This window comes from Myxocyprinus asiaticus, chromosome 7 (assembly GCF_019703515.2).
Source record: "Myxocyprinus asiaticus isolate MX2 ecotype Aquarium Trade chromosome 7, UBuf_Myxa_2, whole genome shotgun sequence".
In the NCBI taxonomy this organism is placed as follows: Eukaryota; Metazoa; Chordata; class Actinopteri; order Cypriniformes; family Catostomidae; genus Myxocyprinus; species Myxocyprinus asiaticus.
The window spans coordinates 13926417-13992760 of record NC_059350.1 but is presented as its reverse complement, the minus strand read 5'-3'; the positions used below and the strand labels follow the sequence as shown (position 1 = coordinate 13992760).

General features: G+C 39.9%; 3 protein-coding genes across 6 annotated transcripts; 2 read left to right on the top strand and 1 right to left on the bottom strand.

Annotated features, from left to right (window-relative positions):
- Positions 1-12011: 12011 nt before the first annotated feature.
- Positions 12012-34294, top strand: LOC127443417 (von Willebrand factor A domain-containing protein 7-like). 2 transcript variants are annotated; one of them, XM_051702012.1, is made up of 18 exons: positions 12100-12142; positions 12408-12453; positions 18266-18448; positions 19106-19384; positions 19536-19629; positions 20724-20852; positions 20962-21148; positions 21723-21892; positions 22001-22113; positions 22622-22738; positions 22817-22987; positions 23458-23590; positions 23757-23906; positions 29448-29540; positions 30162-30430; positions 30717-30850; positions 30948-31107; positions 32604-34294. In XM_051702012.1, the coding sequence occupies exons 3-18, from the start codon at positions 18266-18268 to the stop codon at positions 32997-32999; spliced, it is 2778 nt and encodes a 925-aa protein (XP_051557972.1). In that variant the 5' UTR covers positions 12100-12142; positions 12408-12453; the 3' UTR covers positions 33000-34294. The 2 variants fall into 2 exon arrangements, with proteins under 2 accessions (XP_051557973.1, XP_051557972.1); XM_051702013.1 differs by lacking the exon at positions 12408-12453 and having other exon boundaries at positions 12012-12142.
- Positions 34295-49192: 14898 nt separating this feature from the next.
- Positions 49193-58494, bottom strand: LOC127444026 (uncharacterized). Its single transcript, XM_051703156.1, has 4 exons — positions 58154-58494; positions 57695-57846; positions 56500-56611; positions 49193-55926 (listed from the first exon to the last, which is right to left on the bottom strand). The coding sequence occupies exons 1-4, from the start codon at positions 58425-58427 to the stop codon at positions 53978-53980; spliced, it is 2487 nt and encodes an 828-aa protein (XP_051559116.1). The 5' UTR covers positions 58428-58494; the 3' UTR covers positions 49193-53977.
- A 2730-nt stretch (positions 58495-61224) lies between these two features.
- Positions 61225-65919, top strand: si:ch73-109d9.2 (uncharacterized protein LOC565042 homolog). Of its 3 annotated transcripts, XM_051703158.1 has the most exons (5): positions 61225-61505; positions 61621-61873; positions 62126-62361; positions 62555-62663; positions 64295-65919. In XM_051703158.1, the coding sequence occupies exons 2-5, from the start codon at positions 61639-61641 to the stop codon at positions 65353-65355; spliced, it is 1641 nt and encodes a 546-aa protein (XP_051559118.1). In that variant the 5' UTR covers positions 61225-61505; positions 61621-61638; the 3' UTR covers positions 65356-65919. The 3 variants fall into 3 exon arrangements, with proteins under 3 accessions (XP_051559118.1, XP_051559117.1, XP_051559119.1); XM_051703157.1 differs by having other exon boundaries at positions 61225-61873; XM_051703159.1 differs by having other exon boundaries at positions 61227-61873; positions 62126-62256; positions 64295-65916.
- The last annotated feature ends 425 nt before the right edge of the window (positions 65920-66344 follow it).

Genomic DNA, 66344 nt, shown 5'->3' with positions numbered 1-66344 from the left:
TTAAGACTGTTCTTCTAATTACTCTGAAAGTGTATTGCTATATTTTTTTCCCTTAGTAACGGAGGTAGTTTACAAAGAATAAGGTTATCAGGGCCCACTCTAATCTTATGATTATATACAGTGTTTATTTATTTCAATTTATGTTTAATATGGGGAATAAGTGTAAAAAAGTATATGCCCAAATGCTGACCTATGACATCTTCTAGCCCACCCTAGCATAGCTGACAAGAGGTCAGAAAAAATTAAAAGACACAAACACACATACTGGCATACACAGGGCCGGTTTGTGGGGCCCTAGGCAAAATCATGAAATGGGCCCCACTGGTGTGATTATTGTCATAACTTCAAAACAACCATAGAACCACTGCAAAAATGTTGAGTGGATTTTTTTTTTATACATATATATAAGAGAAAGCACTAAAAAATAAGCACTTTGTAGCTTGGTAGATGACAAATAATGTGTCCAACATGAAGATGTTAGGTTAAAATGTATATGAATGTATAAGGGAAAGTGTGAATTTTAGGTGGCAAGTCAGCATTTCTTTACTATTTTACGTTTTTCAACATTTTAAACACCTTTCAACTTTTTTCTAGAAGTACAAATTAACTAGTGTCTCAATTTATATGAGGTCATGGAAACTGCATAATAATTACAGGGTAAACACTTTACAATAAGGTTCTATTTGTTAGTAAATACATTAGGTATCATGAACTAACAATGAACAAAATACAGTGAATGTACAGCATTTATTAAACTTGGTTAATGTTAATTTATAAAAACTAAAATTGTTCATTGTTCATATTGCATTAATGTTAACATATGCAACTTTTTCTTTTAAAAATGCATTAGTATAATTAGAAATAAACATTAGCCAAAATTATTAAATATTGTCCATTGCTAGTTCTTATTTAATTCAACTGAAATTTCATATCAGCTACCCACATAACTATGTGTAAATGTTTATTTAGTGCAACAAAATCAATGAAAACAAAAAGTTTACCCGAATATGTGCAAAAGTGAATAAAAGTTAAAACACCTGTAAAAATCAGGTACAGTAGCTAGAGATATGTAGGAAAAAATCATTAATAAAAGTATATATTGTTAATCGGGCCTATAAACACATCAAAATATCGATTAAAAAATAAACAAATATAAATATATGTAAAGTATAAACACATACTGTACCTCTTGGAGAGCAGATCTTTGTAGAGAGGATAGTTTGTTTATTTTGCAGATTAATTGCTCTTATTATCACTCTGTGTGAGTTTGGGCAACATTGATCATTTCGCTGTCTGTCAGGGCAGGGCTCAAGACAAATCTAACTTATTTTCTGCATTTCTGCCAAACTTGAACATTATTCAGCAAGGTGTGCAATCTGTCTAAAATTACTGTTACTTAAGTTCCCAGTAATGAAAATATTATGCAGATTGCTGTGTACTCTTTATGGCTTTACTCTTTGCCCATTTTATAAACAGTACACTGCTGTTATTGTATATGTAGTAACTTTCAGTTATTTGTCATTTGCTGATTATTCAGAGCTCATTTCATTCTTAACATGTTGTTTTTGCTTGTCACCTTCATTTTTATGTTAAATGATGAGGTTCACATGTGTTGCACACTGTAAGGGGGTTTAGTGGAAAGGAGGAGGTGAGAACCGGCTTGACAACTTAAATAATAATTTAATAAACAACCAAAACCACACAGTACAGCTGCCTGCAATTCTCTCTCTTCTGAGTGCTGCGTGGCCCTCTTTATGCCGCTCTCCCCGTGCTCACTGAAATTAGAGATAGGTGTTAGACATAATTTAGCTCAGGTGTAAGCGCCCTTACCGCTTTCCCTCTCTCCGGAGAGATGCTTGACCACGCCCCCGCTGCCACATATCCCCACCGCCCGACTCAGGCCGGGGCGGCATCCGGTCTGCCTACCACTCCCCCCCCATTCCTGGAAAGGAAGTCGGCGACAGCCATCTGGGCCCCCCGGCCTATGGACCACCTTGAACTTAAACGGCTGAAGAGCCAGATACCAACAGGTGATCCGGGCGTTAGTATCTTTCATGCGGTGGAGCCACTGGAGTGGGGCGTGATCCGAGCAGAGGGTGAAGGCCCGCCCCAGCAGGTAGTATCGGAGAGTGAGGACCGCCCACTTGATGGCGAGACACTCCTTTTCCACGGTGCTGTACTTAGTTTCCCTTAACGAGAGCTTACGGCTAATGTACAGCACCGGGCGCTCCTCCCCCTCCACCACCTGCGAGATTACGGCCCCCAGCCCCCTGTCTGAAGCATCTGTCTGTAAAATAAAAGGGAGAGAGAAGTCAGGTGAATGTAAAAGCGGCCCCCCTTTAACCTGCGTGAACGCCCGTTGACACTGCTCCGTCCACTGGACCGGATCTGGAGCTCCCTTTTTAGTGAGATCAGTCAGCGGGCTGGTGACGTCCGAATAATTAGGTACAAACCTTCTATAATAGCCAGCCAGCCCCAGGAACTGTCTCACCCCCTTTTTGGTCTTGGGTCTCGGGCAGGTCGCAATCTCCGCTGTCTTGTCAATTTGGGGACGCACCTGCCCGTGGCCCAAGTGGAACCCCAGATACCGTACCTCCACCCGCCCAATCGCACACTTCTTCGGATTCGCTGTGAGCCCCGCTCGGCGCAGCGATCTCAGAACCGCCCTCAGATGTTGCATATGCCGCTGCCAGTCATTGCTATAAATGATGATGTCATCTAAATAGGCAGCGCCGTAAGCTGCATGCGGTCTGAGGATTCGGTCCATGAGACGCTGAAACGTAGCCGGGGCCCCAAACAAACCAAACCGAAGTGTCATAAATTTGTGTAATCCAAACGGTGTGGAGAAGGCGGTTTTCTCACGGGAAATTGGTGTCAAGGGGATCTGCCAATAACCCTTCGTCAAATCCAATGTCGAATAAAAACGAGCAGTGCCCAACCGATCGAGCAACTCATCAACGCGAGGCATTGGATATGCATCAAATTTAGACACTGCATTGACTTTTCTATAATCCACACAGAATCGCACAGACCCGTCGCTCTTAGGCACTAGAACAACTGGGCTGGACCAATCACTGTGGGATTCTTCTATTACCCCCATATCAAGCATCGCATCCAATTCTTCCCGAACAATTTTCTTTTTGTGTTTGGGTAGACGATAGGGGCGGCTACGTACTACGACCCACGGCTCGGTCTCGATGCGGTGATGGATGAGGTTTGTACGTCCCGGTAGAGGGGAGAACACATCTGCAGAATCCTGTTGCAACCTAGCAACCTCCGCAAGTTGGCTCGGTGAGAGGTGGTCTCCGCAAATGAGTGGGGTGAATTGTTTATGTTTTGAACTCACCTCCGGTCCGAGCTCCGTGTTACCAGCGTCCCGTGGGGACACTCCTCCGCCCCTGTCAGCGGCCCCACCACTCCAGGTGGTCGGAGAGTCGCTTCCCTCCTCCCCCCGCGGACGGCGGTCTTCTCTCGACCCCTCCGCGTTCCCGGGGGACGGTAGGGCACTCCACCGCCCCCGGCAGCAGCTCCCTCGCTCCAGGCGGTCGGGGAGTCCCGTCCCCACTCGCCTCGCGGACGGCGGCTGTTCCCCGCGCCCGGGTGGTCGGGCTACTCCGTCCCCTGTCGGACGGCAGCGGTGCTCCCCTGGGTGGACGGCGGTGTCGAGGACTCTGCGACGGGAATCCCTCCTCCTTCCTGGGTTTCGGCACCAGTGTAAGGGGGTTTAGTGGAAAGGAGGAGGCGAGAACCGGCTTGACAACTTAAATAATAATTTAATAAACAACCAAAACCACACAGTACAGCTGCGTGCAATTCTCTCTCTTCTGAGTGCTGCGTGGCCCTCTTTATGCCGCTCTCCCCGTGCTCACTGAAATTAGAGACAGGTGTTAGACATAATTTAGCTCAGGTGTAAGCGCCCTTACCGCTTTCCCTCTCTCCGGAGAGATGCTTGACCACGCCCCCGCTGCCACACACACATTGAACATGTGAGCTATGAATTACCTACAGCCACAAGGAGTTTTAAAATAAGAGTAGCTGATAAATCTCAACATTATTAAAATCTGTTCATTGACTTTGTTCTTATTCGCGGGGCCCCAAGGAAAATTAGGGCTCTAGACAACCGCCTATATCACCGGCGGTATAGGACATGCCGGCCCTGGGTGAAAACTTAGGCAAGGGTCAGCTTTAAAGTAAATTTTAGTTGAACAAGTTGAACTAAACTCAGCAAAAAAACAAAAAAAAAGAAGAAACAACGTCCTCTCACTTTCAACTGCTTTTAGTTTGAGCAAACTTAACACGTGTAAATATTTGTGTGAACATAAAAAGAAAAGATTCAACAACTAAGACATAAACTGAACAAGTTTCATAGACATGTGACTAACAGAAATGGAATAATGTGTCCCTGAAAAAAGGTGGGGGGGGGGGGGGGGGGCGGTCAAAATCAAAAGTAACAGTCAGTATCTGGTGTGGCCACCAGCTGCATTAAGTACTGCAGTGCATCTCCTCCTCATGGACTGCACCAGATTTGTCAGTTCTTGCTGTGAGATGTTACCCCACCCTTCCACCAAGGCACTTGCAAGTTCCCGGACATTTCTGGGGGGAATGGCCCTAGCCCTCACCCACCGATCCAACAGGTCCCAGAGGTGCTCAATGGGATTGAGATCCGGGCCCTTCGTTGGCCATGGCAGAACACTGACATTCCTCTCTTGCAGGAAATCACGCACAGAACGAGCAGTATGGCTGGTGGCATTGTCATGCTGGAGGGTCATGTCAGGATGTGCCTGCAGGAAGGGTACCACATGAGTGAGGAGGTTGTCTTGCCTGCAAATGACAAGCTCACTCCGATGATGCTGTGACACACAGCCCCAGACCATGATGGACCCTCCACCTCCAAACCGATCCCTCTCATTCCTTCGATGATAAATGCGAGTCCGACCATCACCCCTGGTGAGACAAAACCGCGACTCTTCAGTGAAGAACACTTTTTGCCAGTCCTCGTCTGGTCCAGCAAAGGTGGGTTTCAGGTGACGTTGTTGCCGGTGATGTCTGGTAAGGACCTGCTGGAAATAGCTTCATAGATTAAACCCTTTCACACATGAACACTACTCTCCTGAAGTGACAGTAGACTAAGTTGTAAATCTGTATAAATATAAAAAATTTATATAATTTCTCAACAATTTTGAAGTGAGAAATTACAATTTCAGTTCTGGTTTATAATGTGATTTGCAATCAAAATATTTGTGTCCATCTTTATTTGCTATGTTTTTCCCTTTATGTTTACCATTTGTAATTAAAATATTTAAAATGAAATGGTGGTGGGATAGGGGATGGCATAACAATTTTAATGTTGCATAAACATAAAAATAATAACACTCACTTAAGGCCGAAACATACTCTATGCAGGAATGTGAACGCAGATGTGAGAGCTAGGCCACCACAATGCCAACGCACGGTCTGGTTGAACATGCTAATCATGGGTTCTAGCATTAACGTGGTGGGAACAAACCTCACTACTCAAGGAGAGTTACCTTCAAACATCAGTACCATTAAGCTGGATGTGTTCTCATTCAGGTAAATTGCTATAAAGCAAAATATATTCATTTTAACTTACTTGCTCAGCAATATTCTTTTCAAACTGTTGCTCTGCCATGACGGTAGTTGACTTGAAAGAAAAAAACACCATAGAAGCGGACAGTTCACACTAATCTCACTATAGTGCCCCTTGTGGCAATGTTGAAAATGCAACACGTAGTTGCGTTAAGTTATGAAACAATCTGACACATTTTAGAATGCAACAACTCATGAAAGTGAGCTTACGTTGCAAGATGCGTCAGCGTTCGGCCCTTACATTCAGTAAATACAGCTACTCTCTGTACTGTATTGCCCCTTACATATATTTGCATCCACCCAGCCATATTTTTATCGCCACACAACTGCTACTTACAGTACAATGCCAGGCATATTCAATGTTGCCATGTTAAGTTTCTAGGGGTTTGAACCTACAACCTTTTGGTTACCAGACCAGATCTTTAACCACTTGGCAACTCTTCAGAAATATAATAATACATACAATGCACAGGATCTAGCAGAGACCATTACTTTCTTAAATGGATGAACACACACAAGCATTATCCAACCTTTGCTCAAAGAACAGTTGAGCAATGTGTTTTGTTCAGTAAATACAATCATCCAAGCAGACTAAACACAGGGCAGACACCTGCAACAAACAGCATTACAGCTGTGGCGGAACGACCTGCCCCTCCCTCTTGTCATCGTCGCCACATCTCTTAGGGCCGTCCTTCAGCCAGGTTTACAACAAGAGTTGGCTAGAGACGAGGAGAGGCGCAACTTTGTGAGCCTCGCTTGGGCAGCAGATGAGGCACACCTGATGTAAGTGGAGCCTCATCAACACTGCCATAAAATCGCAGAGCACACCTCTCCTCAGGGAGCTGGCTTCTATCTCCTTGTGTGCAGTAGCGGATCCTGGCATAGGTGATATAGGCAGGCGCTTAAGGCGGCAAGACAGGGTTCCCCTTACACTCGCCCAGCCCTTGGGAAGACAGGCCGCCACCCCTCACGCCACGGACCACCGAGGGGAGTGCGTCGTGACCGGCGGACCCCGCCCATGTCCTGGACCATTCCCTTGGACACTCCCCATCCTACCCCTTTCACCGCAAGTTTGCCAGATTCCTTTTTATTTTGAGCACTATTCCCCATGGACACTATTTTTCCCAGTGTGAACATTTTACTGTTTATCATTATTATTTTTAATAAACGTCTCTCTGTGGCATGATGCCACACCCACTGTGTCTGACTCCCCCCCCCACCCACACACACACAGCACATTCCATCAATTACAGAGCAAGACTAAACAAAACCACAAAACAGCCTGTAACCTGTTGATACACGTGAACACACCTTTCCAAGCAGCCACTAACAGACCAAGCCATTACTTTGAAAACAAAGTTTAACAGTGAATGATTACTTGTTACTACAAAAATGCTTCCAACAGCAACTAGTTTTCAGCTGCCGAAGCCATTGTAGAAATTCACTATTCAAAGTCAGCCATTATTAATTAAATCCATGAGTGAAAGTGTCCAATAACAGGGCGGTTACTGAGAGTAGTATTCGGCTGGTCAATTCTACACTGAAGCCCCCAGCTTTTATAAGGTTACTGATAAGACTGGAGTCCTTATCTCATTTGAGTGCTCATCATTTTATACATATGTTTCAAAATTACAATAATTTCTTTAATGAGGAACTTTTTTTTAAATGCACCTTTAATATGCAGAGACAACTATAAGCTCTCAAAATATTGCTCCGTTTGTTTGAGCATCTCTTTCAGCATGATACTGCAACAATTGCTCAAAATATGGCACAAATGATTATATTAGCAATTCCGTTTGGTGACACTAGGGGCACTGCAGATTGCATATTTCACCTTAAGATTACTATCGAATGTCTGTGAATAATTATATATTCATTTCAACATGATTGACATGTTTCTACCAAATGTTTCGGTACCCTGACATCAACCCCATTCTGCCGAGTTACTGACAAGTGCTATCTTTCATCAGACATTTTTGCATCAATTCAAATGTGTTTACCTTTTTGTAAGTGGGTGAGAAACATGACAAACATGACACAACCAGCAACATGACAAATATATACAATATATGTAATTACTAAAAAACTAATAGTGCTCTACTTAATATATCACATATGGCATTTTAAATTTAAGTTTAAATCACTAAGAGTTTAGCTTTTCTGACACAAGACTTCATTGCATCTGTTGTAAAAAATAAAATAAGTTAATTTTACTCTCAAGTGTATTTTAAAGTCTACCTAGGGAAATAGTAACACTATAGAGAACTGTAACTGTACAGTACAGAAATATTTCAAGATATACAGACTGACAATTAAAATTTTCAGAGCTTTGTATTTTAGACCTTTTAATTAACAGCAACAGATCCAGTGAAAATATGTGCAGCACTGAAATGCTTGAAACTTACTGAAGGTTGAGTGATTGTCTTTACATTTTTACATGCCATTAAAAAAAAAAGCATAATTCCAACAATAAGAGTGAAAAAAAATACGAATCTGTACTGTAACTTTTATTTTATTTTGAATGTAAATGTTATGGACACAGGCAATATGGTTACTGTCTCTTTAAGAAGATCAGGCTTGAGCGCATGTGATACAATATTGAAGGCACTCTGTGTAGTTTTGTTTCATTGAGTTAAATCTTTTGAGAGCTGTAAAGTAACATTATTTTCGTAACGTATTGTGCTGTTGCATCTGTATCGATTTAAGTATTCTTTTATTTTGTGACATTAAAAAGTATTGTTAATATTCTACACTGCAAGGATTGAGGATTTCAGAGATTAACTGATTGAGATTGTGAGAGAACAGTCAGTATTGAATTTGTGATGATCTGCTACCTGAAACACGTTCATCCATTCAGCTGTTAGTATCTGTTCCCGCTGGATCTTCCGTGGTCCTTCCCACGCTGTAAATTGAAGCGTCCATGTGATGGCACAAGGGATTATGTTTTGTCTCTCACAGTTCTCTCTCTCTCGTTTTAGGGTGTAAAATGATAAAATACGGTAGAGAAATGCGCCTGCTGTAATTCGGAATGCAATTCTGATCCAGGAACGATACGGACAGTTGGCAACTGTTATGCAATAGATAGGGTTGGGAGGGTTACTTTTGAAATGTATTCCACTACAGATGACAAAATACATGCTGTAAAATGTAATTTGTAATGTATTCTGTTAGATTACTCAAGGTCAGTAACGTATTCTAAATACTTTGGATTACTTCTTCAGCACTGGTGGATTTTTTCACTTGTTTTGACTATAAAAACTCTATTTATAAGACAAAATACACGTTAAAAATACATTCTCTGAAAAACCTAAATATCTTATGCAGTGTTGCTTCTAAAACAAGTTAAATCAAATTGGTATTGTTTTAAGGATTTTTAGATATTTTTACAGGAAAACAAAAAAAACTATTATCAAGAATATGATTTTTGCCCTAATATCAAAGGTCTTACTAGAAAAAAAGAAATTATGATCCAACGTGAATTTTCTTGATAAAAAAATATGATCGTGCCTGGTAATGTGCATGTAAAACGGCTAGAAATAGCATTTTAGCTTAGCATAAAGCTGACGATTTACACAAGGTTTATTTCTATTTCTTCTGCTCCAAACTTACTTCAAACTTACTTCTCTGTCTGCTCGTATGAATGTAACACATCATAAGAAAGTGTTTCACCGCTGTTCAAATGCACTTTGGATCGCATCATTTGTATGTATAAATGTTTTCCATCTGAAAGGACTAAATATTAAATGAAACAAATGACAATAAAATGCAAAGTAATCTCTTCAGTAATCAAAATACTTTTTGAATGTAACTGTATTCTAATTACCAATGATTTAAATTGTAACTGTAGTGGAATACAGTTACTTATATTTTGTATTTTAAATACGTAATCCCGTTACATGTATTCCGTTACTCCCCAACCCTGGCAATAGACATTACTAAAAGTTTATTAATCAATATGCGGACCTGCCGGCTCCATTTTTGAATGGCCCACTAGGAATTCTCCTGGTCCTCCTGATTAGCCACTCTGGCCCTAGTCAAGTGTAGTATCATGACTCTGTGAATGAGAAGATTGAATTCTGAATTGGGCTTCATGCCAAAAACTTCGACTTAGTGGAGGAGTTTGAAAAGTGAGGTAAATAGATATAATGGAAAGCTATACTAATATTGCATGACCACACATTAAACAGCACATAATAACCCCCCACTACAATCAAAATGCCTCTGGACCTTTAAAAAAAAAAAAAAAAAATTCACATAGGTAGGCTACTCTGTATGAAGTCACAGGTGGCAAGAGCGCTAAATGGGTAATGAAAAAACAACAAATTTGCTTCTTTTCTAATTTGTAGATTTGTTCTTGCAATGCCACAACAAATTACAGGGATGCAAACTCAACTTACAATTGTGCAGAATTAGCAGCAAAATAAAGAATATTTTGGTGAGGCTTGCTTCTGTTTCACAAATTTGTTCAATTTTATTAACTGATTAGTTCAGTGACCCCTTCTGGAAATGTCACTAGGTGTCGACAAATGATATTCTTATGTGCTATGAGTGAGTCAGTGAATCACCGAAATCTACCAAGAGACTTTATAGTGTTTAAGCATTAAAAGAACAAAGCAGATCTATAGTCTTGCTTCAGTCTGAGCATTATTTTTCATCCAAAAAGACAACAATAATAGTCTAATAATAGTGAGTTTCAATAACGTCCTTACCTTCTCCTTTATTAAAACTTGCATGGCTACAAATCTACTGACTTCAGTATAAGAATTATAAACACAAAGCAGATCTATGGTATCATTTAAACTGCTGAGCATGACTTTTTTCAGAAAAGACCACAATAATAGACAAATAATAATAATTTTGAGTTTCAGTAATGTTCTTTCGTCATTGTAAAGCGACTTTTTATACTTTTTTTCTTTTCAGTATTTATTTATTTATTCAATTTTGTATTTAAAAAAAAAAAAAGTTTTGTTGCTATTTTTGTATTGTTGTACACTGGAAGCTCCTGTCACCAAGACAAATTCCTTGTATGTGTAAGCATACTTGGCAATAAAGCTCATACTGATTCTGAGAGGGGCGATTTTCAGAATTTGCCACGTAAAAAAGCGGGAGGTGTGCACAATAAACATTGAAAACATGTATTTGGAAGAGAGAAAAAAAGCTTGCAGTTGCTTTGATAGCAGAAAGTAATAAAAGGACTCGTTTATGTTTAGGTCTAAGCATTTTCTTGGTGAATTTAAATTAGTTCATTAACTGGGGTCTTTGATATTCCTAAACGATAAGGTAATATTTAATTAAAAGAAATTATGAGACATTCAATGTCTCTTCACAAATTTGGACAGTTTTTAAATATTTCTTGTTGCTTAGTTCTCTCAAAGACATTATTGGTGAAGCAAAAACATGTGTGTGATAAACACTTTGGTGTAAAGTGGCGTCACTTCATACATAGACTTCAATGTATTCTGCAGCGCTGACGCGAGTCATGTGAAAGACCCTTAATGTGTATAAATATCACTCACTTTTGCACATTAATCATTGCTCTTCACCATCACAAAAGTGACCGATTATGGTGTCAAAATGCAAATTTCTCCAAAAGGTGAGGAGTTTGGATCCCTGAAATTATTATTATTTATATTTTTTTCCCATGCATTTATTTATTTTGTGGAATTTGATAATTTTCCACGGCACACCTGACAATCTTTCACAGCACACTAGTGTGCTGTGGCACAGTGGTTGGGAAACACTGCCTTAGGGAACTCTAAATGTGGGAAAAGGTGTGTTCATATTGTGGAATGTGACTTGTTTTCAAAGGTCATAATACACTTAAGAGCTTTTTGTCTGAGATTCACAACCACATAGTGATAAATTGTGTTAAAGTGATTTTTTTCATGAAAGCTGCATTAATCTAGATATTTATTTACCTTTGGCGAAAAGGTTAAAAATAATTTAATGTTAGAAACTATATGCACAGTTTGGAAATAGTTTTGAAATAATAAAAAAAGCTTATTATGGCAAAATGTGGTTCTGACCCAATCACAACTAATTTCACACACTCAAGACAGCAGAAACCAATGTTCACTGCACCACCCTTATTTCTAGAAAGTCTTGCATATTGTAACACTAGTTCTTTCTGTCATCTCATCCAGAGTAAGCCTTGGTCAGTTAAGCTGGATATGTTCTACTTAGCTCAAAACTATTCTGGTGTATACAAAATACTTTTCATTTCCCAGTCTTGCATTGAGCATCCCTTCTGTGTTCTGTATTCAATCTCAGTGATTCAAAATCAGTTAAAATTGCATAACATACTGTATGTATGGCAGGGACAAGCACATTTCACATTGCATTACCTTAAAGGCACTCCTTTCTCAAAAATTTAACTCCCCCCATCATTTGCTGGGTTCTTAGTGCATGACAGCTTCCGAAAACTGAGGTCAGACATTGTGTATATATAATCAGAGCCCAACAAGGATTCAGCTTTGGAAGAAGTTCAGGAGCAACTGGTACAGATTGAAAAGAAAGTACAGTCAGAAATAAGAGGGTAAGAAAAATCTTGAATTCATCTATTTTCTTGTTTTTATCCATCCACATATAATGTGATATTATGTTGTATTATAAATAATTTTCTGTGTTAAGTTTTGAATTTCCTAAAACAATATTGTTTAATAAAATACTAGTTTGTTTCTTCCTCTGCCATTACATGTCTAATTCTTGTTTCAGTTTAGTTCTTGCAGATGAATAAAAAAATAAACTTGTATGAATTTGTACAGAAAGTCATAATTTGACAGTTTTTTCTGACAACATAGCATCTACATCAGGGGTCTTCAACCATTTTCAGGCCAAGGATGCTTGGTGGGTATTGTATAAAATTAAGTGTTGCCTTTTATGCTTATAATAACGTGTATGGTGACATATTAATGTATGTAGCCTACATACTTTATGATAATAATATACTGTAATAATATTATTAAAATAATATTTTTATATTATTTAATAGCATAATAAAATAACCATTAAATGATGTACAGCAGAGATATGCCATCTTTTTGACATGAAGTGCCCTTTAAAAAAATTCTTATCACTGCGCCACACCCCTTCCAAAAAGACAGATAGATCTCAAGTGAAAAATATAGATAGTTAGACAGACAGACAGACCCTCTCCATGCAGAATAAAACAGGCTAGCCTACTGAGTCGCTAATGTTAGTGATATTTTTTTCTACATGTGTTTAAAATTTCTTTAGGAGTTCTTTAGGAGGCCATTTCTTTAGGACTAAATCAAAAAAATGAGAAAATTAATTAGAAAAATATATATACTGAGTGCACCTTTAAATATGTTGATTTGAGAGTCACCGTACTGTGTGTGTGGAGTGTCAACACAGCCGCTTTATTATTATAAAAAAAATTTTAATGGCAGGGTTTTAACAAAAAAATCATACATTAAAAAGTGCAAGTTTACAGACTTAGATTGAATAATGTACATTAGAAAAGAAAAGAAAAAATAAAGAAAGGCACCAGGTATAAAATATGTACGTTCAGAATGTATGCAGCTGCTTTCGCGAGGGTTCACACACACAAAGTGACCTCATCGCAGCTGTTGCCTAGCCTTCGCGGGGTCGTGCACATACTGATTTTTGTAAAAAAACAAAACATGCCAATGTTTGTAACTTTTTACGCGGTGCGTGCACAGTGCTCCAATTCCCATTGAACAAATTCTAGTAAAGCGGCAGACCAGATGTGCCTGTGCAAGACTACTGTAAATAATGTTGAAAGGAAAATGTTTTCACAGTGAAATTACCTACTGCAGCTCCTCAGTTCTTGTTTACTGACAGTGCTCGCTGAGCTTGATTACGTTTTTGGTGGGCGCATAAAACACTAAATGCTTTTCTCTCAGCTCGCAATCGTTCTTAAAGCCGAAGCCGCAACCCTGTCCTCCAGCCATACACCTGCAGCTCCTGAGGGATTGCACAGAGTAGTTGAGGATGATTTGTCACCTCCTCGGGCCTTGCATTTCTCCTCTACTCCATCCAAAGTGGCTTCTCCTGCCAAGTATGGCAGTGATGATCTGCACGCAGTGCTCAGGATATGATCACATTCTGCGGAGTTTATGATTAGAGGGGTGTGTGACAAATCACAACTTTCTCTTCAAGGTAGGAAGCGGAAGCCATGTAACAATCAAACGCAAGTTTTATTTTTACATACACTTTTCAGTGTCACACATAAAGGTGTGTTTTTTAGCACCACATAAATACACTCAAAGATTTGCTTTTCAGCAGTCCCTTCAGCATAGACTGAAGGTGTCCATCCTTAATTCTCGGCCACCCCCTACTCACCACATACCCCCATCGCCAAACTCCGGCCTGTCACTTTCTCCTGGGGTCACAACTCCCCGTTTCCGGGGGAACAGGAACAGGATGAGCGGAAGGAGAGGGGGAGGGAAGAGAGAGAGTGAGAGAGAGAAGAGGGCACGCCGGCCCCCGAATACGCCATCAAACGGTCCTCACCCAGCTAGACTGCCTCCGTCAGTTGACGCCAGGCGATGGCACTGGACCCGCTCAGCTGTCCCTTTCGGTAGCCTGCTGACGAACTGCTCCAGTACCACCTGATCGGGTATCTCCTTGGTGTCGCAATCTTCAGCCAGCAGGACTCTGTGACAGCAAATTTCTTCTCCAAATCCCGGGTTTCGGCACCATTTTGACAGATCTCTGGCTCGGTTGGGAAGGAGGAAGCGGGAGCTGGGTAAACAATCACGTAAGACTTTTATTCTTCACATATACTTTTTAGTGTCACATATAACGGTGTGCTTTTCAGCACCACATAAATACACTCAAAGTTTTGCTTTTCAGCAGTCCCTTCAACATAGACACATACAGCTCTGCGCGTCTCTCTCCGCGTCTCTCTCCAACTGCGGCTCTGGCTGCGGCTTTATTTCTCTCCCGGCTGATTGAGATAATTCACCCCAGGTGTCCATCCTTACCACTCGGCCACGCCCTGCTCGCACAGGGTGCTATGTCACAAACATTATCCCTGCCGAATTGATCGTGTTCATTGTGAGCATGTGATACTCAAATGCATTGCTCTCAGCTTGTTTCTGAGGAAGCTGACGCTGTTCCCCTCTCCTCATTTTATCTAACGAGGACGGGATATAGAGCGCAGAGAATATGAGGGTGATTTTTCTGGCTTGAGCCAAAATAGCCTCTGAGATGGCAAGACTTGACATTTTTTCACTTAGGCCTTACAAAAAAAAGTGCACCTCAGATTTTCACGGCTGGTGCCGTTCTTTTCAGAGCTGCAAAAACAGCTTATTATGACTTGACGTTCTCCTTATTCAGTGAGAGTTCAGGTCTCTGATGGTGTCACCTTGTGGTGCTTATTAAACATGCTTCTCGTTTCCCCCGCCATTGTGAGCCGTGAACAGAATGTACCATTTCCTCTGTAATGCAGGACGGTCTGCCAAGAGACTGTCAATGTCGCAACACAGAGATTTTAGGTGCCTCCATATCACTTAGTAGCCATCTCGCTTTCCCCGCTGCTGTCGCAAGCCAGGAATGAGGTTCTGCTACATGATCGAGCACGACTACGCTCTGCAGTTCACGAGGTGGCCCCTTCGTTTCGACTGCTTTACTTACACCAACATAACGGAGCGGGACGCACCGGTTCTCCACTCAGAGATATGAAGTTTCCTCATGAAGGATGTGATAGAGACGATATACATGCACAATGCTCACAGTGGTTTCTACAGCCACCATTTCCTAGTTGCCAAAAAGGGCAGCGGATTACATCCCATTTTGGATTTGAGACACTTGAACCAGACACTTTAGAAGCTTCTGTTTACGATGGTGAGAAGCACAATTTGGCATTTAGAGATTTCATGTCTGGCCCCTGAACTGTGCCCGTCTGACCCAGAAGTGTTGTCGCAGCCTGTGCACAACACCATATAAGAGGCTAGAGCCCCTTCAACAAGGCGATTATACACCTTAAAATGGTGAGTTTTTGCTGACTGGTGTTCCTGTCGAGGTGAGGACCCTGTAAAGTGCACTGTGCAACCTATACTTTCTGCAGGAGCGCTTGGACGCTGGTCTCACCCCATCTACGCTTAAAGTGTTTGTTGTTGCCATAGTGACTGGACACGTCCCCTTGGGCTGTTTGTCAGTAGGCAGACATCCTTTGATTGTGAAATTTTTGCATGGCACAAGGTGGCTGAGAATGTCTCGCCTCGTCACTGTTCTGGTTTGGGACTTAGCGCTTGTGTACAAAGCACTCACGGGTCAACCGTCCAAGCCATTAGATGTGTGAGCTTACACGTACTCTCATTTAAGAACAGGGGCGGACTGAACATCAGGAGAACCGGGACTTCTCCCGGTGGGCCGGCCACGAAACGGGGTCGGATGGGCTGTGATAAGCTGAAATGGGCTGCCGCGTTATGCAGAACGGGCCACAAAACTGTGCCGCGATATGCCAAAAAGGACAGCGGAGCACAAAGCGTTATCTGCCAATGAAAAATTGCATTGATTTTAAACAGTTTAGAGTTTATTTATCCTGCGAACATCCCCAAATCATCAGTATTCTGACACTCGTTCCCTCCTTTCAGTGAACAAGGGTTACAGTCTTAACCTTATCATTTTGTGTTTCCTCACAATACATTTACCATGGTTTTACTACAGTAACCATATTTTAACCATGATATTCAGAGTTAAATCATAGTGATAATTAGGGATGCACCCAAAGCCGAATACCTTATTCGGAAAGGCACGAATAATGACTTCAAAATGAATAACTAATTCATCCGAATAATATAAAAAACATTCGTATGACTGATTATCCAAAAGGCACAAGGTTAAAGCAACATTTTAAATAAACATACAAAATTACAAAGAATTTATGAATCTGTGCAGCCAGTATTTCTAATATGTAAACTTTACGAATGAAAATGTGCACGTTGTGATTTCAAATTGGATGGGTACGGTCTCGACTCCGTTTGCAGTCTCTGTTAATTGTGTGCGTATGGAGCTTATCAAGTGTAACATTAAGATACGACATCATATACACTTTTCACTTCTCGAAATGTCTATGTTAATCTACAGTATTACACGATTCACACATGATTCCCATGTATTCATGTATAGCCTAAACCTGAGCGCGATGTTAAATTCCTGACCTGAAGTGATGATTTCACACCGGAGCTCATCTATCCGTCTTTAAATGTTGATCACATTCATATCCACATCAGCGATTAAGGAAATTATCTGGTTAAGACTTTATTCAGAAAAAAAGTTAAAATGCTCTATAAAGATTTAAATTCTCCATAGAGTATTCATCTATTAGGAATATTCCTCCTTATGTAAAACGAAGAAACTGAAACATGTTCCATCTTTTTTCTTATTATTATTTAAACTGTGCTATGCCAGGTAAGGCACAATATAAATTTTACTATTATTATTATTTAACTAAATAATGGTGTCTTACCGTAAATCCCTGATAGATTTATGGGACTTTCACCTGTTTGAAGGCTATTTAGATTTTATTTTCGTTTCTTGTAATGTCTGAATTTGTATTTATTATTCATTGCAAAATGTGTGCTTGACATTTCACATTTTGCTAGATACCTCCTGCCTCCAGAATAAAGTTTTACATGCATAGACAAATGAAAATTCTGTTTCATGCAGATATTAATATCAGAAATACCAGGAGAAATCACAACATATTCCACAGTTTATGTAGCCTACAAATTCAGCTTCATTTGATTAGAAAAAAAAGAATAAAATAATATTTTTTTAATAATAGTTGTATAATAATAATGATGATGATGATGATGATGATAATAATAATAATAATAATAATTATTATTATTATTAAGCTAATATTAAGAAAAGGCATATGTTATTAATTGAAACTATAAATGTAAGAGTAAAATTTTAAAATGGGCATTTCATTTAGTTTTGACACACTTCCGGTTTAAGCCCCGCCCACACCCTTGGTTTTACCCTGTCCTCTAAGAGACTCAGTACTGCTTTCCATTCAGTTAATAACTAAATAAAACAGAATGCTCAAATATGAGGACAGATTTCAACATGTCGATGGACTTTTAACCAAAAAATAAAATAATAAATAAATAATACATACTCCTCTCTCTGCGAGGGAGTGATTAATACTAATGCCAATGGTGGATCAAACAATAATTTGCAGACCACCGCGGACCCCTTGGGGTCACAGACCCACTGTTGAAGACCCTTGATATACATAATTATTAATAAGTAAATGAAATATTTTAAGTTAACAAAACAATCTCTCCATTACTCAGCTGCTACCAGATATCCTTAGAGATAGTTCAATCAGTAATGAAAATCCTTTCATTGGTTACTCTCCTCATGTTGGTCCAAAACTGTATAACTTGATTTATTTTGTGGAACACAAAAAGATGTTAAGCAGAATGACAGCCTCAGTCACCTTTCACTTTTATTGTATGGGGAAAAAAAAGATGCAATGAAAGTGAATGGTGACTGGGGCTAACATTCTCACAACTCTTTTTGTGTTCCACATAATAACGAAAGTCATATGGGGTTGGAACAACATGAGGGTGAGAGTTTCATCCTTTTAACTATGTAGTAGAGTTGCTGTCTGCTCAGCCATGCATTACTTAAGAGAAACTTTTGACACTTAATTCAGATGATCATGAAGGTGAGAGTCGTGGCCCTGATGGCATTTCTGGTGTCCCGGGCTCAGGCATTCATGTCAGTTGGGGGTAGCGGAAACACTCATGTGACCATTACTGATAGTGCTGTAATGGCAAAGATCTATGAGGTGTGTGAAGCAGTGGCTGAAACTGATGGAAGAGAATTCAAACCAACAGTAAGTATGTTTGTGTACATGTACATCTTGTGCTTTTGTTTGTCAACACGTATTGATTGCAACAAGTGGTGGACTTCAGATAGTAATCATTAAGTTGAAGAAATATTTAATCCAGAAAATAAAGAGAGAATTCTGTCATCATTTGCTCACAGTCATGTCGTTCCTAACCAAAATGCTTTCTTTCTTTATTGGAACACAAAAGGAGACATTTTGAAGGTTGTTTATGCTGTTCTTTTCCATATAATGAAAGCATATAGTGACAAGGGACATCAAGAAGAAAAATTTGAAAACAAAATGATAAAAGTAAGATAAAAGTGGACTATATGTCCCATGTAGTTCAAGCCATTACAGAAGTCATACGAAAGCTTTGTGTAAGGAACAAACCAAAATCTTAAGTTGTTATTCAATAAAAACTTGGAATTTAGTGCATAAAATGAAGAGAAATTATGACAATGATTGCATCAAAATTGTTTTCATTGACCAGCTGTGGATTATAAAATAGTCTCATTTTGCTTTGAGCATAGTTCAGCCAAACCTGTCAGTCACAGGACAGAGTCATAAGAGACTTGATTTCTGTCGTAATTTGATGTGTAGTTACTGCATGTTGCCATTGCTGGGCAGTATTCCTTTAATAATAATAAAAAAACTTTCACACAGGGTTCATCAGCAGAAGAGCTGCTGAGTGCCTGCCTGGGTATGGCCACAGGTGAGGTTTCAGGTTCCAAGTTTCGTACGGCTCTGAATCAGATCTACATGCAGAACAGCTATGTGGACCGTGACTTGATGGGCAGTGCACCACACCACTTCAATAACGAGGCCTTTGATGAGGGACGCAACCTCATCACTCAGGGGACAGCAGCCATTAAAGCTAATGTCCACACTAACAACCTTCAATCTGCCCGAGACACATTGGGGCGAGTGTGTCACACACTGCAGGTGAGGAAGAAAAGACCTATTTACTATGTGCTTTTATTAAACATATAATAATTATGGAAAAGGTTGCATTGAACTAGGTGAAACAGGGCATGTAACTAAATCTAAATCTAAGTATTCATTATGAATCTTTATTTATTTATTTATTTTTCAGGATTTTTATAGCCACAGTAACTGGGTTGAACTAGGTAACAAAAGTCCATATGTCAACCTCATCAGACCAGATCTCACCATTGAGAACATTGCAGGTACATACGGGTGTGGGTGTGATTATGAGAAAGAGTCAAATACGGAAAAGAATTAAGATTATGCCATTCCGTAGGCTTTTATTGTTAACATGTCCAGTGTAATAGCTCAATCTAAAATCAATCTTTAAAATGATAACTAGAGATAAGAGAACAGATGGTTCATAACTGATAAGATGAGAGTAAATATCATATAGTATCAGATAAATCATCCTGAAAGTGGCCCTAAACAGAAGCAAATCACTGTATTGAGGGCATATCTGTGATTGCATGTGTTTTAACGGATGATGTGTGAAGAGTTTAAATGGGCTCCCTTTCAATTCATGAGTTAAAATTTGAAATAAATTAGTCACGCCCCAAAAGAAGTTAAATTAGAATTTGTATTGGAATGACAGAAATGACAGTAGTTTACTGAATTCAAAGAAATTCAACACAGTCATACAAAAATTTGGTGGCAAAACATAATTAAATAATTTCTAATTGATCGAAATTAAGAATATAATTACTATTTATATGCCTATTTATTAGATATGTTGAATACATTTACTGGACATTTAGAATATTTTTTTTCCTATACTGATTAGACATATATTTATCTAAACTAAGTTCTTTCAAACAGTTAACACGACCATCCAAAAAATATTTTTAGCACGATATAGCACCACAAAGTACACTATTTTCAGCCAACTTTATACAAATTTATTTTGACATCCCAATTTCTGAATTATTCTGGGAAATTAAGTGTTATTCTACCATGGTCCATAAAATAAATTAATTTATTAATCATTATGAAATTGATTACATTTCAGGTGGCATTTCAAAAATGTCATATTATCTAAAGTTTCTGAAAATAATATATATGTTTAGTTTATGATAAAATGCTTATGGATAATTTATACTCAAAAATGAAATTAGTATTAAATTACCATTGCAACAGTTTCTTTGAATTTCAAACCATTTTAACTCGACTTCCATTAATTCAATTTGGATTCCTGATTGCTACCTCAATTCAAATTTATTTAAAATTCATTAACTAAATTGTAATTTGAATTGATAATAACCCTGATGTGAATATATGTATATGTGTTTGCATGCAGATGTTACAATGCCAACATGCAGTGACTGTGCCACTGGCAAATGTCCAAACCCGCTTCTGCCTGCCATTCTGAACGGGAAGTATCTCACTTCGGGATACATGGACTTGTTCTCCTCTGACAAACCTCAGGGTGAGGAAACAGTACATATATTTACACCAAAAGACATGCTTGAGCACACACAGCATTCTGTTCTTGAATAATACCGACGTTATACTATCATTACATCTCTCTGGCAAAGGTAAATGTAGCCATGGTGGGGATACTGATCTCAGCAGTAGCCAGAATCCTCGTGGTGGGATCAATAAAGATGAGCGCCTTCCCTATAATGCTCATCTACACAATACTGCTGCAAACCTGGCATCTGAGGCCACCATGGACCTGCTAGAAGATATCCGTGGTGCCATAGGAAACAAGGACTACCTTCGGTATGAGAGGAGATTCCTTATACACCTTTGTACTACAAAAATAATTTTCTTAATTAGTATTTTTCTTGTTCGCCAGCAAAAAAAAAATCATCCTTAAAACAAGATAAATTAACTTGAGAAGCAAAACAACATTAAATATTAAGTCTTGTTTTCAGAGGAATCTAGAAAAAAAAAATGGTGAGGTTAATGCTTAAAACAAGAAAAAACAGATTGGTAACGGAATAAGAAAAATACACTTGTTTCACTTTGAATTAAGGTTATTTATCCTTACCCATTAGAAAATCTTTTTTCTTGTTTTGAACATAAACCTTACTAAAATGATTACTAAAAAAAATTATTATTATTATTTTTTTTTTTTAAGTGTATGCAAACTGAATAAAAGTTTGAAGGTTTCCTACTGTATTTGTTTGTGAGGACACATAAATATGTTCTCTTTGTAGCATTCCGTATTTGTAAGCCACTGAAACCGTCTGCTAAAAGAATAAATGTAAAGTAATGTAAAAGTCTTAATATGTTACAATTATTGCATTTAAATTGAAGCATTTATCAACAACATATTCCCTGTCTCTGTCAGGCTGATGGGTATCGCACGATCTGCAGTGCTGGTCTTTGTCATTGACACTACAGGCAGTATGTCACAAGACATCGCAGAGGCCAAAAGAGTCGCTTACAACATCATCGACAGTAAGAATGGAACTCAAGATGAACCATCTCAATATATTCTGGTGCCGTTTAATGATCCAGGTGAGTCCAAAAACATTTCCTGAAACATACTTTTTGTCTTATTAGTTTCAATGAAGCAAAAGTAATCAGACATAGCCCAAATAAAATTTAATCTGTATAAATATGTAGATTTTGGACCATTAATACGGACCACAGACCCAGATGTGATGAAATCTGAGATCTCCAAGCTCAGCGCTGCAGGGGGTGGGGACATCCCAGAAATGTGCCTGTCAGGACTTCAGGTACTGTTTTGTTTGGGACTCAAGTTGTTCCAAACCCATATGATATTCTGTCTTATGTGGAACACAAAAGCAGATGTTTTAATGTGCAGTTCCTTACTTTAAAACTTAAAAAAGGACCCAAGAGTATCAGAAAAGCAGTCTATGTGGTTTGCGCATAATATTACAAGTCTTCCGAAGGCATACGATGAGAAACTGCCCAAAATGTAAGTGGATATCTTTGCATCTGTTGCGCAGGTGCACGCATAAATGTAAGAACTTGAGTTGTTTTTACATGCGAACAACTGTGAAAGAACTTCTCCCATGGGGCTCATGAACATGCAACGGATCTCAAGATTTTATTATTTATGAGAAATTATTTACATTTCGGGAAAATAACATAAGGTGGTAGATCAGTATAAAATGGAAACTCTTAACTCTGTCTATTCATTACAATACTAGAGTACATTTTTCCAGTGTACCCAATCTTTCTCTTTCTCTCCTCCTTTCTGACATTCTGTCTCTCTCACAGTTGGCTCTGACAGGTGCTCCCTCCTCCTCACAAATATATGTGTTCACAGATGCCCCAGCTAAGGATATGTTCCTTGAGAATACCATCACTGCCCTTATCCGCAGCACCAAGTCAACGGTAAAAATCTTTGTTTCAGAACAAAAAATGGAATTTGTACAACTATCAAAATTTCCATTGTATGCCTTCTCTTTTCAGGTGTCTTTCTTCATGACAGCACCAATGAGGAAGAGAAGGGAGCTGCCACGCTCACAGTTTCAAGTGTATTATGACATGGCTTTGGCCTCTGGGGGTCAAGCCATTGAAGTCTCAAAGTCCCACCTCTCTCAAGCCACTGACATCATTGTTGACACCTCTACTTCTGCCCTGGTATGATGTCTCATACTCAATATGAAATTCTAAAAGCGTTTATTGACGTATACTGACACCTAGTGGGGCGGATGCAGCATCATGCAGGAATAGTTTACTGTACCAATGCCATTGTAGAAATTTGCTATTAGCAGTCAACCATGATTAATTTGTGCTGAAGTGTCCGATAATAAGGAAATGACCGAGTAGTAGTTGGCTGGTCGTGTGATCTCAACATGGCGGCCCACAAGAGGCAGCCCAGCACAGTGTAAAATAAATATTTACAGTATTAGGCTACTGATATGACTTGAGTCTTCATCTCATGTGAGTGTACATTTCTTAAAAGTACTATACATCTCTTTAGGTGTAAAACTTTTTTAATGAGAAAAAAATTACTGAATGCACCTTTGAGTAAAACTAAAGTTTTTCTGGCATATGAAATGCACAAATCTGTTTTTCATGAATGTATGCACACTTTCTTCTTCTGTCAGGTAACTATTTTGCAGTGTTCCAGGAATTCAGGTCTTGTGGAGAGTTTTCCCTTTCTGCTGGATAAATCTGTGTCCAATACTACCATCTACATCACAGGGAGTGACCTAATATTTACCCTACACAGCCCTACAGGTAAAATCAGAGGCCATTTTAGAATGTACAAATGAGATCTGATTGTATTATACTCAACTGTACTTATTCAGTTATTATTTGTGCACGACATCAAAGCAAAACATCAAAGTAAAATCATTACATCCCTCTTCTTAAATATGGACTTACATAAAGTGCTTGCTTACAGGTGTGTCTCAAGCTAACACGGTTGCCAGTGGACCTCTGGGAATAATTCAGAAAGTGGGAAACCTGCAACGAATCCAACTGAAAGGAACGGACATGGGCCTGTGGAATATTGACATGAAGTCAACAGGGTCCTACACCATAAAAGTAATTGGTGAGTCAACATGTACTGATCTGATGAACCAATCCAAAACCAAGCTATGGGGGTGTTTACACTTCTTCTCTTTACATTTACAAGAGCAGTTATAATCAGACTACTACGGGTTTTGTGTAGTCGAGCTACAATCTTCATTTGGCTGTCCAAGTATACTATATATGTCACAATGCGTAATAGAATATTTGAATAAAGAATGACAGCTGAGCAAGTGAAGCTCCTCCAAATCTCCAACGGTTGGCACACGACTGGATTGTTGCTGCTCCTTCCATACCTTACATCTTTTTTTGGCCTTTAATAGCTTGATTTGCGGTGATTCCATTGTACACTGAACTGTTTGGGGCTTCGAATTAAGGCTTCTAGCTCTTTGGTGACTTTTTAAAAGGTTTGCAGTTCCTTGTTTTTCATCTATCCATGTTGCGCATCACCTGTCTCTTTCGGTGTACCCGCACAATGCCGAGGCCAATAATGGTCCGATTAATGTGTTAAAATGCTGGACGAAGCTGAGCTACAGTCGCATTTTCTTGGTCTATTGGTCTGATTTCACAAAAATAGGACCGATACGATTTCAACTACATTAAGGCTTTTACATGACATCAGAATACCAAAGTTTGGGATCCTTGCAATCCACACATGAACCAGCAATCATGGATTGATCAACTGCGAAAGTTAAGGTGGATGTGGCATGGGGGGGGGGGGCGTGGTCATGTGTCTGTCTGCGGGGGAGGGAGAGCAGTAAGTCTCGTCACCTGGGTTGTGATTAACACCTGTCTCTCATTATAGTGATGGCAGAGTGAGACCTGAAAAAGCACGCCAGAGCATCAGTGTGGGGGAGAGACAGCAAAGAGAGTTGTGGCTGCATGTGCCCGCCTGACTAACAAAGACTCATTTGTGTGTAATTGGCCACTAAGTGCCCTTTTGTTGTTAAAGTTTTTGTGTGATGCTGAAGAGTAATAAAATACTCATGCTGACAGTTCATTGCCTCCTGACTCCTCTACTGCCCACAAACTTAAACCTATCACAGTGGTGCCGAAAACCCGGCTTTGGAGGATTATGCCATTGTGGAGTCTTCACCGCTGGGCGAAGTTTTCAAGTCCCTCGCCAGCATCCAGGAAAACCAGCATTGAGTCCTGATGAAGTTACGCCTAGAGCAGGAACAGCATTTTCCAAGTCCTGCTCCAGGCACAAGCAGAGGACCAGCAGGTGTTCCAGAGCCTGATCGCCAGTCAGGGGGCTGGTGCTGCGACCTCCCCGGAGCCCACCCCACCTGTGACCCTGATGAAAATGGGGTCAAATGATGATCCGGAGGCCTTCCTCAACCTTTTGGAGAAGACAGCCGAGGTATTGAAGTGGCCTCCTGACTAGTGGGCAGCCCGCTTATTGCCCTTACTCTCAGGGGAGGTGCAGTTAGCGGCACCGCAACTTCCTGCCGCCAGCCTCCTGAACTACCAACATCTGAAGAAAGTCATCCAGCAATGGGTTAGCTGTAGCCCCGAGCAGAGTCAACAACACTTCAGATCCCTGAGCTTTGGGAGGCATGGCCGCCTATTGCTCAACAGCTCCGGGATGCCTACCAGAGTTGGTTGCTGGCTGAGGGAACATGTGGCGCCATGGACATCATCGATCTGGTGGTACTGGAGCAGTTCGTCTCCCAACTTCCCCAAGCAATGTCTGAGTGGGTCCAGTGCCACTTCAGGGGACCCCTCCCCTTGTCTATCCTTCCTACTCCCCCTGTCTCCCTACGCTCTCCTCCCCAGGTTGGTGAGACCGCCCCCATGAGTGTGGAAGGAAAACCTGGGCTGGTCTATCGGAGCTGTGGGGAAGCCAGGCACTGCCAGGATCGATATCCGGTGATGGAGGTGTGGACACTGATCCAGATCCCTCACACTCCGCAGGCCACCACTGATCAGGCAGGGGCGTATTGGATAATGGTGAGAGTAAAAGGGGATACACATCAAGCTTTAGTGGATTCGGTTTGTTCCCAAACCCCTATCCACCAATGCTTGGTGCAAGGTGGGGCATTGGGTAAGAATAAATGGGTGAGGGTGAGGTGTGTGCTTGGTGACATTCACAGGTATCCGGTGGTTTCCACTGAGATACGAGGGGACCATTGAGGGGAAAAAGGAGTCGAGGCTGCAGTTAATTCCCAACTCACCCATCCACTAATTCTGGGAACCAATTGGCCTTTAAAAATTGGTGTTTAAAAATGTATTGAGGGTAATGTTTGTGGATGGGTCCTGTAAAGTGGTGTCACGGTGTGTGACGTGCGAGGTGATGGCTGGAGAAGCGGTTCCAGGGCCATCGACGTCTGCTCCGCATCATGATGACATGGATGAGGGAATTCCCATACTCAGGGGCTTCCCTTAGGGGGATTTTCCTCTGGAGCAGTCGCGTGACGAGTCCCTCAAGCACGCTTTTGACCAAGTGAAAGTAACTGATGGTCAACAGCTCCAGCCTAATATTGTGCTCACATATCCATACTTTTCCATTATTAAGAATGGTTGTATCGAGTGATGCAGGACACTCAGACCAAAGAAAATACAACTCAGCTGTTAGTACCAAAGAGCCATTGGGAAACACTCTTCCAGGTGGCTCACCATAACCCAATGGCTGGTCACCTAGATCATGAAAAGACTTTATAAATTATATAAAGGCCCATTTTGTTTGGCCGGACATTCACGGAGACATACGCAAATGGTGTGCGGTGTGCCGTGAATGTCAGCTGGTGAATTCACTAGCCACCACAAAAGTGCCATTGCGCCCTCTACCGCTGATCGAAGTCCCCTTCGAGAGAATTGGCATGGACCTCGTCGGGCCATTAGAGCGGACTGCATGTGGCCATCACTTTGTATTAATTCTGGTGAACTATGCAATGCGATATCTGGAAGCAGTGCCTCTACGCAACATCTCGGCACATAGTGTTGTTGAGGCACTCTTCAAAATTATCTCCCGAGTGGGGATTCCTAAGGAAATCCTCACTGACCAAGGCACGACATTCATGTCATGTACACTTCATGAACTATATGAATTGTTAGGCATTAAATCGATTCGGACCAGCGTTTACCACCTGCAAACCGACGGGTTGGTCGAACGATTTAATAAGACCTTGAAAAACATGATTCGTAAGTTTGTGCACAAAGATGTTAAAAATTGGGATAAGTGGCTCGAACCCCTGTTGTTTGCAGTACGAGAGGTCCCGCAAGCCTACACAGGGTTTTCCTCATTCGAGCTACTGTATGGTCATCAGCCTCGTGGTGTGCTCGACATCATACAGGAAGCTTGGGATGAAGGACCTTTGAATAGTAAGAACCAAATTCAATACGTTCTTGACCTTAGAGCAAAACTCCACACTTTGGGGCAGGTAAAACAGGAGAATTTGCTCCAAACGCAAGAACATCAATGCTGACTGTACGACAGGGGCACTTGACTACATGAATTCGCACAGGGAGATAGAGTGCTTGTATTGCTGTCCACTTCGAGCTCCAAATTACTCACCAAGTGGCAAGGACCCTTTGAGGTCACACGAGTTGGAGATCTCGATTACAAGGTTAAGCAAACGAATAGGGGAGGGGCACATCAAATCTACCACCTCAACCTCTTCAAAACACGGAGGGAGGCAGTGCCTGTAGCCTTGGTGACGGTTGTTCTGGAGAGGGTGGAGCTCAGGCCGGAGGTGACTCCCAATCCAAATTCATTCACCCTGGTCGCTTGTGGTCCCTCTCTCTGTCGCAGTTTACAGACATTGCCCGGTTGCAAGAGGAATTCGCAGACGTGTTCTCACCCCTTCCCAGTCACACAAACCTCGTAGAGCACCATATCAAGACCACCCCGGTGGTGGTGGTTCGTAGCTGCCCCTATCATCTTCCTGAACACAAGAAAAAGGTTGTTCAGGAAGAATTAGAGGCAATGCTTGAGATAATACAAGAGTCGCACAGTGATTGGGCCAGCCCAGTGGTTCTGGTTCCTAAGAGCGACGGGCCGGTCTGGTTCTGTGTGGACTACTGGAAAGTGAACGCGGTGTCCAAATTTGATGCTTAACCAATGCCGTGAATTGACGAGTTACTCGATCGGTTGGGCATGGCTCAATTTTACTCAATGATGGACTTGACAAAGGGTTATTGGCAAATGCCTTTTTCCACTCCGTTTGGATTACACCATTTCGTGACCAATTTGTGGCCCCAAACAAACGTTGGTTTGTTCAGGCCCCGGCCACATTTCAGCGCCTCATGGACAAGAGCCTCAGACCGCATACGGCATATTCTGCTGCATATCTAGATGACATTATTATTTATAATAATGACTGGCGGCGGTATATGCAACATCTGTGGGCTGTCCTGAGAGCGCTGCAACAGGCGGGACTCACGGCCAACCCGAAGAAATGTGCAATTGGGTGGGTGGAAGTTAGGTATCTGGGGTTCCACTTGGGTCACGGGCAGGTGCATCCACAGGTTGATAAAACTGCAGTGATCGCAGCCTGCCCAACGCCCAAGACCAAAAAGGAAGTAAGGCAGTTTCTGGGGCTGGCTGGCTACTACCGGAGGTTTGTGCCTAGCTATTCTGATGTCACCAGCCCACTGACTGACCTTACTAAAAAGGGGGCCCCCGATCCGGTCCAGTGGACAGAGCCGTGCCGACAGGCTTTCCTTAAGGTAAAGTCTGCACTTTGTGGGGGGCCTCTTTTACATGCTCCTGACTTCACTCCCCTTTATTTTGCAGACAGATTCATCTGACAGGGGGCTGGGGGCGGTGCTCTCGTAGGAGGTGGGAGGGGAGGAACGGCCGGTGCTGTTTATTAGTAGCAAGCTCTCCTTCAGGGAGACAAAGTACAATACCATCGAGAAGGAGTGTCTTGCAATTAAGCGGGCTGTTCTTACCACCCGCTACTACCTGCTGGGGCAGGTCTTCACCCTCTGTTCTGATCATGCTCCTCTGCTCCACCGCATGAAGGATACTAATGTGCTCTTCATCCCTTTAAGTTCGAGGTGATACACAGACCGGGGGCGCAGATTGTTGTGGCTGACATTCTCTCCAGAAATGGGGGGGGGGGGGGGATTTGGCTGGCCGGATGTTTCCCTGGCCTGAGTCGGTGGTGGGGGTATGTGGCATGGGAGAGCACGGCCATGTGTCTGGAGATGGAGAGCGGTAAGACTAGCCACCTGGGTTGTGATTACTCGAACACCTGTCTCTCATTATAGTGATTGCAGAGGGCAACCTGATAAGGCACGCCAGAGCATCAGTGTGGGGGATAAACAGCAGAGAAAGTTGTGGCTGCATGTGCCCACCTGAATAACAAAGACTCGTTTGTGTGTATTTGGCCACTAAGTGCCCTTTTTTGTTAATGTTTTTGTGTGACGCTGAAGAGTAATAAAATGCTCATGCTGACAGTTCGTTGCGTCCTGGCGACTCCATTGCCCACGAACTTAAACCTATCACGGTGGAGTATTAACAAAATGAAAGGTGTTGCATTCTGAAGTGTCTGTAAAAGGCAATAAAGAGGTTTTGTTTCTTTTGTGTTTGATTTACCATGTGTTTTATTTTTAGGTCAGAGTGCAATTTCATTCATCTATGACTTTGTAGAGGAATTCAAAGGACCACATCCTGGATATGCTGTCATTGATGGATGCCCACCAGCAGGTTTGAACCATTGTAGAGTTTAACTATGAAATCATTTTTAAATTAAGCTCGAAACATATTCAATGTTAGCACACGAACTCAGACTTCTCTAGGTTCACTATGCAAGCTTGATTTAATGCGTTGTTACGTTCTGAAATGTGTTAGACTGGAATTCATGAGTCAATGCAAGTATGCATTGCATTCTCAATGTTGCCACAAGGGGTGCGGTAAAGTTGACATTGGTGTGAACTGTCTGCTTTTACAGTGAGTTTTCTCTTTCGAGTCAACCACTGTCATGGCAGAGCAACAGTTTGAAGAGAACATTTTTTATTTAGTCAGTATATTTAGTCAATATATTTATTGCAACTAATCTGAATAATAACACATCTGTTTTTATGGCATACACTTTTTGAGATAACTCTATTGCCCCCATGAGTATTGAGGTTATCACCACATTAACGCAAGATCACACATTAGTGTGTTCAACCAGGCGTTGGCAATGCGTGTGCCAAGTGCTTGTGTCTGTGTTTGCGTACTTGCGTAAATTATGTTTCTAGCCTTAATGAGATTTTCTCTCACACAATAGTTTTGAATTATACGTATAGAGGGAGTTTGTCAGTTCATTCTTTGTTCTTTATTTAGGATTACCAGCTAAGCTGTTGCTAATGCTGACTGGAGAGAAAGGTCCAGAGGTTCTGGAGGTGCAGGAAGTTGCTCTCATGGATGTGTCAAGGCTCAGAGTGTCTAAAGGAACCATAGAGAAAATGGGTAATGGATATTTCCTAGTTACTGTGAAGGAAGTACCAGAGGGAGAGTTTGTGGTGTGGCTGAAGGGAAAAGACACAACCTCCTCTAGCCTTTTCCAGAGGCAGAGCACCACACAGATGTCTCAGTCCAAAGTCAACATTAAGGTACAAACTGTATTCTTTGTTGGCACATTAATCTTTGAATCTTACAGAACTTCTCAAGAAATGTCCAGGTCACATTTTACCCCAAAACCAAAAGAGAAAACGAAATTAAGAAATCATATTTTGCATAAAGAAAATGTAGTCTGCTAATAGGACCCTTAGAATTTTTTGCGTGTTTATTTTTTGTTCTTTTGAATTTTGTGGTAAAATGTAACCTGGCCATCTCTTTGTCAGCCTTCTATTGCAATTAAATGTCTTATTGTCTTTTCTTTTATCTGTTTTACCACAGGCAATGGTAGGAAGCTCCATGCAACCAGGAAAAGAATTTAAACAAAATTTTATTGTAACAACCAATGGAACTGGTGGTGCCTACACAATTCATGCAAGGAACGACAAAAGCATCCCTATGAACTATCCATCAACGTAAATGACCTGTTAAAACTGTCAAATCTTTGACACCACTTTTCTTATCAAGAACAAAAAATGTGAGTGCCACACTTGTGTTTCTGTGTCAACACAGGCTCACCCTTGTAAGCGGAGGAAGTGCTCAAGGGACAGTGTCTCTAACTCCTCCTGCTAACACTGTTTCAGGCACAGACGTTACTCTCACTATGGAGGCAGAGGGCCCTGGAGGAAGTGACTCAAATTATGTTGTGCTTCGCCTTTCGGTCCTCTCTAAGGTAAAATCAAATGATTTCAAACAGACTGAAGCATTCTGCTGTTGTGAAGTTGAACTTTCTTTGGGACAAAATGTGGCCGTAGATAAAGATATTTAAAAAGAGGGGCATATTTCTGTTTGCGATGCTATTTTTCATGCAATTTCTTAGAGTTATAGAATCAATTCCTAAAAAAAATGTAGGACTTTATTTATTTTTATTTTTTTAGCATTTTATATGTAGTGTAGCAAATTCATCTTGAGGCCCCCTAGTGGGTCCTGGCCCCCTGGTTGAGAACCACTGACATAGAGTAACATCTAAGCCAGAAGTTCAGTGATTGGGCACAGTATGTTGTACTGGAGGTGTGCAATAAATTAAATTAATTAAATTATTTGCCAACTAAAGCCTTCATCAGCCAAATAAAGCCCGGTTCACACTGTATGATTTTCGCTACGATTCAGCCATCTGAGACAAATTTCATCTTAGGGCAAAATCGTCGTTCTTACATTGTTTAGTGTAACATGCTCACAAATGGCCAATTAATTGCCCTTGCGATTATCTTTAACCTCCAATGAAATTCTGACACGGTCAGAAATATTGGGTTGAAGTCCTGCAGTGTGACTACTCTTACGACGCTCGATTAATAAAGAACCAATAGAAACACAACATCTGATGACTGATACTAGCTTGTCTATGTGATATGCCAACACGAATATGGTGTTGGCTAGCGTTATCTTCACATTATGATTATATTATCGCGTTTGCATTATAGAATGCGCATTCCATGGCGTCCTCTTTTACCCAGCAATGACTCCAGATTCTCCATCTTTTTCTTTTCTTTCAATCTTAAGTCATAAAAGATCTATTTCATACAGTCTGACATAGAAGACAGTTGATGTCGCACAATGTGTCTTGGCATCTTTACTGGGGTCATATCGTAGTCTGATGCTGCAAATGTAAAGGATAGAAAAAAACTGTGTGAACCAGGCTTTACAAAGGAGAATGCATCTGTGTGCACTTCCGCAGTTAATTTAGCATGGACTTCAATGACTTTTAGTCATAAATCTTACAGTTCATACAAAATCATTTTGTTTAAATATTGGCCACCAATTTTTCTCAGTTTACTAATTTAACCCATGAATTACACTACACATAGATATCTAATACTGGCATTATATTCAGCTGTTTATCCAGAGGATAACTGGCCCCCTCAGTGACATTTAAGGCATAATCTACAATCACGTTTTTCATCAAACCGCACAATGATGACTTTAAGACATTTCAGATATTAAGCATATAGCATAATTTTCTGTAAAACTGCTTTGAAATGATGTGTATTGTAAAAAGTGCTATACAAAGAAAAATGACTTGATAATAGTAGGCAAAAAACATTTATATACTGAACTCTTGGTATATGCTAGACTAATTAAGAGCAGAGTTCACAGAGAATCCAGTGAAAGACAGATACATTATTCTTCAGTAAGTGGTTGTTTTACCTCTCCCTTTACTGTTCCATTCAGGTGACAGACTTCACACCTCCAAAATGCAAAATTTTCGGTGTTCAGGGCAGTTGCTCCTCCTCCTCTTGCAGCTCGTCAAACTGGGAACTGTCTGTCAACATCACAGATGGTAATGGCACAGGTATCAATAGCATTACCATCCAGCAAGGCAGTGGAAACCTCACTCAGAAAGAAGTGGTAAACACCAGTGTAACCGTGGTCATGGGTCAATATGAGGCCTCATGTTGCTCACCTTCTGTGACTTTATCTGCAGTTGACAAGGTGGGGAATGTGGGCAGATGCATTTACAGCATGAAGACCAGTGCAGGCTCTCCGCTCGTCAGCATGTCCCTCTCTCTGTGGGCATGTCTGTTTATATCCGCCATGAGTTTGCTACGTGATGTCTTCTCTCTTTGATGGTAGAGAGCTCTTCCAACCAAATTCAAAAGTATCCTATCCATTGCTTAATCTTGCACTCTCTTAAACCCTCTACGAACTGTGAAATAATAGAAAGTGAGAAACCGTGCTGCTTATTCAGAACCCATATTCAGAGAGTTTTATGTGGACACATGTGACAGGCAGAAAATTAATTGTGAGTCATGGAAGTATTGTTTGTTAACATGGATTTGATTAAATGATTTTTATTTAACATACTATCCTTGACAAAGGACTGTATTATTCATTTCCAATACATTTTATATACAGTACACAGATAGTTGGAGTGCCATGTTTCATACTATTCTTTTTAAATAAAATGTTTGGATTATCAAAATACAAAGGCATTGTAGGAATGGAAATTAACAAAGAAATTCATTCCTGAATTAAGACTCTTATTCCTTTGTGAAAACAGACCACCTCTTTCATTCCAATACTTACAAAGGGTGCTGGTAATGATCTATCAGCCTGTTGGCTGAGGTGTCTTGTGTATTGAGACTCTTTCATATACATATTTCATACATCCAATTTGAAATTATTTTCTTTAAATTGTAACCATCTGATGTAACCTTTTAAGACATTACTGTTATTAAACATTTTCAACTTAATCTGTCTAGTTTCTAGCACTGTGTAAACTATATACTTTCAAGTGCTCCATATTGCTTAACAATAAGGTCATAGTTCGGTTCTAAACAATGCTCTCCCACGTTATTAGCTATTCTAACTGCACTTATTTCCATCGTTGGTATAAGTAGCAGAAGGTGGTAATAGACAAGAAATGCACAGTTTTATTCCATCTTACTGTTAACATTTCTTCTGTCACCTCAGCATTCTTACATCTCGAACCACTGTAGTTCAAAAAAAAAAAAAGAAAAACACCTTACAGCATGTTACAAATACAAAATACAAATGAATGTGTTTGCTTATATACAATTTTACTATTTTCCCTGCCCAGATAGAGAAATATATAAAATAGTTTATACGTTCAGGCAAGCTTAATATCAGTGCTGTCTCATTAATATCTGCAATGACTTCTACTGTAAATACACACTGAAAAAACATATTTTTTGGTAGCTCAAATGTACCATACAACATTTATTTTTTTAATTAAACCTTAAAGAAAAATTATACTGTAGGCCTATAGAGCATTTTTGGTATGCACTATGCATTATGGTCACATACTAAAATGCGTTAGCTTATATAGTGGTTTTATGTGCTTTGGATGAGGTGGTACATGTCATCAGAGGAAAATGCAATCTATAAGACAATCTAAAGCAGCTTTTCAAATGTTCAAATATTAGCTGTATTATTAAAATATTTTTTCCATTAAAGCTTGAAGTCTTTTTTTAAAACTGGGCTTTGCTTTACCACAAACGTTTGGTTGCTTCAAGGCAAGGCAAGGCAAGTTTATTTATATAGCACATTTCATATGCAATGGCAATTCAAAGTGCTTTACATATACATTTGAAAGAAAATACAAGATACATAAAAAAAAATAATAAAAAAAATTAGAACATGAAATAAGAATAAAAAGTAATACGCACATGAGAAAAAGTTATATAAAAATAAAATAAAAAGAAGAAAATAAAATAGCATAAAAATCAGGAGAACAGCTACTAAGAGCACGACTTCAGCGAACTGAAAAAGCAGAGAACATGAAATGATCCAAATCATTATTGAATTTATTTTCCTTTAATTTTAGTCTCAAAGGCAGATCTCAGTGTACCCAGAATCATACAGTGCCTACACTGTGTATATAAAACAAGAAAATAAAATAAAACTAAATATTTAATCTGAACTAAAAGAATCTGCTATCTATCTTTTCCTAAACTCAGGGCGCCCCTGTCTGAGTGGAGACACCAAGAGAGATGAGGTTTTCCCATTCAAAATCTGCACACTATTATTTGCGCCATCCTTCTGCGGATGTCTCTGATGTCACAAGGACATCCTCACTTTCTAATCAAGATACCACTACATCCGGGTGTGATATCTAGCCACTGCTAGATTCTTAATAAAGACTCTAAGTGAGGACTAGAACATAAGCGTGGACTGTCAGAACCACTCCTGCTCACTCTCGGTACAGAGTGCGGGGTGTAACCACTCCCGCTCACTCTCGGTACAGTGTGCAGGTAGGCCTCTTTTATTCAGGTACTAACAGCAGCGCCTCACTCTATCTCTCCACCAGACAGTCTCTAACAAAATAACAAAATCTATCTATCTTATTTTTGTAGGTTGATCAAGTTTACGCTGATAAAATTGCCTGAATTCTTCCACCATAAGCTGTAGGAGGCAACAGCTGGGTCCTCAATATGGATATTGAAGAATAAAAACTCAGAGTAAGGTTTTGCAATAATCAAGTGAGAGTTTACTGATTGTTCTCTGTAGCTTCAATAGGCATCACAAGTCAATGAGATACAAAATAATTAAAATTAAAAAGACAAAAGCAAAATGATTCAGTGAAATGAATAAGTGCAGCACAATGCTCAGTCAGAAAATGCACAGCTAAACAGAAGTGCTTTCAGTCTGGATTTAAATGTGGCTACTTTTGGGGCACATCTAACCACTTCTTGAAGCTGGTTCCAGCTGCAGGTGGCATAATAGCTAAATGCTGTCTCACCTTGTTTTGAATGAACCCTCTGTCTAACTGACTTGATACTAATGATCTGAGAGGTCTGTTAGGTTTATATTCAACAAGCATATCTGAAATGTATTTATGTCCAAGGCTATTGAGCAATTTATAAATGAGTAATAGTACTTTAAAGTAAATTCTAAATGTAATTTGGAGCCAGTGTAAAGACCTGAGGACTGGAGTAATATGCTCAGATTTTTTAGTTCGGGTGAGAATCCTGGCAGCGGCATTCTGAATGAGCTGTAGGTGTCTAATTTGGGAAGGCCGGTTAGGAGTCCATTGCAGTAGTCTACCCTACTGGTGATGAATGCATGAACAAGTTTCTCTTGACTGGATACAAAACATCTAATTCTGGCTATATGTTTTAGATGATAGTTGGCCGATTTAGTTATTGCTTTGATGTGACTAATGAAACTAAGGTCTGACTCGAAAATTACACCATGATTTCTTATTTTATTTTTTGTCTTTAGGCCCTTGGAGCCAAGGTATGTATTCACCTTTGGAATTTCACCTATGTCGCCAAAAACAATGACCTCTGTCTTGTCATTGTTTAACTGAAGAAAGTTTTGGCACATCCAACTGTTAATTTCATTAATGCACTTGCACAGAGAGTCTATGGGGCTGTAGTCATTTGGCGATAGGGCTAGATAGATCTGGGTATTGTCTGCATATCTATGGTATGCAATTTGTTTCTTTTTCATAATTTGGCCTAGTGGGAGCATATACAGGTTGAACAGGAGCAGTGCAAGAATTGAGCCTTGTGGGACTCTGCATGTCATGGATGTCCACTCAGATTCATAGTTGCTATTTTCACATAGTAACCCCTACCTTCTAGATATGACCTGAACCAGCTGAGGACCGTCCCAGAGAGCCCTACCAGTTTTCCAATCTGTCTAGGAGAATGTTGTGGTCAAGAGTGTCAAAAGCAGCTCTGAGATCTAATAATACCAGCACTGATATTTTGCCTGAATCAGTATTTAGCCGAATATCATTAAGGATCTTTATGAGCACCGTCTCTCTGCTATGATGTGGTCGGAAACCAGACTGTAAATTGTCCAAGTAGCCATTCGAGATTAAGAATTTGTTCAGCTGATTGAAAACAACCTTTTCAATGATTTTGCCTATGAAAGGAAGATTTGAAATTAATCTTTTTCCAGACAGTTAAACATATTTTTGAAAAATGATGTGGGGAGTGTGTCAAGACAGCAGGTTGAAGTTTTAAGATGCTGTACAATTTCTTCCAGGGTTTTGCCATCAATTTCCTCAAAATGAGATATAATGACTAATTTCTGAAGTTTTTGTGGTGGGTGCTATCTGACCTCAGTGCAACATGAGGACGAGCTGATCGCCATTCTAATATCATTGATCTTCTTCATGAAAAAATATGCAAACTAGTTGCATTTTCTGTCAGAGTGTATTTCACAGGTAACCTGTGTTGGGGGGTTTGTTGGTCTCTCTACAGTAGCAAAAAGAGTGCAGGTGTTGTTTATATTGCTGTTAATAATGTTTGAGAAGAAGGTCTGCCTAGCTGTGCCTAATTCCAAATTGAAAGCATGAAGGCTGTCTTTATAGATGTTATAATGGACTTCAAGTTGTTTTTTCCACCACATTCATTCTGGTTTCCTGCATTTTCTTTTCATGTTTTTCACTGTTGTTGTGTTTCTCCAAGGTGCTTTACACCAGCCAGTGATCATCCAGACCATTTACAGGAGCAATAGCATTTTTAACTTTTGAGTTAAAGTTATCGAGGAGATCATCAACACAGTCTGCGGATATACTCGGTTTCAAAGATATAACCTTGATAAATTGCACACTAGTGTTCTCATTTATGTACCTCTTTTTGACAGAGACAGATCTAACTTCAGTGGCAGGAGAAATCAATATTTCAAAGAAAATACAGAAATGGTCAGATAGCACAACATCCTTGATAATAGTGGACGAAATGTTCAGACCCTTACTAATGAGCAGATCAAGAGTGTGTCCGCTATTGTGTGTGGGTTCATCTGTATGTTGAATCAGATCAAAAGTGTTTAAAACTGTTTTGAGTTTTTTGGCAGTGCTGTGTTCAGGATTATCTATATGAATGTTGAAATCCCCAGCAATAACAAAAGTTAAATTCAGAGGAAGTTGTTGATAACAGTTCTGTAAAATCATCAACAAAGCCAGGAGAGTATTTTGGAGGCCTATAAATAATTATAAATAGAATGTGTGGAGCACCTTTTAGTACAATACTTAGATATTCAAAGGTCAAGTAATCACCAAGTGACACTTGCTTGCATTGAAAGACATCTTTAAATATTGCTGCTAATCCTCCACCTCTCCTAAAAGCTCTGCAGACACTCATAAAAGTAAAGTTCGGAGAGGCTGATTCATTGAGGACTTCACTGCACTGTAGCTGTTATCTAACCAAGTCTCATTTAGAAAAATAAAGTCCAGGTTGTTTGTGGTGATGAGGTCATTGACTAGAAACGACTTGTCCTTTAGTGAGCGGATGTTTAAAAGTGCTAACTTGACATTATCTGTTTTTGGCCCCACAGTAATGTTGGATTTACGTCTAATATGCAGCAGATTAGATTGGTTTGCCATACATATTTAGAAAGCCTTATTCTTCCTATCACTTAACATAACATATATTGAAAAAGCTACTGGCACAGCGGATTCCTGCTTGTTCTGTAAACATTTGTGAGTGTTGCTGCTACCATAGCGGGGACCCAATACACATCAATTAGAGCTGTTATTAGTTGTTTGTTGTTCATCAAGAGCAGGAGGAGGACGAGATGTACCCTTGCGTTGTGGCAGTGGCCGGAGAGCTCTCTCAGAGTGAGGGTGAGCTGGGCCTGCAGGCTTTGGTGGTAGAGAGTCCTGCCGTTTTGTGGTTTGTATCTGGGGGCTCACAGCAATGGTGTGGGAGAGCTTTCTACCAGCATACACTAGTTCCTCCATTTTCTCAGAGAAGCTCAGGAGTGGGGATGTTGACAAGAGGGAGAAGGTGTGTGGTGACAGAGACTGTGGCTCTGGAGTTTCTGGAGGCTGATGTATGTAGTTGTTATCTTGGCTCCCTTGGCTTTTTTCCATTGGGTCCTGTATCTTAAAGCAGTTTTAAGTCATATTATCGTGGGATTTGTTGATCAAATGTCCATCCAGGTGCTGAAGTGTGATCCTTTGGTCATCCGGACACTGTGGTGGTGTTTGTGTGCCATCCAGGTTGAGTGGATTTGTGCGCATTGCAGATGGATGTAGGAGGGAGAAGTAGATATTGTCCTTTAGCACTTTTGCACCAAGTTTGTTTGGGAGAAGGCCATCTGATTTAAAGAGTTCTCTTTGTCTCCATAAAATATTGAAATTATCAGTGTAGTTCAGTCCTCTCATGTTGCAGGTTTTGTGCAGCCAAGTGTTTAGACTTAGCAACCGAGAAAACATATTTGTTCCTCGGACTGGGAGTGGTCCACTGATGAACAACTGAACATTCAATCTCCCAAGTGTTTCAAAGAGTTCACTGAAATCCCTCTTAAGGAGTTCTGACTGCTCTTTCTGAATATCATTTTCCCCCACATGTATAATAACTCGATTAACAGTCTTATGGTTCATTAGAAAGTTCATAAGTTCAGCAAGTGATAGTAGCCCCGCTACCAGTGTTTCTGATAATTGAGTCCCCCACTATCAGAGTGCTGGGCTTGGCTGTGGTCTCAGCTGAATGCTGCTGCCTGATCGACCTTGAGCTCCTGCCAGCTGTAGTGTTAGCTGCTGGCTGTTGTGATCTGAGCCTGATCACGTTTGGGGTTTCTTCCTCCACATTCATTAATGGTTCAAATCTATTTTCAAGATGTATCGGGGGTGGAAGAATACCAGTATTGGTTAGTCGAGTCATAACTGAAGAGGAAGATGCCAATGCTGCAATATGCGATGATTGTGACTGTCTGATATGTCGAGTATCTTTGGGTCTAGCTCCCTGTTCGTGCCACTGATTTTTGCTCTCACTTTTGTCAGTCACTTTTGCCATCTGATTTTCTGGGTTTTTTATGCTCAGTATAGCCTGTCGAGGAACGTTTGAATCACAGCACTCACTGACTGTAGGCTGAGGAGGTCCACAGTAATGCCCTGCTGTGTATTCCGTCAAGGTTGGCAATACTGCAAGTAGTTTTGTTTCAAGAGCTGTGATTTTTTTTTGTAGAAGTCTATGGCAGTTTGTGCAGCAAGTGGAGTTTGATCTGAAAGGAGGCATTTTCTTTCTCATCTGTCTGTGTGAAGGCAGCTCTGTTGTCCCTTTTCAGGAATGTAAACTGCCAGTTGTAGGAGGCTGGTAGACTGTTTTCACTGAAAACTCCTTTTTTGTAGTAAAATATCAGTCCCAAAAATCTCTGGTTGTAGAGTGGGTGCCAAATTATGTCGTTTTGAGCACTTTGCTGAACTTCTGATATGAAAATTAGAGATTAAAATGCAAAAGCAAGGAAGCAAAGCTTTTTTATATATATTAGTTAGTTGGGTTGCTTTTCAGTTTAAGACAGCAGTTGCTTGGAGCTTAAATGTTTGCAAAATAAGTACTTTTATCTTTAGGCTTCAAGTACAGAATGCATGTCCTATGCATGCCGCCTCTTTTTCTCTGGCTTTGTCCTCTGCTGTCTTAGCTGTGCCTCCTCGGGCCATGACTCCCACCTGCAAGCACAGAGCAGCGGCCACCTTCCAGATACAGGTACAGTTTTACCAGAACCCTGAGCACAACCTGTGTAAATGTCTTTTTTTTTTTAAATTGTGTTTATTATAAATGCATTAAATTGCTATTTGTTTAATTTAAAGCCAACAAAAATTAAGCCAATTGTGGAGCATGTTCCACTTTGCGCAAGGCCCAGACTCTTCACACTCCAGTAGCACAGTGATTTGATCAAAATCTATGTAGTAATAAACAATTACATTACACTGCCCCCTAGTGCTTGAACTGATTCCCCATGAATTGTCTTTCGATGCCAGGACATTCTTCCCAATGAAGGAGATTTTTCACATTTTCCGTTGATGTTTCCCCTATACCATTTAAGTTCAAAACAAAATCCCCCTCAATGCTCATTACTGGAATTTCTCCAGATGTTTTTACTTTAGTGTTTGTTTGTAATTCTTATTATTCTTAATTAAATATTAAAATAAATTAAATACTTTATTATTAGATTATCAATACAGCAGTACTATAATGAAAAATACATTTAATTTATTTATTTGATTAAAATCATCAAACATTTAAGGCAGTACAACAAATAGTACCATGATGTATATGTTTACAATATAAATAGTAATTTACAGGTGCATCTCAATAAATTAGAATGTCGTGGAAAAGTTCATTTATTTCAGTAATTCAACTCAAATTGTGAAACTCGTGTATTAAATAAATTCAATGCACACAGACTGAAGTAGTTTAAGTCTTTGGTTCTTTTAATTGTGATGATTTTGGCTCACATTTAACAAAAACCCACCAATTCACTATCTCAAAAAATTAGAATATGGTGACATGCCAATCAGCTAATCAACTCAAAACACCTGCAAAGGTTTCCTGAGCCTTCAAAATGGTCTCTCAGTTTGGTTCACTAGGCTACACAATCATGGGGAAGACTGCTGATCTGACAGTTGTCCAGAAGACAATCATTGACACCCTTCACAAGGAGGGTAAGCCACAAACATTCATTGCTAAAGAAGCTGGCTGTTCACAGAGTGCTGTATCCAAGCATGTTAACAGAAAGTTGAGTGGAAGGAAAAAGTGTGGAAGAAAAAGATGCACAACAAACCGAGAGAACCGCAGCCTAATGAGGATTGTCAAGCAAAATCGATTCAAGAATTTGGGTGAACTTCACAGGGAATGGACTGAGGCTGGGGTCAAGGCATCAAGAGCCACCACACACAGACGTGTCAAGGAATTTGGCTACAGTTGTTGTATTCCTCTTGTTAAGCCACTCCTGAACCACAGACAACGTCAGAGGAGTCTTACCTGGGCTAAGGAGAAGAAGAACTGGACTGTTGCCCAGTGGTCCAAAGTCCTCTTTTCAGATGAGAGCAAGTTTTGTATTTCATTTGGAAACCAAGGTCCTAGAGTCTGGAGGAAGGGTGGAGAAGCTCATAGCCCAAGTTGCTTTAAGTCCAGTGTTAAGTTTCCACAGTCTGTGAGGATTTGGGGTGCAATGTCATCTGCTGGTGTTGGTCCATTGTGTTTTTTGAAAACCAAAGTCACTGCACCCGTTTACCAAGAAATTTTGGAGCACTTCATGCTTCCTTCTGCTGACCAGCTTTTTAAAGATGCTGATTTCATTTTCCAGCAGGATTTGGCACCTGCCCACACTGCCAAAAGCACCAAAAGTTGGTTAAATGACCATGGTGTTGGTGTGCTTGACTGGCCAGCAAACTCACCAGACCTGAACCCCATAGAGAATCTATGGGATATTGTCAAGAGGAAAATGAGAAACAAGAGACCAAAAAATGCAGATGAGCTGAAGGCCACTGTCAAAGAAACCTGGGCTTCCATACCACCTCAGCAGTGCCACAAACTGATCACCTCCATGCCACGTCGAATTGAGGCAGTAATTAAAGCAAAAGGAGCCCCTACCAAGTATTGAGTACATATACAGTAAATGAACATACTTTCCAGAAGGCCAACAACTCACTAAAAATGTTTTTTTTATTGGTCTTATGATGTATTCTAATTTTTTGAGATAGTGAATTGGTGGGTTTTTGTTAAATGTGAGCCGAAATCATCACAATTAAAAGAACCAAAGACTTAAACTACTTCAGTCTGTGTGCATTGAATTTATTTAATACACGAGTTTCACAATTTGAGTTGAATTACTGAAATAAATGAACTTTTCCACGACATTCTAATTTATTGAGATGCACCTGTAGAATTGTATTTTAGCATTAAATCATTGAGAACGTACTTGATTGTCTTGAAAATAATGCCATAATACTAAATAAATATTGGTGCCAAAAACGGGCTACAATTAATTTCTTATGCAAAATGTGCTTTGCTTTCTTTTGATTTTGAGAAAATAACACGGGCATATGTTTTTGACAGACTTTGTGAGATTATCCCTTATATACTGTAGGCAACTTTAATGTACTTTGTGAACTTGGATATAAATCAGTTAAACTTAAGAAACATTATTCATTTTTTTTAAATGAAACCTTAAGGACAAGTTATACTGTAGGGCTATACATCCATGCTTTGCTTTATTTTAACAGCTTTGAGTGAAAGGACGTGAATATTTAACATCTCTCCCTGCTATAAATGGAACAGCATCGTTTAGAAGAATTCTATATTGCGTCATAATAAAGAATGTGAATAACTCGAGCACATCTACAGTCTATGGTCTCTGAGTGGTAGAAAGTCTATTGCTTAACAAATCCCATTTTTCCGTGTACGAAAATCATTAAAATTTTCTAGTGGAGCCGTTTCAAGTCTGCCGATGCAGCACTGTATGCAAAAAGTGGAATTTGTAAGTTAATATTCATTTTGCCTATATCACACCACTGCATTTGCAATGCTCTTTATTCAAACTGAGAATATTACTGTACCATAAGGTTCAGTTTAGCTGATAGGGTTGCCAACGTTAAGGGGCCAGATTACTCCCTGTCGGAGAGAAAGACAGTGGCCATTGGGAGTAAGAGAACTCTGCTGGCTGAACCACTGCTGTTTATGAGCTCCCTGCCAGAGCAGAGACTATGAAGCCCAAATTTACTGTGGAAAGTGGAGAGAATTCCCAAACAGCCAAATCAAATCAGACTGTTGTGCTCCAGCTCGTCTTCCAACAATTTGCAACCCCAGAACCAGCACGACACCCTTCTTCTGCTTCACCCAAACTAGAACCAGCCCCCAAAGAGCAGGTAAGACTCTTAAAAATGCATTTGGCTGTTATAGCTTTACTGTTAACCTAAAGGGTTTGTATCACATAAGTATATGAATACATACTCATGTGGTACATCACTGGTGATATTGTGATCTCTGGCAGGATATCATTGTGGTAGAGAATGAAGTGCTAAAAAAAAGGAAATGGAGGCTGAAGTCTCTGGTGTATCCTGTGCAGTTGGTGACTATGGGTCTGTATCTGTCAGGTAGGAACTCCCAGATCTTTAGTTTCAGTGCAGTACCATTTTTTTTTTTTTCCTACAGTCTTCAAGTTAATAAGGTACAGTGATCAGATACATAATTGTTAGTGTGTCCTTACATGACTTGGACAAAAGGATGAAGGTATACTGGTGTTTCATACTGGTGCATTTTCCACTTCAATATGGGACACAAAGCCTACAATACGGGAAGTTTTGCCACTAGCTAAATAGAATGCAGGATGTCGTATATATATATATATTTTTTGTGTGTGTGTTGCTGGTATATATTTTTTTTCTTCTTTTTAACAATGTCATGAAAAGCATTACGGCTTTAATATCATTGATGGGTATTTCCTACTCATTTTCTTTACTATCTTAAATGAATTATTTGGCTTCTATAAAATCTTTCACTGTGATGGATCCTTCCTCACTGCAGTAGTGTCCAGTGTCATTTTAGAGACAGAGAAATCTCAAAGTCTATTTAAACTAATGCCATCATGTGTCCATTCTCCAGCATGATAGAACTTTGTCAGACAGCTAATAAGGGTCAAGATTACTCCATCGGAGAGGAAGACAGTCGCCTTTGAGAGGAAAAAAGCTGTGCCATTTAGGGAGGTGGTGAATGGTGGATCACTGCCCAACCTGCCTCAGCATGCCACCGTTTGCAGCTTTGACATTGGAGAGAATGTCTCTCGAGAGCCTTCACCAGCTGCCCTGAATGGTGAGGACACATTTAATTTCTTAGTATATTACAAAAAATTTGAATAAATGATAAATTTGTATTGAATTGCCATTCTTAATTAAATTCTGAATTAACAGATATTTCATTTTCCCATTCTGCTTTGTTCTCAGCAGCTTATCCTCAACCAGAGGAGTTGCAGGCCACACTGGAGCCTCTTGGCCTTGGGGTGAAACCCAGGCTGCCAGATGAACCACTGCTGTTTGTGGAGCTCCCTGCCATGGAAGACCCAATGAAGCCCAAAGATACAGTGAAAAATGGACAGAATTCCTAAACAGCTGAATCCACTCAGACTGTTGTGCCCCAGCTGGTCTTCCAACTTATTGCGATCCCAGAACCAGCCCTACACACTTCTTCACCCAAACCAGAACCAACCTACACAAACCAGGTGAGACTCTTAAAAATGCATTATGTTGTTATAGCTTTCCTGTTATCTTATAGTGTTTTAAAAAAAATAAAACACTTCGGTCCCAGCAACAGACATGAAGCCATCAGACATCTCCCATCAGACATTTTGCATCGGCTCAAGATTTTCTGGTCACACCCAGAAGCTCGTTTCATCAGCAGAATAGGAGTCCCGAGTTCTCATTCCATATTGAAACCAGGAAGTAACTGCGTTCGCCTAGTCACCCCCATCCTGATGTTTAGGTTTGGGAGATAGAGTTTACAAAATATGCATTTCTCTACACCAGGGGTAGAAAACGTCTGTATAAGGCCTGCAAGATCATTTTAAAATGGCCCGTGAAGCCATTTGAGAATTAATAAGTATGAAAATGGTCTTATAATTTTTTTAATACTCGAATCGCCCTTGATAGAAAAAAGGTTCCCTAGCCCTGCTCTACACTGTCTTACAGCCTGTTCAGCTGAAAACAACTCGCTTTTGGCGCACTTCCGTGGACATTTCACCTAAAAAATGCAGCTCAATTGTGCCCATATGCCCAACAACACTTACAGCTTTGGCCAATGGGGACAGTGTTTTGAATTTCAGTAAGCACAGAGTGATTTTTAGCTTAAGAAAAGTCAGCCTACTGTTTCCGAATTCACTGTGAGATCTGTCTGTCCTGCAATAATGCAAAGCATGCACATTAGAAATATGTGTTCTTTGCATTGAGCCAAGAGGTCAGTGTGTGACATTTAGATCCTCTTTTGGTCAAATGTCCTCTGGCTATCCGAATTCGCAGGTCAGAGTTCACCAAACTTCTTGACATGCGTTTGCGTGTTTCCTGTCTCTTGTGTTCGGACAGTATGAATGGAACTGAATGGGGTAAAGTGGTACATAATACTGTGGTACTTACTAATGTGGTACATCATTCATGGTCTCTGGCAGGATATCAAGATGATGGAGATTGAAGTGCTAAAGAAGGAAGAGGAGGCTGAAGTCTCTGGTGTAAGCTGTGCAGCTGATGATTATGGGTCTGCATCCATCAGGTAGGAACTCAGTGAAGTAACATTTATTTCTACAGTCTTCCAGTGAATAAGGTACAGTGATCAGATACATATTTTTAGAATGTCCTGAAGTGACTTGGATAAAAGCATGAAGGTGTGCTGAGCTGGGTAGATTTCTTTCATACTGTTGTTTCCAAAAAATATATAGAACTCTCTAGAGATTTAATTATTTGAGGATATAACAGCTTTTTGTAATGGAATGTTTTTGTAGCAGTGGACAAAAAATGCATAACAAATGTTCTTCTCTTCCAGACTTATGTTAGAGGAGAAAGCTGCTGGTATTGCCTGCTGCACAGAGTGTAGCAGCAAAGAAGAGGATAACCCGGTTGAGGATGAGGCAGCAATAATCCAATTAGAGAGTTTAGTCAAAATCTAAGAGGTATGAGGAGCTTATTTTTGTGTGTTTGAGGTATCCACGGATCATTAAAAAATATTTTAAATTCATCAGAGCTATGGTGTAGTCCTGAAGAAAAAAAAGTTAAAGGAATAGTTCACCCAAAAATGACAATTCTCTCATTATTCACCATGATGCCATCCCATATGTGTATGACTGTCTTTCTTCAGCAGAACGCAAATGAAGATTTTTAGAAGAAAACAGAGCTCTGTCAGGTCCTTATAATGGAAGTACACAGGTGCCAGCAAGCCGATGGTCCAAAAGTCATATTTAGGCAGCATAAAAGTAATCCACATGACTCCAGTTGATCAGTGAATGTCTTCTGAAGCAAATCGATATGTTTGTGTAAAAAAATAAATCGATAATTAAAACGTCATTAACTTTTAAAAAGCGCTTCCTGCCAGCAGCTGACGAAAAGCATGATGTAAGCACATCGGCGACATCACACGAGAGTTCGGCCATTTCAAACAGTATCAGAGCCCTGGATGGAAGCGCCGATTTAAAGTTAAAAACTTTTTAATCATCTACTTGTTTCTTACATAAACCTATCGATTCGTTTCAGAAGACATACATCGATCGACTGGAGTCGCATGGATTACTTTTATGCTGCCTAAATGTGACTTTTGGACTGTCAAACAGCTGGCACTCATGTACTTCCATTATAAGGACCTGACAGAGCTCTGTCTTCTTCTAAAAATCTTCATTTGTGTTCTGCTGAAGAAAGACAGTCAAACACATCTGGGATGGCATCAGCGCAAGTAAATAATGAGAGAATTTTTATTTTTGGGTGAACTATTCCTTTAAGTGTCTAGACATAAATGGGAAGGAGATCAAGTTCTTTGACAATTTTTTAGACACAGCAATTGCTTAGTTCTTGAATGTTTGCAAAAAACATCCTTTTACATTTATTTATAGGTTTGAAGCACAGAGATTATAGCCTCTCCTGCCTCTTCTTGTCATATCTGCCCCTCCTCGGGTCATGACTCCCACTAGCAAGCGCAGTGCAGCGGCCACCTTCTTGAGACTGGTACAGTTTTACTAGAACCCTGAGCACAATATGTGTTAATGTCTTTTTAAAAGTAGTCTTTATTATAAACGCAATAAATTGCATCTTGTTCTTTAAAGAAAAGGAAAGCAGACCCAATTGAGAAGCTAGCTTGCAAATGGCCCAGGCTGTCTGTTGAAGACACAACAAACACTACAATAGTGCAGTGAGTTGAGCCAATTTAATTTGTCCCTCTTCAAATGAAGAAAGAGTAACAGATGTTAACTTTAAGCTCTTTTTATATTAGAGTTAGTTGGGTTGTTTTTAATTTTTAATGACAGCAGTTGCTTGGAGCTTAAATGTTTGCAAAATACGCACTTGTACTTGTATCTTTAGACTTCAAGTACAGAATGCATATCCTATGCATGCCGCCTCTTTTTCTCTGGCTTCGTCCTCCGCTGTCTTAGCTGTGCCTCCTCGGGCCATGACTCCCACCTGCAAGCGCAGAGCAGCGGCCACCTTCCAGATACAGATACAGTTTTACTAGAACCCTGAGCACAACCTGTGTGAATGTCTTTTTAAAAAATAGTGTTTAATATAAATGCATTAAATTGCTATTTGTTTAATTTAAAGCCAACAAAAATGAAGCCAACTGTGGAGCATGTTCCACCTTGCGCAAGGCCCAGACTCTGTGTGGAAGACGCTTCAAACATTCCAGTAGCATAGTGAGTTGAGCAAAATCTCTCTCTCATCAAATGAACAAAGAGGGCAAGAGATTAGCTTTAAGGGTTTTGAATTACATTTAGTTAGTTTTCCATTTTTACAGGCTGTAATTGCTTAGAGCTTAAATGTTTCCAAAATTAGTAGTTTTACTTGTATCTTTAGGTTTGGAGCACAGATTACAAATCGTCAATCACCTTCCACTTTCTTATTTGCTATTCCTCTGGACATGACTCAAACAAAAACGCACCCAATTTTGCCGCAGTCTCCGCCTTGCATAAAGCCTAGGGTTTTGGTGGAAGACACCACAAACACTCCAGTAGCACAGTAAGTTGAGCAAAATATATTTCTCATAAAATGAACATAGAGGGCAAGAGGTTAGCTTTTAGTTTATATATGTAAGTTATAGGTTTAGATTTCTTAGTTTATATTAGCAGTAGTAGTAGCTTAGAGCTTTAAGGTTTGCAGAAATGGTACTATTTTTATATCTTTAGGTTGGAAGAGCAGCTCTGGAGCATAAAAATCATGAGAGGAACTGTAAAAAAATTAAAGGACTCGGAGCAACAGAAAAATTAAAATGGAGCAGCTATAAAAAAAAAAAAAAAAATGAAAGAAGCAACCAAAAGCAGCAGCCATTCCAAAAACAAGATGAGTAGAAAAATGGAGCAGTTACAAATTAAATGAAAGGAGCAGCTACAAAAAAAAAATTTAAAGGATGAATGACCATGTTTACATGCACATGGTAATTTTGATTAATATGAATCATGAAAACACATTAAAGTCATAGTTAACCCTCATGTTGTTTCAAACATGACTTCCTTTGGAACACAAAAAGTCATGGTTAGGCATGACAGCTTCAGTCACTATTCACTTTCATTATGGGAAAAATAAATTTTTACAGTTTTCAGAGATATAAGAGGTAATTTCTTTCCTGCTTCAAACCTTAATCTTTGTCTCTGCCATTACAGTAGGCAATTTAATGACTATAGAGCTGTACGAAGCCATAGAATGTGGCAAAATTAATTGGTGAACTGTTTTTCCCCCATGATTATAGACCCCCCACAGAGGGCACAGAGCTTCCAAACATAAAAACTTGGTGTTTTATGTGCAAATGCACAGTAATGTGTGACTAATATTAAATTATAATTTAAAACCACTTTGATAAAGAATCCTTTATCTGATGTGCTTTTATTGATATATATATAGTTTGATTTACACTAGAAAAATATAATCAAAGATCGCTTGACAGTAGACAGGTTTCACATTGCTCCTTGGAAAATGAATAAAAAAAATTTAAATATATATATATATATATATATATATATATATATATATATAGGTGAACTGTTTTTTCCCCATGATTATAGACCCCCCCACAGAGGGCACAGAGCTTCCAAACAATTATATATATATTATATATAGAATTGTACTTATTTAACATTTTTAACATTTAATGGGCTTGACCAGGCACTGTAAAAATACAATGACATTGTAAAAACCAACAGTTAACAAAAGTCAAGTCAGTACCAAAATTAAAACCCCTGTACTGCAAGTCCACAAGACTCTCCTTAATGCAGAGATATTAATGCCCTAACCCATATGTGCACATCCTGTGTAACTGTGCCATTATTTTGACTCCCCAGCACTACCCATTCGACCTACATAATATCTGCAGATGGCATCTGGCGGACGACATAGTGCATTCTAAAATACAAAAAAAAAAAAAAATTCTATGATGATACACTCCGACTCGGGACGCTGCTCAAAATTCTGCAGTGACACTCACAGTTGAAGTCAGAAGTTTACATACACCTTAGCCAAATACATTGAAACTCAGTTTTTCACAATTCCTGACATTTAATCGTAGAACACATTCCCTGTCTTAGATTAGTTAGGATCACTACTTTATTTTAAAAATGTAAAATGTCAGAATAATAGTAGAGAGAATGATTTATTTCAGCTTTTATTTCTTTCATCACATTTTCCAGTGCATCAGAAGTTTACATTCACTTTGTTAGTATTTGGTAGCATTGACTTTAAATTGTTTAACTTGGGTCAAACGTTTTGGGTAGCCTTCCATAAGCTTTTCACAATAAGTTGCTTGACGTTTGGCCCATTCCTCCAGAAAGAACTGGTGTAACCTAGTGAGGTTTGTAGGCCTCCTTGTTCGCACATGCTTTTTCAGTTCTGCCCACAAATATTCTATTGGACTGAGGTCAGGGCTTTGTGATGGCCACTCCAGTACCTTGACTTTGTTGTCCTTAAACCATTTTGCCACAACTTGAGGTGTGATTGGGTTATTGTCCATTTGGAAGACCCATTTGCGACCAAGCTTTAACTTCCTGGATAATGTCTTGAGATGTTGCTTCAATATATCCACATAATTTTCCTCATGATGCCATCTAGTTTGTGAAGTGCATCAGTCCCTCCTGCAGCAAAGCACCCCCACAACATGATGCTGCCACCACCATGCTTCACGGTTGGGATGGTGTTCTTTGGCTTGCAAGCCTCACCCTTTTTCCTCCAAACATAACAATGGTCATTATGGCCAAACAGTTCAATTATTGTTTCATCAGACCAGAGGACATTTCTCCAAAAAGTAAGATCTTTGTCCCCATGTGCACTTGCAAACTTTATTCTGGCTTTTTTATGGCGGTTTTGGAACAGTGGATTCTTCCTTGCTGAGAAGCCTTTCAGGTTATGTCGGTATTGGACTCATCTGACTGTGGATATAGATACTTGTCTACCTGTTTCCTCCAGCATCTTTGCAAGGCCCTTTGCTGTTGTTCTGGGATTGATTTGCACTTTTCGCACCAAACTACGTTCACCTCTAGGATACAGAATGCGTCTCCTTCCTGAGCGGTATGATGGCTACGTGGTCCCATGGTGTTTATACTTGCATGCTATTGTTTGTACAGATGAACGTGATACCTTCAGGCATTTAGAAACTGTTCCCAAGGATGAACCAGACTTGTGGAGGTAAAAAAAAAAAAAAAAATTCTGAGGTCTTGGCTGATTTCTTTTGATTTTCCCATAATGTCAAGCAAAGAGGCACTGAGTTTGAAGGTAAGCTTTAAAATACATCCACAGGTACACCTCAAATTCAGTATACCACCTATCAGAAGCTAATTGGCTAAAGGCTTGATACAATTTTCTGGAATTTTCCAAGCTACTTAAAGGCACAATTAACTAGTGAATGTAAATTTATGACCCACTGAAATTCTGATATAGTCAATTAAAAGTGAAACAATCTGACTGTAAACAATTGTTGGAAAAATTACTCTTGTCATGCACAAAGTAGATGTCCTAAACGACTTGCCAAAACTATAGTTTGCTAATATTAAATCTGTGGAGTGGCATTGAAGTCTGGCGATTGTTAATCCTAACTTCTGCTATTGAGAGCATTTTATCTCATCATTTCTCAAATTTGTTTGTCATTTTGGTGATGATTTCTAACACAGAGTTCTTCTTGCACATTGCTAATTTTCCCTTTTGCTTCATCTCTGTGTAAGGTTAAAGGAATAGTTCCCCTAAAAAATAAATATTTTCATCATTTACCCTCATTCCATCCCAGATGTTTCTACATTTCCTTTCTTATTCAGAACACAAAGAGATTTTTAGAAGAATATCTCAGCTCTGTAGGTTCATATAATGCAAGTGAACAGTGAACAAAATGTTAAAGCCCCAAAAAGCAGATAAAGGCAGCATAAAATTAATCCATACGACTCCAGTGGTTTAAACAATGTCTTCGGTTTTGGGTGGGAACAGACCAAAATATAATTCCTTTTTCACTATAAAATCTTGACATCAGCGGTCTCCTTGGATATTGTGATATCAAGCTTGATTACACTTCCTATAATGCAATCAGCATTGCTGTAGGAAATGTAATCGAGCTTGAAATCATGATCATGCCTAGAGACCGCAATGGCAAGGTGTTCAGTAAAAAATTAGATATATTTTGTTCTTTTCTTATCAAAAACTGATTGGATCGCTTAAGAAGGAATAAAACAGTGGAGTTATATGGATTACTTTTATTCTGTCTTTATGTGCTTTTTGGAGCTTCAAAGTTTTGGTCACCATTTACACCATGGATTATATGGACCTACAGAGCTGAGATTTTCCTTCTAAAAATCTTAGTTTGTATTCTGCAGAAGAAAGAAAGTCAAACAGATGTGGAATGGCATAAGGGTGAGTACATGATAAGTGATTTTTCATTTTGGGGAAAACTTTAACTATCCCTTCAACTGCTATCATTGCTTAATACTACAGCATACTTGGATGGCAGCTTCAAATCTTAGTATGATAGTGGTATTGATTGAAATGTCCCAACCACAAAAATGTGGACGTCTGTATTTACTGTGTTGTTTTTTTCTGCTCGTTTTATGGTAGCTTATTTTTGAGATTGTGAAATTATTGTCTATGGGTGGTTGAACATGGTAGCTTTCCACTGTGCAATAATTGTCAAGAAAGATTTTGAGATTGGGGCAAAACAAAGAGAAAGCGAGCCAGAGGGGAAAATGCATGACTCTAGTCAAGTACAACCTCCACCCTTCTCTTTTAATGCAGTGTGGTGATGGGGGCGTGGTTGTGTATCTGTGGGAGAGAGAGAGCGGTTAGGCTCATCACCTGGGTTATCAATATCTCTAACACCTGTTTCTTGTTGTAGTGATGGCGGAGGGAGACATAAAAAGCAGCACAAGGCATCAGAGTGGCAGACCAGAGAGAGACCGTACCGGCGTGCGTGCATTTACTAGAGTGTGTGTGTGTGTGTGTGTGTGTGCGCGTGAGAGAGAGAGACTACTTGGCCACTGAGTGCCTTTTTTGTTTAAGTTTTGTGAACGATATCTATGCGATACCTGTGCCTTTTTCTAACATCAACATGGCACTTCTTGACTGGTGTGAGACTGGCTTGATGCCACTCTCTGTCATTAGCTACAAATCATCTGTATGCTATGATAATTTGTAGGAAACAAGTTAATTTGATGCTGAAGAGTAATAAAATATTCACGTTGAGAGTTCGCTGCCTTCTGACTCCTTCATTGCCCAGACAACGAACCTGCTACATGCAGCTTAGCAAGCTACTAGGTGCTCGAACCACTTACAAAGCCCAGTTAGCCAGAAAGCCATTACCTATGCAGTGCAATGGCTGCCTTCACTCACTGCCTGCAAGCATGCTGTTGCATTTTAACAGCTTGCTGCTCTAAATTCAGTGGAGGGCTCAGAAGAGAAAAAAAAAATAGTTTTTTTACTTGGTGATTGAATTATTTCTTTTAGTCAGGATTCTATAAATCTGCTTAGGTTGGGGGAAACATAATCGCACAACTCTGCTGAAACAAACATGTACAGAGAGCAGAAACAAACAGTGTTTGTGGCCTGGGTTATCGGCTTAGCTAGGTGCTGGTGCAGACATTTTTGCTCATTTCTGTGTCTTTCTCTCTCTCTCTCCCTTTCCCACTCCCCCTCTTCATACCATATTTTGGAACAGCTATGGGGTGGCTAATAATTTGTTGTAACTTGGTTAAATAAAACTGTGTATAGTAAAACTTCTGACTTCAATTATAGTTTTCCATTCAACTATAGGTTTCATACACTAACCTGCAAACTCATAAACATCACTTTGTTCATTCTTACAAAAACCTTCGTAACATTTGTGTGTATGGTGACTAGATTCACAACTTTGGACTGCCACCTGCACCACAGACACGTCCTATATGCGATACCTGTGCCTTGTTCTACCCTTGACGTGGCACTTCTTGACTGGTGTGAGACTGGCTTGATGCCACTCTCTGTCATTAGCTGCAAATCATCTGTATGTTATGATATTTTATAGGAAACAAGTTAATTCTAATAAACGCAAAGTAAATCGACAAAATTCAGAGAGCAGCTCCCCATAACAAATTCTGTCAGGTCTAATTCTATTATATTTTCTAGAATGGATCAACTGAATTATTTGCCAAAATGTCAGTTTTGCTTAATGAATCATATGTTGTGTGTTGACATGTTTCTTGAGATGGGCTGACTGAGTAAACCGTTTACCACATTCCTTGCACTCAAAAGGCCTCTCCCCTGTGTGGATAAGTTTGTGTCTTTTAAAATTACCTAGATCCACAAATCCCTTTTCACAATGGGGGCAGACATAGCGTTTCTCCCCTCTATGCCCTTGCAAGTGCATATTTAGAGCAACTCTGTGTTTAAACTTCTTCCCACATTGAGTGCAAGAGAATGGCTTCTCTCCAGTGTGCATTCGCATATGCGTAGAGCGGTCTGCCTTGGCCAAAAACCTCTTGCCGCAAACTTTACAAGGAAAGGGCCTTTCTCCAGTGTGGATGAGCTTATGTTTGGTAAGGGTAAAGTGGTAAACAAAACTTTTTCCACATTCCTCACACTGATGCCGCTTCTCCTCTGCATGGACCTTTACATGCCGGTTAAGACCTCGTACACTAGGGAAGGCCTTTCCACACTGAGAGCAGGTATAAGGCCTCTCACCTGTATGAAGTCTCATGTGGTTCTCCAAGGCAGATGCATTGCTGAGCACCCTTCCACACTCAGAGCACTCAGTACTCCTCTGCAGTGTTTTACTTGAAGCTTTCGTTAATGTTTGACTTGCGTTATTTGTGGAAACACTTGTGCCACAATGTATTGCTTCACTAATGAAGTCTTTCTGTGCCCTGTCTATCCTTTCATCATTGAAATTGAATGTGCAGACATCATCTGCTAAATTTATATGTCTGGATTTGGAAAAAACCCTTCTCTGTTTCCGCAGTCTAGACTGGAGTGTGGGACTATTGTCCTCACTATCCTCTGAGAGGTCTTCATCATCATCTTTGGCAACTGATTTGGTCTCTCCAATACAGACTTCAAAGTTATTGACTGGAGAAACCGCGGTCTCTAAAGGTATAATAGGTACTCTCCCTAAAGCAACACTTGAATGGGTGGAAATTTCAGCTCGCTGCTCCTTCTGTGTTAGCAGAGGTGCAAGTTGCCTGGATGGCTGTACATGGGGCATAGAAAAATGCTCTGGGGCATCTTGGGGCATCATCACAATGGGCGAGTGCAAATGCAGAGTATCCAGAGATTCAAGCAAACCTGGGGTGTTATCAGGTGGAGGAAAAAACTGGTCTGAAGAAGATGAGAACTGATCAGATTGTGCTGGATATTGAGATTGCATATGTTGAGGTGGGGCTGGGGTACCACTTGATGAAGCCGGAAGTGTGGAGACAGATCCCTGAATTGTTGTAACTGGAAGGTGGAGAGAAGTAAATGGAACATGGGTTGGCAGATAAGAAGGCTGAGCTGCCTGAGCTTGATTGTGTTGTTGCACCAAAGGGAACTGGAATGATGGACTTGAACTCTCAGAATAAACTGGCATTATCTTTGGCGATGAAGCAAAAACCTGGGCTTGAGAGCAAGCAAGATTAGTCGAGAGAATCCGATCCTGGACTGGTGGAAATGTATTTGATGCTTCTGTATCTGGAACATGGTCTGATGGCATGGCAGACTGTACTAGTGGAATCACCTCCTGGGATATCTGGTTTATTGTTTCAGGATTCTGGTTTGGTCTACCATGAACCCTAGGTATCGATATACAACCCTGAATGCCAGACAGCTCAATCATTGGCACAGATAAGTTATTTGAGAGAGCAAGAGTCTGGTTTGAATTGGCATGTTGTACTGAAATAGTTGATGTCTCGGTTGAAGAAAATGCACTTTCTCGTTCTGTTTGGTTTTGGGAAGACGAGCCGGCTCCATTTTCTGATGTTCTTTCAGCTGTACCTCTGGCTGGGTGTTTAGTCCAGTCGGACTGGTGACCACAGGAATCCACTCTGTGACTATAAGAGGACCGAGTAACTAATGGTGGTGACTTTTCCCTAGAGTTGCTATAGTGCCTGGTTATTGTTTGAAATGCTGGTGGGATCATAACTGTGGATAAAGGGAAGTGAAGATTCAAAAGAGGAGAACATGAAATGTAAAATGAAAATGTAAGAAGATTTGCATTTTGGTTATTTTGACTGCTTGAGGACTCAACATTAATCAGCTGAGAGTACTCAGGGTGGGATGGGGCTAATAAAGCTAGTTAATAATTTTTTTTATTTGTTGGTATATGTACATATGTATTAGATAGATGTCTTTGGCCATAGTATTGCATCTTGCTGTTTTTTTAGTGTAACACATTTTTAAGATGGTGTGTCAAGTTCAAATTGGAAATCAAAAAAGTGCCTTAAGACCCATGCATTCTATTCTAGTCCATTTCATCATTAAGGCTCTGTCTAGTTGTTTTTGAAAACAAGAACGTCCCTAATCTTCTCCAAAAAAAGGGTGTTGAGCGCTGTTGCTGCTGCGTGTACTTTTGCTGTCCTGACTCCTGTGTTTTCATAACTGATCGTTGCTGCAATTTCAGAGTACTAAAGGACTTGGGTACTTTTGCAAATTTTTTCAAAATATGAGGGAACAGCATATAAAATCTGAGAAGATTTTTCAGAATAACTCTTGTACCTCTTTCCATGGTGTCCTTATTTGGCTCTCTGCGCACCAGTATTGGCTCAGCACCTTCTTGCTTCAATAGAAAGTATCCTGGTGTGTAGTGGTCATGTTCAGTCACTAGAGGCTAAAGACAATGAACAAAAAATCAGAATGTTGAGAGCATGAAAAGAATGATGAAAATAAAGTCTCTCATAATTTACTCATGCTGTCCCAAACTCGTATGACTTTCTTCTGCAGAACACAAACAAAGATATTTTAAAGAATGTATGGACAAAAAAAACCTCACACAATGTAAGTCAATGGGGTCCAAAACTTTATAAAAGTAATCCATACGACTCGAGTGGTTTAATCCATGTCTTCTAAAGCAATATGATTGATTTGGGTGAGAAACAGGCCAAAATATAAGTCCTTTTTCCCTGTAGATCCTGATATCTGGCCTAACTGTTCATATTGTACATGAATAAGAAATTTGCATTTGCATTTTCTAGTGTTTACCATCAACATTTTGGCAGCCGCGGTACTTAAAAGTAAGGCCCCCATCCCTCCCCCCCCCCCAAAATTTTTTTTTTTAAATTAACCCACAATTTAATTTTGTCTCACATCGGCATTCTCAAAATAGCCCAACTGGGTGAAAACCGCAAACCTGGCCACAATATGTCTAGTTTGTTTGCATGCCTCAAACACGAGATAGTGTGTGATAAAACTTCTCTCATGAATGTGCCAAGGTGACGACAGATGCCCAAAGCAATCGTATCGCTTCAGAAGACATGGATTAAACCACTTGAGTCATATGGATTACTTTTATGCTGCCTTTATGTCCTTTTTGGAGCTTGAAAGTTTAAGACCCCACTGACTTACATTATATGGACAAAAATCATCCAACATTCTTCAAAATATCTTTGCTTGTGTTCCACAGAAGAAAGAAAGTCATCCAAGTTTGGATTGGCATGAGAGTGAGTAAATGATGAGAGAATCTGATGGAAAATTATGGGAGAACTATTCCTTTAACATTTAAACATATATATATATATATATATATATATATAAACATTTCTGACACATACTGTATAAAAATATTTAGCAACAAATAAAATAACATTTCTTTTTGTGTGTCCATACAATGCAGTGCGTGCGTGTGGTGGGACCTGTGAAAATCTAAACACACACACACACACACACACACACACACACACACGTCATTTCTTACCTCTTGTTTGATGAGAAGCAATGCAAGCTGTCTGCTCCCATCCTCAGTGGTGCACAGATCTGCCAGTTTATCACTTGTAATGTCCCCCACATGAAGACGTTGTCCTATACACTGAAGAGGGTTGCAGCCCCGGTCAACGAAAATAGCCTTTTCTGTCAAACAAAAATGAGAAAAAATGACCCACTGACCAAACCTGCAAAAATCACTATAAAAATTTAAAATAACAATAATAATAATGGCACGCGCAGTTGCTGCAGTTCGCTCGTACAGTCCCAACATCCATTAAAAGACAGTAAATATTAAATTATAATAGGACTCCGTAGGAGCAGATAAGAAGACCTGTTTTTTTAAGTGCTTACTTTCTGAGCGTCTATCCGCCGTTAAAAGTCGTTATCATTTTCCAGGAAGTGTTTAATGAACGCCATAACCCAGAAATACTGTAACCAAAAAAAGACCTACCACACTGCACGCCAACATCACGATTTTTAGCAACAACACTGTCATTCCTCTGACTCCAAACCTTTGTGCATCTTGTTTTGACTTGACTGGATGAATCACATGTCTTCAGATGGACATTCTCCTGTCTCAGTTGCACCAACTCCTCTTTCAAGTGCAGCAAAGTGCCTTCAAAAAGTTGTGTTGCTTCCCTGACAGCGGTCTGTAAGACTGTTGCCATTATGGATGTGAATTGGATTTGAAACGCCTCGGAATCTTCCATCCTCACATTCGGCATAGTCAGATTCGGATTGATTTGATAGATTGAAGCAGATGTTATGGTCTTTATGACAGAAGCAACGAGGTTCACATGATGACGTGTCAAATGGAGGGCGGTATTTTAAACTTATGCACTGAATTTTAAAAACCTTTATTTATAGTGCAAGGGAAGTGGATAAAAGCTCATGCTTTCCAATGCATTAAATGCTTAATACTAATTAATGTGGAAATAATAAAATTATTGTATAAAAAATATAGGGTACAACGGGGGAAATGACGCCCGGAGCAAAAGGCACTTTTGATTTTATTTTCTCCCAAAACACTAAACATCTGCTTGTCACTATAATCTGCAAAATATTCCTGATCCATTAGATCATTGTGTGCAATGTCTAAATTTTGAGGTAATTTTATCTAATATTTAATAATCTTTAAAATGTTGTATGTAGCTAATGAGAATCCCTGAAATAATCACATTTATTAGAGACAGAATACTTATCATTTTCAGTTTTGTTCAAGGTGATTAAATCAAGTTTTTTATTAGCTGTCCAGTAAGTGAACATATAATATCAGTTGCAGGGGCTAAATGCCCCCATAAAACCCACTGTATTTATAAAGTGGGTGAATATTAAAAACATTTCAAAGTGGGCTTACATTGACCGATCATATTACATGGAGATTAATTTGTTTAATACTTGAGATGTTATGACATGCCAAATGTGATTGAAATGAACAGAAAATGGTGTGGGGGCTTTTACCCTAAATGTGGGGGCCTTTTACCTAAAATTTGGGGGCCTTTCACCCCAAATGTGCAGACCTTTTACACCAAATGTGGGGGCCTTTTTGCCCCAAGTGTTGCGGCCTTTTACACCAAATGTGGGGGCATTTTAAACCAAATGTGGGGACCTTTTACACCAAATGTGGGGGCCTTTTACCCCATGTGTAGGGACCTTTACCCTAAGTAGCCACATTTCCACTACCAGGCCAAATAAGGGCATGCTAGTGTGTGCCAGGGCCACTTGCATTCCCACTGTCACTGATGGGGCTTCACCGTGCCTCCTCTGGGCTTTCTCGGGGCCAACAGCCAATGGCCCGTCGATTACCCTTGGACCAAACAAGGCCAACTGGGGATTGCGGTGGGTTCAATGTCAAAGGCGGATTTTCACAGAACTTGCCAGGTTATCTATCCAGCGCACAATGGTACAGGTTCGGAAAAAAAATGCGGCCACTGTACAAATCCATTAAAATGTACAATGGACAATGCGGTGCCAAAAAACATTACTTTTCATGGTTTGATACATTTTTATAGATGTGTACTGGGGCATCGTTCCACTGTTAGTGGAGAGACCACTCGGGACACCATGGCAGTTACAGTCAGTGAGTTGTCAACGCTAACTTATCTTGCATGCTAGCTAATGTTTACATTCAATATAAACTTGATATTCTTGATAAATAGATTACATGATACCTCAGCTTGAGCTTCCCTCTTTCTTGTGAAATGGGCATGGTGTGTGACATTGGCCCTGGAGCGCTGTATTAAGGGCGGGTTTTAGGGCAACGCTGTGGGGTTATTGGCCTGATGGTGGGAACGCAGATCGATTTTTGTCTTGCGGCTTGAGGTCCGAGGCTATTAGTCCCGGCTGGCCTGTTGATAGCCCTGGCTAGCTCTGGCCGAGAGGGGCCTGTCTGCATCCTGCAAGACTACTACAAGACACACCCACTACAGGTTACGCCCCGTCCAAATAACCAGTGAAATCCTGAAGTCTTGGAACAGTTGGATGCCAGATTCATACTGTACATTTGTTGTTTATTTGGAGTCCCGCAGCAATTATACACCTACACCTATCCATAACTATAAACCTAACCTAACCACAAAGATTAAAAAAAATTAAAGTTTGTAAAATCATCAAATATACAGCAAATTAAAAGTTATTTTGAATTCAATCATACCGCCGCATCACCAGGTGTATTTCAGTGAGGAGAAATTCAATGAAAGTGGAGAGTAGAAGCTAGTGTATGCTAAGTTAATAGGCTAACCAATTAGCTTGTAAGCTAACTGGATAAAACAGAACAGATAAATGTTTATCTTACATTTATATCTTTTTGTATTATTATTAAACAAGCAGCTTGTACAAACACCTTCAGGAATAGAGTAAAGAGCACTTCCTCAAAATTTCACATTAAACAAGTAAGTTCCGTTTACCATTTACATATCTTCCGTTTAATAATATGATATGTGACATATGATTTAAAAGTTATTCTTTGTCATATTTAAAGAGTTAAGAGAAAATCAATCATACAGCGATTGCAAAGGATTTAAAATGTTCTTGTAGCCAATAGAATCGCTTGATGATCAAGGAGGGCGTTACGTGTAGTGGGCTTGTCCTGAAGTGGGTGTTCCTTGTAGTCTTTCAGGACGCAGACAGACACTTGCACTGGCCCAATAGTAGAAAAGCAGCTAATGTGGGGCCTTTTACCCTAAATGTGAAGGCCTTTGCCTAAATAAATAAATAAATAAATAAATAAAATTATATATATATATCAAAACAACCTTCAGTTATTATTTATTTTCACAACTATGTTGCTCCATGAATAATTATTAATAATAATTTAAAAAAAAAATCTTAAAGCTACCTGCGTTTAGCCCCGTTTTACCATATATATATATATATATTTCTGCATTAAATTGATGTTTACCTAATTTAGAAATTAAACTTTGAAAAGCACGTGAAAATACAATTGATGTGGGATGGTGCAGTTCTTAGCCGTGTTAAAGTTGTCCCTTCCTTCCATCCGTATGCTGTTCCAGGAAGTACTTTGTGTTCCTCTCCAGGACGAGAATGCTACTGGATCAACGCGGATTTTCAGCGTCCATTTATTATAAACGGTTTGCGCTAACACTTAAAATAGGAGAAAAGACAGTCGTCGTCTGTGTAGTTAGCCTTTGCTAGCAATTCTTTGGACCACTTTAAACCAATAAAAGATGATTCAGTAAAAAACGCAGTGAAATTCGCATCTCATCGTGAAACGCCTGCAAACAAAAGCAGATGATGTGACAATTTGGTCAGAATTTCTACTGAGGAGCTGGAGGACATTTATAGTGTGTTTATGATAAAAAATAATAATAATAATAAAAATAAAAAAACACGCGAAACCAGTATAGGTTGGTGTATTTCTTGTTTTTCACCATGTCCGGTGTCATCCTCACGTTTCAGTCACAACTGTCCGGGGTCATGGAGACCGTTTTTAAAGCTGCCATGTTTGAGATCACCCGGCTAGTGGAGGAGAGTTTCGTGAATGAAGTGTCCCGCAGTCGAGAACAGGTGGAGACTCTGAAGAAAAGACTGCAGTGGAGCGAGTCCAGACGGAAAAATCAAGAGACAAGTGACAGGAGACTGACGTGTACAGAGTGTGGAAAAACCCGTTCATCTAACGAGGAAAGAGTAGACATTTCATCACAAGAATTAGGTTTGTTCACAGTCGCAATTCAACTGATCTGCTTGGTCTGCTCAATCATTGAAATGTAGACTAGATTGTTATTGTGATTGTATGATCAGTAGGAATCTTTGATCATTAATAAACTGAGTACTTGGCAAGTATAACAATTGAATTAATAAATATGAATGTATGAGTATTAATGTTAGCAAGGTAATTTTAAGACTGTTAAAGGACTGTTTAATCAATGCCCTCACAGTTGCATTCACCCTTGACCACATGTAGAAAATGAACGCAGTCTCAAACAGGAGACAGTTCTGGAGGGGAGCTGGCGAAGCTGTGATTTGAAGACTACTGACACAGCTTTAGTAAAAGAGAGATCAGAAGACCAAACCAGCCTCAGGAACACAGGAGAGGTTTGGGAAACACTGTTGTGGTCCATGTTGCGTAGTGAAATTGTCAGTACATTTACTTTGTACACAAGTGAAATTCAAGTGTTGCAAACCTTTAATGAGTTCCAGGTAAAATAGAAATTGCTTGCAACAGCGCTTAAACTGCATACAAGTTTCATATTTGCTTTATTATCCCAGCTTGGCATTATAATGCACATGTAATCAATTGTACACAAATTATATCTCCACTAATACACCCATGACATTATGCTCTTATTATGATGAATAACTCATGCTCATTGTTTCTTTGTGCTTTTTGCAGTCTGCAGATACAGAGGACAAGAAACTGGACTGCATACTAAAAGAAGAGGCTTTTTATGCCACTGCCGATAATAAGGAGCTTCAGGATGGGTGGACGCTTGATACTGAAGGTATGGTTTAAACATCTGATTACTGCTTCAACACAAACTCTCAATAGTCCAGTCAGTTTTATTTAAAGAGAGAGTTCACCCCAAAATAAAAATTCTCTCATCATGTACTCATCCTCATGCCATCCCAGATGTGTATGACTTTCATTCTTCTGCTGAACACAATTGAAGATTTTTAGAAGAATATTTCAGCTCTGTAGATCCATACAATGCAAGTGAGTGGTGGTCAGAACTTTGAAAGTCCAAAAAGCATATAAAGGGAGCATAAAAGTAATCTATACAACTCTAGTAGTTAAATCTGTATCTTCAGAAGTGATGTGGCAAGTGTGGGGAAGAAACAGTCCTTTATTACTATTCATTTCCACTTCTACTTTCACGTTCTTCTTTTGTTTTTGGCGATTCGCATTATTCGTGCATATTGACACCTACTGGGCAGGGAGAAGAATTTATAGTAAAAAAGGTCCTGTTTCTCACCCACACCTATCATATCACATCTGAAGATATGCATTGGACCTTCAAAGTTCTGGCCACCTTCCCTTGCATTGTATGGACTGACAGAGCGGAAATATTCTTCTAAAAATCTTCTTTTGTGTATCTGCAAAAGAAAGTCATACACATCTGGAATGGCATGAGGGTGAGTAAATTATGAGAGAATTAAATTTTTTTTTGGGTGAACAATCCCTTTGACTTTAATAGAGGTGTCAGTCTCAAAACCTCCCACAAATGCATGCTGCAATTCACAGTTGCATGCAAAAAAGTGCACAAATACAGTATTATACACTGTTTTATAAACTACAAAACATGACAAATACACACAGATCATTAAGGATATGTAACCAAATGCAAACATAAATATGAAATAGCCTTTGAAGCTGATATGACTCAAATACAAACAAAACAAGCGTAAATGCAGAGCCATTTGCATTTGTACTCCGATTCAAAATTGTGAAGAACGGCATGTGACCTAGTTGCTAATGATGCACTGGTATTGCATAACTTTGGGAAATGTTGCCCTTTTGGCTGACCTGCTGCTGGATGGTTCTCCTGGGAACACGGACAGGATGAGGGGAGAGAGAAAAAGAGAGAGAGAAGAGAAAAAAAAACTCACTGGGTCCCGAACACACCGCCAGACGGTCATCAGCCAGCTGCACTGCTTCCGTCAGCGATGCAGGGCGATGGCACTGGACCCCCTCAGCCGTCCTTTTCGGTCGCCGGCTGACGCACTGCTCCAGCGCTCCCTTGGTGTCGCGATCTTCAGTCAGCGGAGAGGACTCCAAGACAGCTCATCCTTCGTCCAGATCCTGGGTTTCGGCACCAATGTGGTAGATCACGTTCTTAATGTGGAAAGGAGGAAGCGGGAGCCAGGTTAACATCCACACATAAGACATTTATTGTTCCACTTTTCAGTGTCATACCAAGGGTTTGCTTTTCAGCACAATCCCCGACAAACACAAACACGTCGACACACATAGCTTTGTGCATCTCTCTCTCTAACTGGTGCCTTGGCTCCTCTATCTCTCTCCCGGCTGATTGAGATAATTCGTCATCAGGTGTCCATCCTTACTGCTCGGCCACGCCCTGCTCACCACAGACACTTGACATTTTGTGTTTTTTTTCCTATTTGTTTTTTCCAGGAGCTGAGACCTCTGATTTCTCGGCACACAGTTTCAGTGAGCGGGAGCTGCAGCAGATTCAGGAAGACTGGAGCTCTGGACTTGATCAGACCACTGACAATGAGCCTTATGCAGATATTGTAGATGTCCAAGGACTGCCATACCGAACACGTTACAACACAGAGGAACTTTCGAGCTACAGTGTGCATGAACTGAACATGGGAGACCTGAACGGTCTAGAAAGAACGGAAGACACATTGGGTAATGCGGCATTGGTAGGGCCCATTCAAAATGAGCAGGGCACAGCTGAGGAAGTTGAAAGACATCACAGCTCTTCCATTAGGAGTAAGAGAGGAAATAGAGGATCTTTGCCAGCACAAGTTAACCCTGCGAGGAAAGATATGGACAGAGACATGCACTGTTTGCTTATTAATGAAGATGGCCACTTGCAGGACATGAATGTCCTCATGGAAGCGGCTGAGCATAGAGGACACTCACTTTATGTTGGGGATACAGCTAATGATGCCACTGGACTTTATAAGGGAAATGCATTCAATCACTCTCTAGAGTGTAAAGATGGACAAGTGTTAGGAGACAATCGGGCTTCTCTGAATGGCAACCCGCTCTCCTACCGAGTCAGTTCAAGCGCAGCGTACACCTGTAACCAGTGTGGGAAGAATTTCACCCTGGCCTGCAACCTAAAAGTCCACCAACGTGTCCACCAGCGGGAAGGTCTCCATCTGTGCAGTCACTGTGGGAAAGGTTATTCGTCCTTCAGTGACCTGCGTATGCACCGATGTAGTCAGACCGGAGACAAGCCTTACACCTGCACACTTTGCGGGAGCAAGTTCAGTCGACTTTGGAATCTCAAGCTGCACAAACGCATTCACACGCAGGAGAAACCGCACAAGTGTACTTTGTGCAATAAGAGCTTTACTCGGGCAGATATCTTGAAAGTACATCAACGCACCCACACAGGAGAAAGACCGTACTGCTGTGGTATCTGTGGACTGAGCTTCAAACGACCGGACCACCTTAGGTCACATCAGCGCAAACATGGTGCCGACCTGAACAATCTTTAAAAAAAAAAAAAAAAAAACATCTTACAACTTTATTTTTTTTGTTGTTGTTTTGAGTTTGAAATTGTAGTGTCAGAAAACCTAAATGGAATTTTACTTGATTTTACTATTTTCTAAGATGTTTTGAAGTTACTTTATAAATAATGTGGCCAGCTTTGTATTAGATGAAAATTTTAATATTGCTTGATAAACAAAACTTTGTTTATTCAACATTCTCATCTACACTATTTAAAAAGATCTTCCATTGCTCATCCATTGACTGTGTCTTGGTAGGTGGGGTGATAAAGTAATATTGAAAGTGAAAAATGATCGAAGTTTATTTTAATGTCACCAAATATGTGTAATAAAACTTATGTTAAAACATGCAATGTGTCATTTGTCACATGCCATTTTAGTCCAGTTCTCTGTTTCAGCATTTTAAACATATTTATCTGTTTGTTGTTTGATATAATCCTCCAGCTGTTTATTACAAAAGCTTGATCGTTTATTTTCATTCAAAACATTCTTGACAATGCAGAACTCAATGCTGCAGTGCAAATAATGCACATTTCTATGCATACTGTATAATGTTTCTACTTATTTTGGAAAATATAATGTAATGATACTCTTTTTAATGTAATGAAATTTAAACTTATGATTTCTAGGCCTTGTAAAGCCATTAAAATGTATTTACTAAATAGAATTTTTTCTTTTTATGCTCAGCTCTGACATATTTCACTTTTTAGAGCTCGTTATGCTTGCAACCTAAATAATAATATAACAAAAATATTATTCATTATTCACCAACGACTGGAAAAACCATGGGAAGTTATGGAAATTATTTGGTCATAAGGTGTGGGAACCCTGGAACATTTACAATACAGTAATTCATAATGCAGTAAAACGTTATATCTGTAATAAAAAATAAATTTCAGGATTCAGAAAACTACTGGAAAAAACCATGGAAAGTAAATTATTTAGTCAGAAGGTGTGGGAACCCTGGAATATTTTTA

Coding starts and splice junctions, on each gene's coding strand:
- si:ch73-109d9.2 (XM_051703157.1), top strand. CDS start 61,594: ATGTCCGGTGTCATCCTCACGTTTCAGTCACAACTGTCCGGGGTCATG. Junction 61,874..62,125: donor CATTTCATCACAAGAATTAG/GTTTGTTCACAG, acceptor GACCACATGTAG/AAAATGAACGCAGTCTCAAA. Junction 62,362..62,554: donor AAACCTTTAATGAGTTCCAG/GTAAAATAGAAA, acceptor TGCTTTTTGCAG/TCTGCAGATACAGAGGACAA.
- LOC127443417 (XM_051702013.1), top strand. CDS start 18,266: ATGATCATGAAGGTGAGAGTCGTGGCCCTGATGGCATTTCTGGTGTCC. Junction 18,449..19,105: donor GAAGAGAATTCAAACCAACA/GTAAGTATGTTT, acceptor ACTTTCACACAG/GGTTCATCAGCAGAAGAGCT. Junction 30,431..30,716: donor AGTCCAAAGTCAACATTAAG/GTACAAACTGTA, acceptor GTTTTACCACAG/GCAATGGTAGGAAGCTCCAT.
- LOC127444026 (XM_051703156.1), bottom strand. CDS start 58,427: ATGCCGAATGTGAGGATGGAAGATTCCGAGGCGTTTCAAATCCAATTC. Junction 57,847..58,153: donor TGATGTTGGCGTGCAGTGTG/GTAGGTCTTTTT, acceptor TTTGTTTGACAG/AAAAGGCTATTTTCGTTGAC. Junction 55,927..56,499: donor TAAGGACACCATGGAAAGAG/GTACAAGAGTTA, acceptor CTTTATCCACAG/TTATGATCCCACCAGCATTT.